Source organism: Mya arenaria, chromosome 2 (assembly GCF_026914265.1).
Source record: "Mya arenaria isolate MELC-2E11 chromosome 2, ASM2691426v1".
NCBI lineage: Eukaryota > Metazoa > Mollusca > Bivalvia > Myida > Myidae > Mya > Mya arenaria.
The window spans coordinates 5,683,462-5,755,550 of NC_069123.1; the positions used below are offsets into that span (position 1 = coordinate 5,683,462).

General features: G+C 36.7%; 1 protein-coding gene across 2 annotated transcripts; it reads left to right on the plus strand.

The window, feature by feature from the left end:
• Window positions 1-24,904: 24,904 nt before the first annotated feature.
• On the plus strand, window positions 24,905-35,477 carry LOC128244148 (cadherin EGF LAG seven-pass G-type receptor fmi-1-like). 2 transcript variants are annotated; one of them, XM_052962167.1, is made up of 16 exons: window positions 24,905-25,013; window positions 25,576-25,650; window positions 26,048-26,208; window positions 26,633-26,695; window positions 28,350-28,442; window positions 29,506-29,592; window positions 30,275-30,286; window positions 30,898-31,023; window positions 31,300-31,425; window positions 31,975-32,059; window positions 32,368-32,492; window positions 32,865-33,065; window positions 33,509-33,685; window positions 34,278-34,382; window positions 34,673-34,748; window positions 35,053-35,477. In XM_052962167.1, the coding sequence occupies exons 1-16, from the start codon at window positions 24,959-24,961 to the stop codon at window positions 35,346-35,348; spliced, it is 1,863 nt and encodes a 620-aa protein (XP_052818127.1). In that variant the 5' UTR covers window positions 24,905-24,958; the 3' UTR covers window positions 35,349-35,477. The 2 variants fall into 2 exon arrangements, with proteins under 2 accessions (XP_052818127.1, XP_052818135.1); XM_052962175.1 differs by lacking the exon at window positions 30,275-30,286.
• Window positions 35,478-72,089: the final 36,612 nt, after the last annotated feature.

The following is a 72,089-nucleotide window of genomic DNA, read 5'->3' on the forward strand; positions in this document are numbered from 1 at the left end:
CTGTTCATAAGCTATTGGGAAAGTTTGATTAAGGGCTTTCCACAATACAAAAGTTGGTTTGGAGGACTAAAAGATCGAATGTATCAAAGATTCATTTTTTATTTAAATTTGAGGTTCAATATCTTGCAAGCGTACAGCCAAAATCCATTGCAACATGTGTATGTGTTATAAAGAATTTGGCAAACTTCACGAAGAATGTTTAATCAGGTTTTGGCATTATTCAATGTTAGTGAAACTAAAAAATAGAATGTTTTTATATCAAAATATATCAACAATGTCTATTGCGTTGTGGTGATAGCCTCTATTTTTTAAATACACTTTACTCACTAGTTTTCACTATTTTATTTAATATCTGTCTTATTTGGAAATCTATCAGCAAGAATCTACAAAACATTGTTGAGTGTGTGTAGTCTGGGTCATATTGACCCAAAACGTGTTTATAGTGTCCACAAATATTTTTTTTTAAACAAAACAAATCATTTTGCAAAGGATGTATGTTAATCTCTCTATAACCATTGTCCACAAATCAAAAGAAAGCACAACTTTTTGAAACATGTTAATGTTTGGCCGTCCGCACCATTTTTTTCACTGTGAAAGGTCTTTAAATTTAAAGATTGATATCCGATATGTTATATTATGTTATATTATGGGTTTGGGTTTTCTCCTAAGTAAATTTAAAGCGCACACTCAAGGTTAATGCCCATATTTTACTAATTTAAATGCATTACTATGGCTTATCTCATTCGACGTTAATGATAACAGCAAAAAAACATTTTCTTTTTATCATTAAATTTGAATAAGTTTAGCATGATCGTGCCTTAAAATAGTATTTGAAAATCAGCCAGTATTGTGCGCCTTTGAGATTAGCAACAAATATAAGTCTTGGGACAGAAACTATGTATTAAGGATGCTTAATGCTAACCTCATATAGTTCAGCATTTGCATCAGTTGTAACCTATTTTATAATTATATTTTCTCAACTACTCATAACGTCAAATTTACCAATCGCATGCATTTCTTAGACTTAGCTGTATGCAAACAGTTTCCAATTATATCGTTTCTTTTTACTGAAATCTTAATAACATTGATTACGACTGCAGCCGCTAGATAGTTCCTTCTAGTACTATTTGCACCAATCCAGTCACCATTTGAAAGATAATGAGTATACTTGATCATTTTTGTATATTTGTAACATGATTCGCCTTGGTTATAAATAAACAGACAATAATGCAAATCCTAACCTTCAGTTAATTGCACTACTAAATATTTCCTAAAATTTACGACTGTCTAATTTTTGCGATGATTTATATTGCTTGCGGCTCAATCATGTTTCGAATGTAATAAATAGCGAAATATTAAAAAATATACGTATGTTGGCAAAACAAAACTGTCTCAAAAACAAATATTTAGTGTATGACGTATTTTACTAGTATAATTCCAAACCGTTTACTTTCTACAGAGTTATTTTAATCTAGATCTCTACTACTGTAGCTAAATTGTTTAAGAAAGTTACACAAACCATTATGTCAAGAATACAATTTTCAACGGAGATATTCGTGTGCGTTGCTGGAACCTTCTTACACAGTTCAAACGCTTTGCTATCTTGGAGATTGGCTCGACAATGACTTTCTGCGTCTAAGCGTGTCCATTGTTGGGCTCTATCAGCTTCCCTCTTTGAAAATATGATACAGAGAAATGAATCAATTCACACAATTTGCATGAAGTAAATTTTATAAAAGGTACAAATTTATTACAATATGCATGACCAATGTATGCAACTAGCTATGCTATTAAACTTGTCGAAACTGTATTGTCCACAATTTGAAATACCTTTGTACGAACGAGCGATGGGTTGCTTGTTGGTATCCTTACAATAGGAAATCTAGGCCGGTTAGTCAAAGACCGAACTGATCGCCTGTTAAGTACATCATCGCAACTATGGAATCCCGCTAATGAGCCTCTCGTGCAAGTTGATAAACTTTTCTCACAAGACAGTTCAGTTCTTCCATTATTTTTACAAACACACGAAGGTGTTACCCACGAATTAAAAGTCCGTTGATGAACATCGCTTCTGAATAGCGATAGGGTAACATTCACTTTCCATCTTCCTATAAATGCACCCTCAGTTTTATTTTCCATGTCGTCGTCTTGGCAATCATTAAGCGTTCCACACAGACCGGTGCTGTTTCCATCACGATCGTGAAGAGAAGGCATCACAGTCAGATCAAGAACTCTTCCTCCTTCATCCCCCATAAAAGGGGCGTTGTCAATACGTGCACGGACTGCCGTTCCGTACGGCAAATAAATCTTAAAATAAATTATGTGATTGTTAACATATTTTAACATGTTCTGTCATGTTTTTTTTACAGTTTATTCAACATACCTCCACGTTGTCATATAACTTGTGTTTGTAAAGTACATAATCACCAGGATCTGCATGGTGTTCAAACGACCTACAGGTAATTTAGTTTAAATTGTATTTTTGGCTTGCATAGATTACGATCATAGTAATATTTATTTCATAGATTACAATCAGAGTTCTATTTATTTTACAATACAAACATATCATACAGAAAACATTATGATATAGATTGATCAATTATAGACTATAAATTTCCTTTTAAAATGGACTGAATCGGCATTCTTACTTCAAAAAAGAACGAGTAACTCAATTTGATCCCAGTATGAACACAATATCACACAACACGTATATAAACAAACATAACCAAACATTTCCTTAACGTAACTTTCGTAGACATTTTCGTAGAATTATTACCTTTGATCAAAGGTATACATATGCGGATCATTCCTTGCAGTGCACAACTTTCCGCGCCATTTTGTATCGGATTCTGGAAGAACTTTTACCTTGAAAACACGACAAATATATGCATAACTTATATAATGTGATTTAAGAGAGTATTTTCAATGCACAAGAAAAGTTACCTGTATTGGAGCTAGTTTTTACGTTTTCCAGAAGAGCAAATGTCCATGTGTGTTTTTCGGAATCTGGAAGAAAATGCTGAATTGTCCAGCTACACCATATTGTTCATTTGCTGCAGTGCTTACGTTTACGCCAAATTTTTGTGGGAAGTGGTTATTATTTAGATATTTTGTGCAGCCATCCGTTACGGCTTGTGCTCTGCAGGAGTCATGTTCGGGCACAAAGTACTGAAGGCTTACACTACAAGGTAGACCATGCTGGGAATAAAAAGCATCACATATTATTGGAACTGTAAGCTGCATTTCTCTACTTGTTTTTTTCGCCGTGTCTCAGGGTTATTGAAGGAGTCAAGACATTAATTCCGATGAAAAACGGTTCCGACAGTTCAGACATTTGTCCCGATTGTCCGTCACTTTCATAGTATGCTCTTACTGAACAGCGAATCTGAAATGGATTGAATTAGATCATTTTCAACTTTGTATTTTTGAATATTGCAAATGAAAGAACTATTTCTATACCTAAGGATGAACAATAGCATTGAACGGCGAAATGGTTTCTTTTTTTGCTTTGCCCTGTTCATTTTAACAGGGTTTCAGTTAACCATTTTTTATTTTCTTATTCTTTTCTATAGTAACATGAAATTTTTATTGCCTTAAATGTCTATACAAGTACAATCGCAACGATATCATCAAAGTATGTATTTATTATACACTTCACTTCATCCCTATACAGTATTTGATCAGTTCTTTTAACATATTTCATATCATCACATTGTAAAATGATCAACCAATTATGTATTACATACACACCTCTTAAAGCTATTAACTGACAATAAACTAATAACAGACATACTGTATCACCCATTCCGATGCTATCGTTTCTAAGATCGCCTTCTGTTAATAAGCAAGCTGTCATGTTATCAGCAGCACTGCAGAAGCCTTTTACTATCGTGGTGTCCTCACCAACGATCCAAAAGACGTGATAAAACAGTTTATCCGGCTTATCGGTTTCGAATTTGCACTTGAACCATACTGATGTGTTGTTGTGCATGAGGCTAGTTTAAACGCTGGTAGCAACGAAAGATGGCGGTGGATCTGAAAATACGTGTAATCGGTATGAGTGCGTGCACGACCAGAGAATCGGGTTTGAAAATATGTGGATGAGGAGGGCCGGATGCTGAACATCCAAAATAAGGCACATTCCAATTCTGGTAGCGTTTGGTCAATTGCTTGTCTTTTTTCCGTCGAGGCCGATTTTTTTCCTAATGTTCGGTCAGGGGCGTGTCCATGACAAGTTCTTAAGTTATAAACTTAAACATAGTTAATAACACATTAATTAACAAATTAATTAAAACATGCAACTGTTTATATAGGATTTCCATAAGTAATACAATTAATAGTTTTCATTTTAAAGAACCGATGAACTCGTTAACAATAAAATTCGTTCTCTATTTATAACTTACTTATGCTTTCAATGCCTGCAATACAAAGTGTAATTTTAGTAATGATAATATATAGGTGTATGATAATGTTTTCTAAGTAAACTTTTATATTGTTTCTTCACTATTTTTTTAACAAGAACCTCAAGTTCATTATATGTAGAAGTAACCTAGTATTTTTTTAACTTTTTTTAAGAAAATTTTATATTGATAGTGTTCGTTTAACAGAAATATATTTTACCAAAGCAATATCCGCTGTTTGATGTACTTGTTGGAGGAAGATGATATACAAAAAAGTTGTTGTTACAATTCTTGACTTGTATCTCGTATGTTACTGTTGCGTTCCCCCATTCTACAGCCTTTATACTTTGGTTACCATAGTTCATCGACAAAATGTGTTCTACAGTGAAATAAAATAAACGTCGATGATGAACTAGTACAAATTTAAGTCAATGCAATGGTTATATTTCCGTTGTGCAGGAAAGCAATCTTCATAATTTCTCGTCGTGTATGTACTCTTGTGCCATTAAACACGGTGGCTTATTGGTGCATTTGAAATCAACATGTTTTAAGATGAGCAACGGAAGTAACGCAACTTTAATTAGTTATTATAATGATAATCGTACAGTTTTTACTACAGGACTGAAGTGGTACATTCATATGTCATGTATCATTTGCCTTTTTCGAAGAAAATTGTAATTATGTTTACACCGGAAGTTAATAAGGTCAAACAATCACCTGATGCATAAATAGGTATGTTTGTTCCACATCTATTTAGTTGAGGTTTTTCAGTTGGCATCGTGACATTACCAACGTAGTACCATCCTGCGGGTAGCTTGAGGTCATTAATTGGAACTAAATTCGTTTTATAGTTTACTGTTCGCTGTTCTAGGTTTGGAAGTCGATCATGATATCTTTTCTCACAAGGATCCACATTTTCTTGAAAGTCTGAAAAGATGATACAGTGTATTGCAAAGAAACAAGGAATATGTATAAGTGAACTACTTTGTTCATAGTAATTTGAGAATAATTACGCAGGCGGTAAAATATATGGATGGTATAATAATAAGTTTTCACACTTTCCTTCAAAAGCGTACATCTATACTGATTAAACATAATTACTTTACTAGTTTAAGACAATACTGGTGTTGTGCTTGTTAGATGTATCATATTTTGGGAATCGCATCCCATTGGATATGTTAATTAGGTAAGAAGTTGCTGATCTAATGTTGAAATGTTCAGTTCTGGTTCTGCTTCAAGTATTATATGTTGTATGATGAATGAAATATAAATCAAAGACAAATTGAAGCTTATTATTCACAACTTCACCAATATATAAGTAACGCTCATATGCTATATTTACCACGGTCGATAAAAACGCTTTCTTGTCGGATGCAGTTATGTGTTCCCCACTCTCTTGATTTGCACTGTGAAATATCTGTTTCCACACCAGCACATTCCAAATCATCAATAACTGTGTTCCCATCTCCAAAATAGTTATTATCAGAAGACTTTTTTACCCTCCTAAAATACCACATTCAAAAACGTGTTAATAAAATTGAAGGTATTGATCTTCATGTCCGCCAAAAGCAACGATAACATTTGCAATCGGTTGCGGTATCATCATCGTATATATGAAACATTGGCGGATTATAATTCGAACAACACTTCAGGCCGAATTCAGAACAACCACTCTCACTCACACTCATTGAGTTAATCCTCTGTAATCACATAACGGTCGAGATATTTTCGAGTGAAAGCTATATTCGTATTCACAGGTGTGAGCGAGACTCAAGTGTTTACGTGAGTGGGACATTTGTGAGTGCTCGGCTAGGCCATTAAACCACCCTCGAGGATTGGTTGTGAATACGAATTAAATGAGTGTGAGTAATAAATACACATGCAAGTAAATATATCAGATATTTGGAACAAATAAGTGACATCCTTATTCCTAGACCATATTTAATGGACCGGAATAATCCATTGAAGTGGACTTTCAATTTTTCAAAACGATGCGCCGATCACATATTTGTTTTCTTTCATGCTGATCTTGAACGCCCAGTAACCGTGATGGTTACAATTCATCGATTTCCAGTGAACTGTTATTTAATGTTGAAATCCCTAGACGACATTGGAAGACGAACATGGGCAACTTGTATTAAAGACTTGCTGTTTAGGTTTGGGTTTGGGTATGTTTGGGTTGCACAAGATGTCGGGGACATGACCATGTTTTTATATTCATTCAAACAGCGCGTTACAGACTGTATGGCGCAAAGTTGGCACAACGATATCGATAGCTCTTCGCGCTGCGATACTTATAAATGCTTTAAATCGCTATTGAATCCTGAAAAGTACTTATTCATTGACATACCATTTCAGATAAGGCGATCACTAGCGCGATTTAGATGCTCTAACCATAAACTAAATATAGAATTAGGCAGACATTATAATGTTCAGCGTAATGATCGCATCTGTTTTTATTGTCTCACACGTCTGAACGTACAGATCATTGAAAATGAGTATCATGCCTTTTTTGAGTGTCCTCAATACAGGGAAATAAGAACAAATTACCTTTTTAATTGGTTCAATGGTCAGACATGTCAGTCAGCATTTATTAACTTAATGAGTTCCCAAGATGCATACACTTTAAAGCAAGTAGCATACTATGTTTCAAAAATAATGATTGCTATTGAAAACCGATAGATAATCGATATAGAAAGGGGGCACTATTTAAATTATATACTATTTACAATGTTATGATGTATTCTGGGCCGGAGGCCTTTATTTACAATAAAGTATAGTTGAGTTGAGTTGAGTTGAGTTGAGTTGAGTTGGGTTGATGGCTGAAAGAAAGGGCAGCTTAATGTACTTGAAGTTAGCAATCTAGCGGCGTGAAGTTAGCAGCCTAGCGGCCTTGCGGCGTGAATTTAGCGACCTCGTGGTCTTGTGGCCTAACAGCCTTGGGAGTTGGTGGCCTAGCGGCCTAAGTTTGTTTACTATTTCAAAGTAATTGTTAATGCGTTTGATTTGAAAACAATGATAAATCAAATGAATGTTTCTTATTCATACATTAATATAGCGGCATTAAATTGTTTTCTATTTCAAAGCATTTTTATGAGATTTCTTCTAAAGCAATGCTCAAATAATTGTTTGTATGCAATATTCATCACTCTGGAGCGATTAACATTTTTTTCAAAAGTCGATCAAGCAGTCAAGCGGCTTAGCGACGTGAAGCTAGCGGCATGGCGGCCTAGTGGCCTAAAATTCCCAAAACCTCAATCCAGCAGCCTAATAAAATGGGGGGGGGGGGTGCTGATTTGTGAATAAAAACATTTATTTTTGTTGTAGAAAAGTACGCACATAAAATGCTTCGAAATAGGAAACAAGTTCAGACCCCTTGGAATCTAACTTCATGTACATGGTTATGCGCAACATATTCATTTCAGGGCGTGATCAGAGAATTGATATGATTTTTTCAGCATACTGTCAGTTGGATTATTATTATTATTATTATTATTATTATTATTATTATTAGTATTATTATTATTATTATTATTATTATTAATATTATTATTATCGTCATCATCATTTATTCGCTTATAATATCCAATTACATTTTTCAACTTTCATCTTTTATTGTCAAAAGTTAAGACCGCTTTATGAAGACTACAAAAGCAATTGTATACGAATACATATTCAACTAACGTGTTTCAATAGAAAACGGCTAAAAATTAAAAAAACAAACAAACAAAAAAACACCATTTTAACGCATTTTGCAACAGTTATTTACAATCCAAAATATCTATTTTTTATTAACCAATTATTTAAAATGTTAAATTCAGTTTCAAATTAATAATTATTGTCATTTGTTTGTCGCCATATCTAACAATAAGGTACTCAAATCTCAAATAAACATATGTTTACAATGTATAACACCACCATAGTCAAACAGATACGCCGATATGATCATGAAAACATACATGTTTATGTACTGTATTGGCCATTTGATGAAGTGGAGTGTTAGCGAGGCGTGTGAATATGAACAGATCATTTGAGTGTCACTCCCCTTATTTCCCTCAAGTGACTTCACACAAGTAATCACTGAGTGTCCCTTACGGGAATGTGGTTGGAGTGTAAGTGAGAGTGGTTGTTCTGAATTCGGCCCTTAATGTATACATTGACACTTTTAAGACCCTTGAGAGATAAATTTCATAACCTACCCTATAGAATATCCCATCATTGAGCACAGAACTTGAGCGTCCTGATTATCAAACAAATCGTCACATATTGTTCCCCATTTTCCCATGTAAAACACCTCGATTCGTCCTGTAGAGGAAACCATTGCACGAATGGATGCCTTGTCAATTATGTGTCCATCTTGATTTACCAATCTCACACGTGAAGTCGCTCCTTGAAACTTTTCATTAATATTGGTATAATCAGAACTTATTATGACAGTCCTTGACACTGCTTAATAGAAACAAACATATTGGTTTTCGTTGGTCTTAACAAGATTCAATGCTTATTTGAACCACCATCATTTAAAGTTATCAACTTTGCACTGTGATTACTTTACAGTGTAAAAAAGATATGAGAAAGCACGCGGAATCTCACACATTTATATCATTATATAGTAAAACAATACTTCTTTGTATCTGATTAAAAACTGCAGGTTTGTGAAAAGGAAATGCACATACTACAGTTTATAGCAGTTAAACCGCTGGTGCAATTAATTTCCGACTTTGTCCACTGGCCAGATCCACATTCAAATAAATCGCCTTCATCACCGTTGCATTGAAATGATCCTACAGGCTGTTTAACACTTTGGTGAAAACCATACAATGAGGCCTCAAGTATTGAAACGTTTCTGCAAAAAATACCCGATATATCTGTTACATGGCCAGACTATTTTAAGATGTAAAATGCATTTATTTAACTTACTCTTGGTTTTAGATATTTAGTTATTATATTTTCGTCTAAATCGATATACATGATATAAAAGAACAAACTCTTGCTCAGTGTGGTTGTGTCCGATATCAGCTATATTGCAAAATGTTATCGCATCGTCTACAGTAAAGTTGTCTTTACAAATCTGTCTCCATGCGCCATTAAAATCTACTTCAGCAACACCCGAGTATGCGGTTTTGCCATCCCTCACACGTGTTGGCGTATCTGATATCATAAATATTAGTAACTGAAGTATACATAATATAGTTTGAAATTATATTTTGATATTTTGTTGAAGTGCCTTTGATCAGCATATATTATCATGAAACCAAATATACCATTTTCTTAACGTAGGTCCATCTGTCAAGCACAGCCATAATGCCAAGTATTTTTTTAGGAAATTGTTATTTTTCGTTTGGTACATTATCTGTGTGCGATAATACAATGTCAATTACTGTGACGAGTTCGGGGGGTCAGAAATTTACGATCAACTTGTTTCTGCTTCACAACGCAAGGAACAAAACCAAGATCATTGCTAACCTTCAACAAAATATGAAGAAAAATTAAAGACGATCAAATTAAATATCAACACACAATTTACCGATATATTTCGGGGAATGGTCATGGCAAATATTATATTAAACTGATTATTAAGACTTTGTTAAAGTAAATAATGTTCTTAACATCATCGTTGTTTACTTTGAACTCTTCACTGCTCTGGAAGTTGCAATGATATACGTGCGAACTGCAGGAATTTTACGGTTTGAGACGAGCATTTCAGGTGAAGTTATTTGAAGGGCACATTTCGGAATAGAATAGCATTGTAACATAAGAGCAAACAGAAGGAAACTTACTGCATTGCACAGCAACATCATTTCTTGCAGTACAACGATCATGAATCGCTGACCATTTGTTCCCATTCGTCGAACACTCCGATATATCTGGTTCATTTCCATCACAAGCTAAATTTGAAACAAGCATTCTTTGTCCAAGTTTGCCTTTGGACAATACATTAACCATAAGTTGTATATGACTATGATTTGTTTAAAATTATATATGTTTTGTTTTCCTAAAACGTTTCGTATTTAAATTATGTAAATGGATTAGTGTGAAATGTGAAGTACATTCTAACAGGTTTGCAGAGTAATGATAAGAAGTGCTCATCGGTCTGACGAAACGACTAAAAGAGAGTACTGTATATACTTCCAATAAAGGAAATAAAGTAATATGAGTATAAATTTTACAATTTCAGAATGTTTCTGAAACGAGCACTTTCCCCATAATTACAACTCAGATTCCAACATCATCCTTATCAGTTCCGGGGAACGGTAATTATACGATAAACTTACGCGGATTAAACATCTTTCCCTACAAAAATATTACATTGACCACCTTTGAAAACCTCAGACAGAGGAATAAGTAGACGATACGATGCTTCAATTTGCCATATTGATTAAGACATAGTTTGTTTATCTTGATAACTTTAAAGTAAGTTCTGGGTGCGAAGATTTTCGCTGACACTATTGACATCATCTTAAATAAGAATTATATGATAACACATAGCATTGATAACATAATTATAAATGAAAATAAATACTTATTCAGATGACTGATATCATACCATGGTTAACATGATGAGTTTTGCTTTTTCCATTTAGCTGTGCAGATTGTGTCCGTAAATGTTGGCGGTTCAGTTTTTCAAACGTCACTTGCAACTCTTCAAAGAGCTCCAGTCAACAGTGTTCTGATGGCCAATCCCTTGTTCATCGATCGAGACCCCACCCACTTCCGTGTTATCTTGGATTACCTGAGAGACGAGGGGTCTTTCGATGCTGGTCGGCTTCCTTCTCACATTCTTGATCTGCATGAAATAATTGCGGAAGCGTTGTACTATCAGCTTGATGAGCTTGCGCAAATCTGTACGACTAAACTTACTGCAATGATCGCGTAACTAAAATCGACCATTCGATGATTTGGTACATCTTATAGTACAGTGAATGTAACTGTTCAGACAATTACACTTTTATTTGAAATTTTAATTTAATCACTATTTGCTTAATTTTCAGCAGAAACTTCTTTCGTACATCTGAGCAATATATTTGGACATAGTTTGGCATCTCTCATTTTCGAGTAAAAGTTTCGTGGTTGCGTTATCGTCGACGTACAAACACGTTATCCTGGATAATAATTCAAAAACTGTTAAAGATATTCAAACATAGCTTATTCAAAGTTGTCTGTGATGTCCTTACACCATTTTGTAAAAGGTTTAAAAATATTAAACTCCCTTTTCTGCTGCTCTTTCAGTTTACAAATTATATCTCGAACATTCGATATCGGAAAAACTGTTCTTCAGATTAATGACAAATTCAATGATAAGAATCTCCTAGAGTTAAGCAGACTTTCTTTAAGTGTTTAAAAACTCCCGCAAAATCCAGACATCACACAATTTGAGTCGATGTTTAACAAAACGGTAAATGATTTATAGCTCCAAATTAACTCGATTCCCATGCACATCAGAAAACATTTAAAATACTGTTTTAATTGATGTGGCCAAAGTTGTCCAAGGGGCGGCTTAATTCCTGGGCATAAGATACTTATTTTGACCATTTGATTTGTGTTACGATACATGAACCAAATCGTTAAGGGGTGTGCCATAACGATTATTCAAAATCTCTGAATGATAAAACAAGATTCTAGTCGTCGTACAATCAAAATATACATTTCGTTGAAAAAAAACCTAGTTTTTACCGGAGTTAATAACTGCATTTGATGGAGCTGGGTTATTTAATTGTGCAACAGTATCTGGTCAGGCCATGTAAAGCTCGTTTGCTTTTCAAGGAACACAAGTCGCCTAAGGAATTGTACTGTCTCAGCATTGGCGTTTTTTACGTCAGAAACTACTCTTTTCCTCGTCATAAGAAAACAATATATATAAATTAATTAAATTTGGTAAACCTTTTGCCATTGATTAAACATAGCTATACAGTAAGGGGCATAATTTTAGCTTTAATAAATGCCAAATTATGTCCTTTTTCAACTAATAAACTACGGACGAGGGTAGGGATAAGTTCCATGTTAACCTTAACACTGAATCTTCAAATTGACAGAGCCCTACAAACGTTTTGATTCCAAAACGGGCATTCGTCGATAAATAACCCAATAACCACTTACGGGTAGGTTTAAATATAGAATCCCACGTATTTATTTGCTGTAATCATGAATGGTCAGAGATAGGTTTGTTTTATACTCATATCCGTAAATTAAATTTAGCAACTTCGTGATACCATTTACAGTTGTTGCAAATAACGATTGAAAAAGAAGAACTGAGAAACCCCCACTCACGTCAATTCAGATCCGGTGTCATATAATAAGGAATAGTAAAAAAAAATCCCTTATCTTTGTAAGTGGCGTCATTTAAAGTCGACAACTATTTGCGATTTTTATTTCTCTGTCGTTTATTATATATTTATCAACCTGGAAATTAATTTGAGTGATGCAAGTCGAATGACAGTATTGGTCACACTGATGACGAAAAAGAAAAAGCAATAATACCATTACTGAAGACATTCAACAGCTAGAGTTTTAACCCAGTAAAGGGCCGGCCACAATGCAAACGTCGTTTAAAGGACCAAAAATTAAAATATTTAAAAACGTTTTGAGGTTCAATATTTAGAAAGCATTATGCATGTATCTGTTGCTTGTAACTTGTTAAGTTGTAAAGGTGTTTTTTTTACGAAAGAAGATTTTATAAGAATTCCAATCAAGAAGCATTTTCGTTTTCCAAAAAAAATATCTTAATACAAAATAAATTCGTTTATGAATCAAAATTATCGGAACCACCCGAGCAACAATGTCATGATGCTCTGTGGGATTGCAGCTATTTTAAAAACAAAATATTTGCATTTGGTTAACATGAATGGACTGCTTCCACTATTTTATTTTATTTTTGAAAAACTTTGTTATTTGAAAAGATATATAATCAAGATCTCTCAAAACATTAGTGATACGTAGTTTGGGCAATTTGTCACAAAAGCATACTTTTCCGAAAAATGTGAATGATTTTTTATTCAAAAATCTAATAAAATATTCCGTTGTAAAATTTGTTTATATCCGTATTACCCCAAAACATGTCACCAAACATGTATGTTCAACTTCGCAAGATCGTTCCTCAAAACCAAATTAAAAATATTTTTTTGAAACGATTAAATGTTAACCTTCCCCGCCCTCTTTTGAGCCCAAAACCCGATGAGTTTTCAATTCATAGACTATTCATTAAAGCCGGTTGGATTCCAATCGTGCGAACATATTCCACAATTAATTGAACAAAGAACAAGTTGTGTTAAAATTGTGTTATCATGCTCCTAACATTTTCACGCTTAACGAATTCAAGTGGCGTTTAAAAGATAAGTACAAAGGCTCTCTTGTTCCGAAATATTAATTTGTGGGAGACAAACATAAACCATACAAGAATCGGAAACCTCAATAACCAGTTTTAATATAAAGAATCTGATAATCCTGATTGCGATTGTGGACAATAAACAGAAGATGAACGACACTACATTTTCAATGAACAGAATACCATAATAAATGTCTGATATACAAAGTACTTGCATAGTTCATCATTTCAGTACAACAAACTCTTATTTTGGATACAAAAAAGTAATGATGAAAACAGTATGCTTTTTGCTGAAGTCCGAAGATATATACAAGTAACCAATCGCTTCTTTTTATCAACGTTCTTAACCACAAACGTTTCTATTAACATTTTATGTTAAATACATATGGCATTGACGTCACATTGACGCATGGGAAGTAATGTAATTACTAATGTTGTTGTAGTCTAACCCATTTGCGCTTGTTTTGTGATTTGTTTAATGTATTTGTAAAGTTTGAATGTCATGAAAATAAGAACAATACAATCTGATGAAACTAAATCGAAGAGTAAGATATATATTAGCGAAACATGGGATGCGCGTTTACTTCCAAGAAGTGGCAGAAATAGTGTCAAAGTTGGTTTAAACCGTTGTGACTAATCATTAACTGAAAACATGGGGTTATCCATCAGTATCTACAGATTTTGCTTTTCTCATTTCAGTATCAAATTAGCAAACATGTCACCGACTTACGTATTTCTAGTTGAATAAAACACTTTAGTCCGCTTTGATCGCTTTTACCCGGATCCGAGTGACATCCGAGTGGCACCCGCTTGTTGAAATGAAAAATCGAAAGGCTATAAGCTAGGTGGACTTTCAACGAGAATCAATGTAACTGTGTAAATATAACGCGATATATGGCCTGTCAAGTTTGCTAATGGAGCTATTGCGAACACATAGTTGTGTTGTATTTGCAGTATTTAACCAAACTGACAGTTCCGGTTAGCGGTAAACAATATCTTTTCTTTCAGAATTTCCGATCTACACTTAAGTTGAGCTTCGACCATACTTCTGCAAGTTATGTTTATTCGATTTTTTCCTCGTAAAGTTCTATGTGGAATCTTGTTTTTTTTTCAGCTATTTACCTTAAATTCAAGTGTAAGAAAAGTCAATAACATTTCGAAAACATGATCCTTAAAAGTGTCCGTAAATGCATCACGCTAATGGTCAAGTGTAATTACGAATTGACAGATTGACGGGCTTTAAGCACATTTTGATTATGGGAAAGGAAGCGTCGTATCAGGTGTGGGGGATATGATTATTTTACGCCGACACTGGCCTACCCATGGGCGTCGGTCCCTGTAGAGTATTAGTCTTGCTAGGTTCTTGTGCATAGCGTACAAAATGTAACCCTTGTTAGAACTACCATAGTTGCTTAACGTGCGCATCTTATAGCATTGTCTTGCAAGATTAAACCAGGCTGACTGTTCTGGGTAGGCTTAAACATTAAATGTTTGTTTAAGAATGTCCGACATACTCTAAACTTTAGCCCGGTGTGGGGCATAGTGCGCCGAATGTAAATCTGGTTAGAACTAGAATAGCTCATTTACATCCGCCGATGTATATTGAATTGTCCTACTGGACTCCGGTTAAAAACATCGCCATAGGGTCAAAGCAGTGAAACTAGGGTATACTTTAGAGCCTGATTTAGTTGCATCTCTCAGTTTTTATTTTAAAAAGATGTCATTTTTTATAAATGAGAGAAGAAGTCTACTAGGATTTATTTATCGTCCCTTGATTGTACTCAAACTTAACAAGATTTAAAAGCGTGCTCAATCTTGGCGCGAAATCAAACTTGTCGTGAATCAACGTTGACCGGTCTTGTCAATGATGTATGCACACGGAAAACATACGCAAATACAGATCGATAATGGCCGAAAACATGCGGTAGAAATTTAATATACATTATTTACTGGATGTTTTATAGAACATTTTGCGGTTAGTTTTTACTTCTATAATTTAAGCTTAGAACGTATTTTGAAATTAAACATAATCGTCGTCGTCGTATTCGTCGTTGTCGTCGTCATCATCATCATCATCATCATCATCATCATCATCATCATCATCATCATCATCATCATCATCATCATCATCATCATCATCATCATCATCATCATCATCATCATCACTCATGTGTTAGTCATCATCAGTCATCAGTCATCGTTATCCTCATTAACTCCTATAAGACTCACATACCTACCTATCCTTTTTGTTTAAGGGGGGAATGCCACCATTGATATATTTGAATAGAATATGTAAAGAATGAAAATAACAATTACACATAAATACATGGTAAAAGTTATCCCAGCATTCTGTTTTACTCTAACGTATCGCTTTGTTGTTTGAACATCTCCTTGGTCGGCCATGATGGACTATTTCTGAAGACAAGTATTTTTATTTGTTATATAAATGTATTCATAAAATAAACACCGCGGTGCGGCCCTGTTAAAATCAGGCTACTTATTATCATAGCAAGTTAATTTTTCAGATTGTTTTTAATTTATGTATCCAACTAGTTGGCATTTATTTGCATCGCAAAATTAACAATAAACTGAAAATAGTTTGATAAACAGATAAACATGAAATGATTCTTTTTTAAACGAAATGCCAGTAATAAGAGGGTACAATGTAATAATTATACATTTAAGACATCATTGAAACTGTTTTTGATAGTAATGAGAAAATCGAAATGAATACACTAAGAACTTTGCGTAGCACGGACGGGTCCTTGTCAAATAAATGTTTTTACATGTAAGACCACTTTCTTTCAAAAGTCCCCGTTGGATAATGAAATTTCAAAAATCACCTTTTGTGCGTAAATGGCGGACAAGTTCATCCGAGCGTGTCCAAACGGTGTTCAGTAGTTTTCGTCATTGCTACATATTTTTGAAAATATATTTACATGAGTGTTAAAACACCGAGCAAAGTAGTGTTGCAGTATTTTTCAAGTGTAGGCTGGCAATGCTATTTTCTATTCAATTACAATCAAACGTAATCATCAAAGTATCCCGTTTGTGCTTATTGGAAAGTATTGTCTATAAAGACGTGACAAATGGATTTTATTTGTATGTAAGGTTTACGAAATTATGTTGAGGTTCATATCAGATATTTCTTATGTGCCATGTATTTCAGATACAACAGTTACCTGTGATATTTCGGATATAACCGATAACACAAATTCATTAGTGTTTTACTGTTAATGAAATTTATTTTCAGTTGAAGTTCATTGGAAAAAAAGTGGCCAAATTGTATTGCTGAAACTAAAATGTGGGTTCCCGTATCACTTAAGTATGACTGGTATGAGTTTATTTTTCCCACAATTAAATGATTTGAACAAAGGAACTTATAATTGGGAAAATATGCATCCTTTATATTAATCAAATCTATTTATTTCATTTTATTCACCCAGGTGATTAAATTTAGACTCTTGAAGTAAATTGCCCCTCCCCCTCCCTCGAAGAATTGGAAAAAAAAATGTTTGCACATATCGGTCCGTCAGTCCATTGGTAGTCCAAATCATGTCCGCTTTAGCCTAAGGAACTTTAAAGGGATGTTTTTCAAGATCGGCAAATGACTATAGCGACTTTAAGGTGAGTATGTGAAAGGTCAAGGTCGTGAATATCTCTTACAGATTTTGTTTGGTAAAATTGATTATTATTAACAAGAGTATGCATAGGCCCATGAATTTCAGATTTTTGAGAAGGTTTGGCATGACCTGTAGATGTAACCCTTTTTTATTTTAAGGACAAGTCAGTGGTCACCGTCTCATTGTTGTCTTGAGCACAAAAACTTTTCCAAATGATATCTAAAGAGTTTTCTTCGAGGGGAGATTGGCCGTGATCTGCACTTGACCGTTTCTTGATTTTAAGAATGATTGTCAATGGTCACGATCGTGGTGACCTTGCTCACAAACGGCTTGTCCGATTGATAATTTGAATATGATTCGGTGTACAATATTCAAATTTGGTAGACCCCTATTTAATTCGGGTCTGTAGATCAACGTATGTTGTCTTGAACACGATAATATTGCCTGTTTAATTACAAAGTATACTTGGGACTACGGTTTTAAGATTTGCTAAGAGGTTGGTCATGTACCTGTACACGACCATATTCATTTCTTAGGTCCGTAGGTAAACGGCCATCGTCGCGTTGTTGTCTTTAACATCGAAAACTTAAGTAGCCTAACAACTTAATTACACGATTGACGTTATTTGTGTAACGTACCTTCATTAAGCTTTAAATGTAACAACATGCATAGCCAGCAAATACAATTTACGTCGTTGTTTAAAGAGATAGTGGCATGGCAGTGTTATAACAGCTCATAAGGATGCTTAGTTTATGAAATTATGATGTTCATATCGTCATTTTTTAATAGAATGGCATATTTACAGATACCTAATTAAGATAGTATGGCTCAAAATTCTATATCATTTGGTATTATAATGAAGGTACAAGGAATTAATAAAACAGAATAATTATGAGAAAAATATGAATACTTGCCGACAAATGCATCATTTCAACATCAGCTGTTTACAATTTACTAGATAAAAATATATCTTACAATTTATTTCCGTAAAAGTGCCTAACTGGAAATACATCGTCGCCATCATTTCTTTCTTTGGTTTGTAAAAGCCTTTTATTCAATCATTCATTCACATTTCACAAAATATATCCAAAAACAGCGAGTAAACCAAGACCATCGTATTTTCCTACACCGGATTCTAAAGGTAAAAATAAGCATGTCTCTGGAAATACACGGACATGCTAGGGGGTGTAAACACGAAGAAAATGTATACACCAGATTTCATATTTATATATAGTGCATAGTCTTTATTTAAAAAAAAAACACCTATGTCGCTTTAACATACCTGTAATAACTTCAAATAGTGACTTGATTAAAAGAAATACCCCAACATGACCCTTGTCCAGATTTAATATTTTCCGGCCTTGGTAGAGAAATAGTACGGTGTGTAATACGTTTGTGGAGGCCATATCCCTAAACGACGTTAAAAATAAAATACTAAATGACTCAATAACATGTGTCTTACGTATTTAAACCACAAATAAATCTGCATTTGTTTCAATGAGGAACAAAATAAATGATCTGGTCGGGCGTTGTAGAAATGCCGTGTTTATATTTACATGTCCGTTTAAAACTGAAACTGCCCACAATGCATATATCAAGAAAAAGGAAATTAATTAAATTAACAAAAGATAGAAACGATTCAAGCTAAAGGACATTATATAGTGATGGATAAAGTAGTATTTTACAGATTTGTGTTCTTAATTTTGAATCTGGATTATTTTGGTAATTGTTTTATAAAACATCAGCTTTATAGAAATATCATTTTTGTACAACAAAATATCATAACTATTTTATCAGTTTAACTTATATTGTGACAAATAATAAGGTTTTAAAAATGTGCCGACTCTCTCTGCGTTTGCACCGTTCGGGGTATACATTGTCATTACAGAAAGTTATTTACGTTTCACTTATTAAAATTCAACGCCAAATAGCATGCGTTTTTCCAGCACACATATCAATACTATAGCTGCCAACCTATCACCGAAGAGGTTGTAGTTTCGATTACCACCAGGGATACTTAACCATGGCATCTTAAACAGAAGATCGTACTGGTTTCCACAAAGGAACGATCCCGAGAGTGATTTACATCAGCTTTCACCTGTATTCGTAATCGAGATAAAAATAATTATAATAAATGATATAAATTAAGAAAAACATTTTGTTGCAAACTATATACAGTACTCTTTATTTTACACATGTCTTTTTACACATATGGTATTGATCCGTTCCACTTGCAGAGCTCGTTACGTGTTGTCTTACTAATGAGCGGGTTTAAACTGAACTTGGCGGAATGCCAATCCTTAATATCAGTATATCCCTTGATCCTGAAATGATTTTTGAAAATTACCGATTGACAAGATATGATGGAAGCACGTTACTTAGTTTGCAATATGAAAAAGGACAAGTGTTTGGCAGGCCACTTTTACTGAACTGCTCGTTTGCTTCAACGGCTAGCGCTGCAAGTGGGATTCTTGACATTATGCTAGATAGTGTGACTGTGCATGATTGGGGCATATATTATTTGCGAAAGGGTGGACAAAAAGACCCGCTCAGGTGCTACACAGTATATATTCTTGGTGAGTTGTATAAAACTTATCTTTATTATATTTTATTTTTATCTCCATTTGACTTCAGTATGGATTAAATTAGTTTTTGAAAGACGTTACATACACGCATCAAAACTAATTACATACCAAAACAGACGTGACTTTCGCAATTGTTCAATTATGTCAATTGACCAATATGACCAATTACTTTTACATCTAAATGAAACTTTAGTGTTCAAATTTTGGACTTAGTTTGTGAAAACTATTTTAAGTTCTAGCCTAGAAAGTTGGACTGTGTTGTTTTTTTTATTTCAACATGTTACTTGTTTAAGTAATATTTGCATGCATTGTCCTGGTTTTAAGAGTGATAATACTAGTCATATTTTCAATAGGTTCGCCGATAACTCCGTCTATAACTACTAACGGATCGTTTTACGAGGGCACACCTTTACGAATTTCTTGCACGAGTACATCAATTACACTTCCAAGCAATCATTCATTGTACATCCAGTATAACTGGGCAATAGATGGATCGTCACTTGCAAGTGGTGAAAGGTTTTCCTTTGATTCATCTGTCAACAAGGAATTGACGATATCTAATATGTCAAGGAATGATCGCCAAAGCGTGATTCGTTGCACTGCTACGGAGGTCGGAGGCAGAACCGCACAGGCATCCGATATGACTTTGAACGTATTTTGTATGTACATTTGCATATCTTTATTTTAATATAACATCACTATTGGAATACATACACATATTTTAACAGATTTAAACAGAAAAGATATTTCTTATCTTGTAAATTTATCTCAACGTACAATGTTATTCTTTCAAGCAGTTTAACACTTAATGTTATTTGAATTGCATTGTTAATTCAGACGGCCCAGAAAACATCCGATTTTTTCCAAGTGGATCTTCTTTGATTTTAACCAACGGCGACACTTTTATCCAGTTATATGCATAGCGGATTGTAATGAAGCGTGTACTTTTACTTGGAAAAAGCAAAACGGATCGGATAGCACCTTTACAAGTTACAATGATACTCTTGACATTGGCTTAATTCTCCCGTCCGAAAGTGGAATGTACATATGCTCTGCAACGCACATGGTTCCGGGCCATTCGTTGACAAAAACGTTAAACGTTTCAGTCATATGTAAGTTAACAATAAAAAAATACTTACCGATATATAAATTCCTAAAAGGCATATACATGTGTACGGCAACGCACATAATCACAGGCGATTCATTGACAAAGACGTTTAATGTTTCAGTTATATGTAAGTAGGTGTAAATGCGGTGTTTGAATAGGTCTTAAAGATGACATTTGTACAGTTTGTTTTAAAATGTTAAATATTTTGATAAACTGAAATAAGCACGTAAAAGTCTGAAGATTCTTTAAGCTGTGTTGGAGCAACTACGTTCACAGTTTACTGTTGGATATTCCGTGATCATTAAATATGTCATTAAATCTTGATAAGAGAAAAGCTGGGCAGTGCTGCTTTTTTCATTGCTTTCCATGACCATTTTTATCTATTTTTTAAACTTCGAATGCAGTTTTTGCTTGCGAGGTATATCTACTTTTTTGTTACAGATGGCCCAGACACAGTTATCATATCACCTTCAAAAACAACATACACTCTCACAGAGAGAGATATGATGAACGTCATTACCTGCTCAGCATCTTGTTTCCCACAATGTACCATGACGTGGATGAAAACAGGGAAAATAATCAGTTCTTCATCCGAACTAAACATAGAACAGTTAGAGAGGGAGGAGGCCGGTGTATACGTGTGTACTGCAAGAAATCCGTCATCCAGCCAATATAACCGTGACTGTAAGCTGTAAGTACTTTTAAGTACGTTACCATGCCGATCCAAGTTATTTCAGTTTTGTTGTTTTAGTCCTGAAATTAAAGTTATTCAATATATGTTGAACATTGATACTATGCATGTATTATAAAAAAAGGCTTTGTTGCGACCCACTGTTAATCCAATCATTGATATCACAACATACTAGCTCTCAATATCCTTTTATATAATATAAATGATGATTTATAGAGATTTAGAAGTGCAATAAAAATGAGATTTCACTGCTTTTAAGTCGTTTTCAGTTTCTGTAGCTTTTCGCATAAATATCAAATCTTACTTCAGCGCGCATATGACTATGACATAAGTTCAACGACAACATTTAAGAATTGTGCGCGTTCCTCTGAAAAACTACAAATAGCTGTCATTTTACACTCTTTTTCGGCATTAAATAAACAGGAAAAATATGTTTCCGCGTAAGCTTGAAAAATATCATGTTTTCACCTCGTGAATACCAAGAGTAAATATCTCACTCGTGAATTATAGCTTTTATTGCTCACTCTGTGAAATGTACTGCGATCTTACTCTAAAAGAAACAATTCTGCTCCATATTTAGTTTGATACTGTTCAGAAGAAAATTTATTTAAGGTGACTTATTTATTTCTATTGTTATTGTTAAAACGTTTACATTTTTTTTGTGCATTAAAACAGGATATATAAATTTAAAGCAAAACAGTACGCAATGTATATAATTTTCCTGTTTACATGAAAATACTACTTTGGAGTAGGCTCAGGTTAAATAATGTCCTTATTTAAAAGAAAGTTTAACAATTGTTCAGAACGATAAAGTCACTTAACAAAAGAAGTTTCGCATGTATTATTGTGAATCGAACTGTCCTAACGTAATAATAAAACTAAATAGTTATTTATTTTAGACAACGAAAAGGTGTATGAGATTGTTTGTTTTTATTCAATATCTCTGTGAGTCTAAATCTGTATTTGAATACCAGTCATATGCACTTAGGTAAACCCATAGCATTGCGTTCATTGTTCACAATGTCCATTTATACGAACAAGCAGTTTTCCTGCAATTAATATATTATTAAGTACATGTTTATTTTAAAATAGTTCAAATAAAACAAATATACACATTTCGAATTTATGTTTCTATTGTTGTTGTCCTAACTAAAACTTACTTACAATTTTTTTAATTACGTATAACCACCCTTTTACAACTATAGTGTGTTATATCAGAAAAATGCAATTGCTCCAGAAAACTATGTATGTTCTTTCTCCATTTATTGTACGTTGTATGTTTATATGCTATGAACATTGTATTATAGGATTTACCCAATAAAATTATCGTATCGTAAATCCTATAACATCATTTAGAACTGGTATATAGCTTAACCTTCTATCCTTAAACTTGTACACATGTTGGTCATTACCATAAATAACTTCACATACCTGCAATGTGAACTGACCAATTAGCTACCAGTGTGTGTGTGAGGAGGGGGGGGGGGTAAACCTATAAACATCATTTTGGCTCTAATAATGACTATCCGAGCAACAAAGCTTAATCGGATGCACTTGTCACATGACATATATGTATATATATATATATATATATATATATATATATATATATATATATATATATATATATATATATATATATTCTCACATTATAAAGTAAAGCCAACTGAATTCTAAAATACAACTAAATGGTATGAAGAAATCAATTTAATATTATCTGTGAAAATTACATTGATTTAGTTTTTATGACTGATTTGTATATTGTAAAACAATTTCAATTTAATTTAGAAATATGACTTTCACATTGTTATGAACAAGCGATTAAAATAAAGATCGATGATGCCATGTATTTCATTTACAAGTCAAAATTGTATTTTTCGAATTAAAAGTCGTTATATTGTCCTTGGATTAAATAGTTGTCGGTTTTCCTTTGGAAACGCGGTTTCTTTTACCATAACTCGCAAAAGGCACTGCGAAGATAATCACATACGTACATCATAACGTAGCCAGTGAAATGACGCACATGTTTGTGAAGTCCATAACGCTTTAATTATTGTTAAGCTTGAGTTGTGGCCCTTCCTTGACGATAGAGTATTTGGAGCCATGTGCCGTGCTCCCGTTTCAATGACTTAAGTACTACACACTGTGCTGAAAGTGTATTACTGTATAAGGCATGTTATTAAAAAACAACTTACAATATAAACAAATAACTAAAAATCATCAAAATAGTTACAATTTTGGGAGTTAAAATTAGTACTGTCCTTCGACAAACCTTTGATTACTATGCATGCCTATTATTACTGTATATTCCTGGTACCACCAATTCTAAAGACATGAATCCAAAAAGATCTCTCTGATGCATTCAGTATGCTGTTAGTCTAAAATGTGTATTTATTTAACTCGGAACTAGTTCATTCAATATTTTAAAGGAAAATAACGCTCGCTTCATAGCGTTTTGTGCTAACAACCGCAATTGTTGTTTAAAAGATGGCATTTTACTTACATAGATTGTATTTAATATATATACTGTGTCTAAACTAGTCTTGATAACTTGCACCTACCACTTTGTTTATTTACTATTTGTCATACAAACAATTGTAAGACCGGTATGACGCAGATCATCATATCGCCAAAGAGCGTTGCTCCATCACAATGAAAACATCACACTTACAGTTCATGTCTATACAATGCCTTCACGACTTTACACGTACATAAGAACATAAGTTTTAAAAGGTCATGTAAAATCTTTATTTTTTGAAACGGATCCGACATAAAAGAAGGGTTTACATATCAATGTCAATCTGTGATGGTAAAATGTGTTTACTTCCAGTAAAATAAATGTAATATGTAAATCAACTAATAACACTTTAAAACGCCACGACTGAGCTACCAAGCAACCCCAATACACCAATTTCTCAAGCACGGGAAAATCGCGGAAACTTGAGCATTATATAGAGTGTACGTCTAATTTAATTGCCTTACGGCCTTAAAACTTGTCAAATATCTTTAAAGAAACTATAATTAGTCGATTTGAAGCAATTAATAGTATTGCAGATGTATAACTATTCATCACTATAGAGTACAGACTGTTATCAGAAATATGGAACATTCAGCAGAAGGGGTTAGCCAAAATGTCTTACTTAATGATAAGAAAATTCGCTTTTGATTTAAGATCAACTGAACTTCACATAGCGTGTGTAGTTGTTAGTTGTGCCAACAAAAGGACACAATGAACATCATACAAAAAATCGTATTTGGATTTACTGTATTTCTGACCGTCTGTGGTACGTTTATTTCACATTTTTGCAGAAATATTCATTTATAAAATTGTTTTAAGATATTAATTTATATTTCAATGTACTAGCCATTTTAGGACATTTAAAAAGCGAACAAAGTACTAATATAGCTTTATGTTCTATTTTAACATTTACTAAAAATTTATGTTATTTGAAATGTTGGAAATAAATTCAAATTTTACTATCTGCTTTTAGAGACTATAAAACTATCCATGATCCATTGACAATCATTTCCATGCTTGTTCAAACATATCTATTTTATCGATGGTGGCCAGTGTTGAAGCTAGTTATATTATAACAAGTATGAATCTTTGAAGAACGAAGCTGAACCTTAAGATCATTGATACACTAATACTTCAATATTTTATAATAGTGTGTTCAGTAGCTGTGTTTCACGAATATTGTTTTGAAGTTCAACATGTTTATAAATCTAGTATTTATAACCTAAATGGAAGCACGCGTTCCAAAACAACAAACAACTGGAGCATTTTTCAAACATTGAACGTTATTTTCGTATACTTTTAAATCAAGTGCTTCTGTTCATTTTTAGATATTGCTTCGTCCGGCCCTCCCCCTAGCTATAGTGCACAATCTTATGTGACAGTCGACGAAACAGTCCAGATAAGTAATACACTTCTTTTGTTTCTGGTATCCTTAATATTTTGAAAACGAGCAATGCATACATTTTTAATTGTACATTATGTATCTTAATCATTTAATCATAAAACTATTAATCTCAGACTCAGTTGTAAAGACGTAATATCTTATTAGTTAACTGCAATATATACTATTTACTTAATATATCAACAAATCTTCTCAGATTCCACTTATCACCTGATCAAAGGCATACTATGTTCTTATCCATGGGAATGCTAGATAATAATATAGACGGTTTTTGAGAATTGATATTTTGTCACAACAATGTATTTGAATGAATTATGATGTCGTTCTATGTAAGGGCTACTTTGTTATAATATTGCATCATGTACAAACAACACTTACCAACACTAATCACTTTTCAGACACGGCCTTGTTTACGTTCAATGTGACCGACGATGGTGCAAGCATCTCGGTAGAGCCCGCTGATGACACAACCAGACGGTTTGTGACAGTGCATGTATCCGGTGGCCCGTCACCATGGACTGTTACTGTCAGAAACAGCATTCCCTTGGATAAGGACATAGTATGTCATTTATTGTTGTTGATTATCATTTTTCAATCTATTGATTTTCCGCATAAGCACTGCCTTTTTAATATTTCAGAGTTATATAAACGGAAAAATTAGTAAATGAGGTACTGAGACAAAATATTAAAAATAGTCCAAACAATCACGTTTCTTGCAATCTTTAACATAGAAATATACATTTATGTATTTTATAGTGTCATTGTAAGAGTTGTTTTCGATCGTATATTTAAAAATATATATTTAATACGGCGCACATATGAATTAATTATTAAAATGAATTTGATTTCTGACATAAGTTACTTTTCTCAGTATCACTTTTAACATTGTCAAGACTTTGGTATTTATATTTCTGTGTCTCGATGCAAAACGACGGGAATGTTATTATTTTGATATATTTTACTACTATGTGTTTACGTTTTAGGCCACTGGAGGACAAAGCTCTATTGGACTGAGGTTCAGCCTATCAGACGCGGATGGAAATACGGTCAAATATACTTTCTTTCAATGTATTGTATGTTTAGCTCCTCTTATCACAGTCTGCCCCATGGTATATATCATGATAACCTGTTGTTCGTCGTCGTCAATTGGTCGAATGTCGTAATCATACCATATTAGCATATTAACATGACATGTTTTGAATTAAACTATTAATTCAAGGGGAACTTTCAAAATGTTCGCAAAATTGTATTTCATGCCGATACTAACCAGTGTCAAAGGAAAGTGGAGCCACTTTACACATATTGTCATCAGAAATGATACACCGATTAGTTTCCTTAATTAGACAGTATTTACCAGTCACAATATCGCCACGGACGGTCATTTTTTACACAGTATAGCTATATCGTGAACCTTTCAGAAATAATTTTGTCAGCGAACATAAACCCAATACTGAAAGCTCATATAATTTATTTCAGTCTTCTCCATTATTTGTAATGGATTTAACTTGTAACCGAGGACTTACAAAACATTTCTATCTGTTACCTCGGGGAAAGAATAATTGATAAAATGGCTGCGACACAATTCGTATACGTGAACTTGTACTCCTACCTACATGTACGTGTACGAGTTGCAGTTGAGATTCAAGGGCGTTAACAAAGTTTGCGAGAGTTCACTGTCAACATTGTGGCTCACTGATTCTTGCATATATCATTTTCCTCTTGCCATCCTACGTATCATTCTAAAAATGTACAATGTACACATAACTGAATGACTCAGTGGAATAAACTTAGCCCAAACGTATACCTACCCGTAGATGTATACAAGTGTTTCGTAACTCTCCTATATTTGTCAACTGTAGAAATTTGTTTCGATCCTCTAAATGAATAGTTCAGTTCGTGTTTCCAATATGTTTTCCTTGCCCGTCGGTTCATTGGTTGCATATGAGTACTATTAAGTATATATTTCATCTGTCTTTTTATAAAATCTGATAACATCTGACATAGTTACCATTGAGTATGTCATTGATTATGTCGGGCACCGCTTTTGATCACATATTATAACTAGAACTAAAAAGTGAAGTTATCAATCTCCCCTTGACGTACACGTACCAAAATAGCTGGAGTACAACTAGAATTAATGATATAGCTGGAAGATTATTTGTTTTAAACTCGTATAAATGCAACATTTTATTCAAATTCCAGAAGTCAACGTTGTATTCAAAGCGATTTTCTTTCAATTGATACAACTTTCTTTAAATGAATTCATGTGATCATAACGTAGCATGCGTGATGTCAGTGAGTATTCTACAACAAAGGGAAATAACTACATTGTGTGTATTTTGGTAGTGAATGTCAAACATCGAATATGTAGAATGATATAGCTGAAGCATCATACCTAGAACTAACAAGGATTCAAATAAGACATCTTAGGAAGGGTTTGCCTATGACATGCTTATGTGTACATGTAGTTTAAAAGTACGCATTTTTTAAAACATATTTTGTTTTCTTGTGTGTGGAAAGGCGTAAATTATGTATATCCGAAATCATTGCCATATTGTTTTAAATAGATTCATTATTTTACCCTAAAATTATCTGCGTTTATTTTAAATTTAATTTGTTTGAACAGATCGTGTCAAATTCAGTTTTAAAGTGTGTTTTTACATGGCGAAAATATTATTACACCGATTTTTTTTGTAACAGATAGTCACCCGTATTACAACGCTGTATCTTACCGACGTTAATGACAATGCACCTGTATTTCTCAACAAGCCATATACTTGGTACATCTATGAGGTAAATATGTATCATTTTCTTCTCTATAACTATTCGTGATTATCAGTGTTTGATAATATTAAATATTTATATGCTGACTAGTCATACCGTCATCTTAAATAAAAAATTACAAACGAAACAGTTCAAATGGATGCCGCAACGAGTTGATATGTGTTCAAACTTCCTGGTAAAACCGTTCCTTGATTTCTATTTTGATTTACTGTTTTGTTTTATTTATTCTTTTCATTTGCCTCAGCCTAAACATGAGATGTTCATTATATGCACAGAGACTTCATTATAGACGGGTTTAACGTTTTTGCTCACCTAAGCGGAATTGCTCAGGGGGAGCTTTTCCCATCGTCCACCATCGACAACAACTGCTTCAAATTACCGCCTGTCCAATTTAGTTGAAACTTCACTTTCAAACTTTCAAAAAACTGTCAAAACTAGCCCCACCCTAGGGTCACACGTTTCTGACACACTTATGTAGGGAAATCTATGACGAATTTGCTTTCTGAAACCGCTAGGCACTGACCCTTAAAGTTTTGTACGTAGTCGTCATATATTGGTCCTCTATGATGTTTGTTCCAATCGTGACCCTAGGGTTATACCTGACTTCGACAAGTACTTCACATAATACATTTTAATTGCATATCCATAAGTTATACCTGTGTATAATGAAGGTTATGTACATGTAATGAAAATCGAATGTAGCAGACAGCTTAGACATTCCATAAATGACGCAATGAAAACTAAAGGGACATACCTATTTTCCAAAATTGTAAAGAAGACGTATCTAGAAAACATATATCTTTCAAAATATGTATACTAACATTTTCAAGGCCAGAATTAATGTTGAGTTCATAGAGCACCATTTGAGTGAAAAAAAAAAAACAAAAAAAACTTAGAACAATCCTCATCATAGAATGAACACTGCGGTGTTCATTAATCTAAGAGCAATAATCCTTAATTGACTATTTTATTTTTTTTGACATTCAACTTTCTAAACAAACAATGCAACTGATTACGATAGCAACAGAAATGGTATGATTTCATTTATGGTTTTATATGTTGTATGTTACAGAAACCATACAACACTTCAACATTCTACAAAATTAACGCAACTGATTTCGATAGCAACAGAAATGGGAGAATTTCATATTTTATGCAGGTAAATGAAACCACTTATCCACTTTGTATTTAAGGATTAAATATTCTAGTAAATATTAACATAAAAGTGGTCTGTATGTTACGCTTGACGTACACGTACCAAAATAGCAGGAGTTCAGCTATAATTAATAATATAGCTGGAAAATTATTTGTTTTAACTCGTATAAATGCAATATTTAATTCAAGTTATAGAAGTCAACGTTGTATTCAAATTGATTTCCTTTTATTTCAATTGATAAAACGTTCTTTAAATGAATTCATGTGATCATAACGTAGCATGCGTGATGTCAGTGAGTATTCTACAACAAAGGGAAATAACTACATTGTGTGTATTTTGATAGTGAATGTCAAACATCGAATATGTAGAATGATATAGCTGAAGCATCCCACTCACTTCCGACGAGTCGTTGTGTCGCAGAGCAAACATATTAACTTATTACAGATACTGGTACAAAGAAATGTTAATAGTTCCTATATATTCCTATAAGTGTTTAAAGGAAACTTTACTTAATGTTCAAAGTCCCCATTTAATTCCAGAATGTTAATTGTAATATTTGACAGTCTCATGCAAGTCACAAACAAAATGTTAAACAAGTTAGCTTGGGGCATTTATGTCATGTGAATTTTTGTTCCTTGCTTTAAAGATAAATATAATTTAAGTTATTTTATTTCCTCAATTTCAGCCAAAGACAAATGTAAGCTTTCTTAATTTTGAACTCAAATAAAGCATTATTGTACTCATCAATACAATTATACCTCAATGAATGTAATCCATGATTTCTTGGAAAATGTGCTTGCCTGGCCTCTTGATGTAATACATTATGAACAAACGAACCACAATTAACGCAATCAGTCCTTATATTTACATTTTTAATACATTATTATTCATCACTAATACATATTAGTAAAAGGATCTGCAGCTGAGTGTGAATTGTAAAAATGGGTTATCGACATCATAATCTTGAAAACAATAATCGGAAGTATAACCTTGGCTAAATGTCGTAGCGATAATCCAATCAGACCGCAATACTGAAATGAATAAACGAACGTCCAGTTTTATCTTTACAAACTACTACGCGAATGTAAGTATTTATAAATACATCTTTTTTTAATAATAAAACGGCAGTCAGTCTGTTAAGTTATTGAGAGATATCATAAAGATGTCTTATAACTGGCAATGTAGTCTTGCCATTAGATATTGTCATTGACCCATTAAATTGTAATTTGTTCATATTTGCTCATCCGTGTTTTTTTGCGTTTTTGTTAATGTTATAGTGTGTATTAATTGTGGTATCATTCTATGAAGTCCCAACATACTGCGAGCGAGTACTTGGACGCGTTTTCGATTGATATCGTCTCTGGGATGGTCCATCTTCAGAAACCACTTGACTATGAAACCAATAACTTTTACCAATTCACCATCACCGCAATGGTATGTTGCAATTTTACAATGTTAGGCACTTTTCCATTCCGTCCATTGTTACATTTGGAAAATTAATTTAATCATCCCGTGTCTATCTATTTTTAAACTGATGTTTGTAAATATAGTCATACATAGATAATTGAATATAATAATTTATTGTAATCAAACTTCATCTTGATTATTATTACTTTCAACCACAATTCACTCTTTTGCCCAAAATTTAACATTATTGCGACATCTATCTTTTTCATGCAATAAACGTTTATATCTATAAACATTTTTCAGGATGGAGGTTCACCCCCATTAACAACTACGACAGACCTAATCATATCAGTACGCGACGTTCAAGACACGGCGCCGTTTTTTACAGGCGGGCCATACCATGCCGAGGTACAGGAAGAAGTGCCGAGGGTACGTTTAACATGAATTCATACTACATGTATTCAATTCTTTCCGTAACGCTTGCTACTTTTGTTACTTTTGTTTGGCATTTTAGGCCAGCATATTTAAACATTTTGACACATATACGGCGCAGTTCAATGCGTTTTCTCGTATTTGGCATCGTTATTGTCTATGAGCAACATTTCATATCAACAACAACAACAAATGACTTTTGGGGAAAAGCAAGAACTTCACATTGTTGAAGAAATGTAATCAACAATGTATGTTCGTGAAAAAAAGAAAAAAAACAATAACTGTTACGTCGTATGACATGAGTTGAATAACGTCGCGTTCGTCAAATCAATTCATTAAATGACTTAGCGTTAATCCATCAGAGAGAGATATGGAAATAAACAATAGCAGCATCATTTTGATATCTAAATATGAAGTATATTTTATCTTTTGCGACACTCACAATGTTATAAAAACGGTACCACGCAGATTAAATTAATATGCTAGCAAATGGCGACGACATGACAAAAACTTTGCTTTTTTATGTTTATTTTATTCGCTTTCCAGGGCACGTACGTTCTAAGAGTAAATGCAGTTGATGGCGATACAGGAAGCCCAAACAACATTATCTATACAATGTTGAATAATACAGGTATGTTTCACTGTAATATTGTTCGGAATCAATTGAATTATTATCGGTTTGTGATGAGTTTTATAGTTGGTGTGTGTTTGATTTCAAAACAGTACGGGATTCGGACAGCCCGTGTTGTATTTGTTCTTGGGGTAGTGTGTAAACATGTTACTTTTGTTTTTCATCATTGTATTGCATATTGTACTCGATATATTATACATGTATGCTTTTGACGTTGTTGTATCGATTCTTTACCTTTTAGATATTTTTCTTTCTCTAAACCAAACTGTATATAAGTGTTTGATCTCGGTAATTAATTGTTTTGGTAGGCGACATCTGCGGCAATATGTTCACAATCGACCATGATACGGGAATGTTTGCAACCTCTTCGTTCATCGATAGAGATTCTGGAATTATAAAAAACAACTCGGGGTTTTGCCGTTTCACTGTATTGGTATGATCCACTTGAATCTTCTTTTTATATAGCAATTGAAGCTCAGTGTCAGACATTTGTTTGGTTTGCAACATTTACATGACAATTTCTATTAAAACTAACATCTTAAATTGGCTGATCATTCTTGATATTACCATACCGGATTTCATATGTTTAAACTCTCATGTTTATAAACAGCCTTTAACTTTATTGCGTCTCGACACAATGCGTCAAATCGCTTATATGCATCAATAACGTAATGCTTGACTTGTAAGAGAAGTTTATTTCCCAAATATAGATTTTCATTGATATACAGCAAAATGTTCGTTGTTGTTGATAATTAATTGAAAATATATGATGGTTTTTCTAACACGTTGAATGTACAATTTCTAGGCCACAGAGAACGGAAGTACATCCATTACACAATACGGAAACACATCGATAACAACTGATGTCATTATTAAAGTATTGGACATCAACGACAATGCTCCAATATTCTCTCAGAAGTTTTATACTGCATATATACCCGACAATTCGTCACCCGGATCAGCAATAACAGTTGCCAACGAAATTATTGTGAAAGACAATGATGAGGTACACTCATTGGCATATATGGAATTGAGAATATTGCACAAATACAGACAACGGAAGTCCATTTTTTGGTATCATTTAATGTTCTCTGATTTCATATATTTGTTACTACAAAGCTTAGAGAGTAAACTTGCCATCAATTAAAAAAACATTTAATCTGTGTTTTTGTTGATACGTGCAGTTATATTCTTACCACATTTGCAATCCCTTTTTGTCACGAGAAACCATGAAAAATACAGAAACAAGCTCAGTAGTCAAATGTTTAAACATAATCCCCGTTTTTTTGCACAGGGTAAACGCCAAAGACATAACACAAACACCTAACACAGCACAATTCAATGCTTTCAGTAAATACCAATGCTTTCAGTCAATACCAATGCTGTTTTTATAGATGTTAATAAGGCTGTTGATCACATAACTTAGCACTTTATTTGTTCAATAACCAGGGAGATAATGCGATGATGAACATAACACTGACCTACGCTGACACCGGATATCCATGCCAAGACTTCTATGTCGATCAAACAACCATTTTCGGTGAAGGATCAATTTGGATACGAATGTCAAATCATGCAAATATGTCGGATCTACGCTTCTCAAAAACCAAACAGATAGTGTTATGGGTAAAACATAAACGTAAAATTTCACGCACTACTTAGTAATATATAGCCAGTTAGTGGTGCCGTCTTTCGATGTTCGGAAGAAATTTTAAATAATATGAAATATAATCTTAAAGTCACTAATAACGTTTATTTCTTAATCGTCATGAAGATTTTCATTTGAGTTACATAATGTTAATCCAATTTGATTTCGAATGCGTATCATTCACTATAAACCATTACCAGAACTTTGGTTTAACCAGTTTATATTTTGATAAATAATAAATTCAATACACACATATTAGCATATAGAATACATGATCATGATGATCGATATTAACAGTAAGTAAAAGGGCCTACTAGCAGTTAAAGTACACATTACAAAATGCTTTTTTAAGTCTCTCTTCAACGGTTTACGTTGATTTAAATCAAGATGATAAATTAATGCTTTAGATAGTAATGCAATTTAAAACACACCAATAACGACAACACAACTAGACTACTTAATACATTTCCTTAGGATTTTTCATTTCATAATTACACGATTATACATGATAACGAAATTATTCGTGGAATAAACATATGTATATAAACTGTTGAACTTTCGCTTACTCAGATTACTGCGACTGGTCCTCCACCACTGCAGTTTGAATCTTCTGCTCTTCTGAACATAACGATAACGCCTGGTGGAACGTACTTGTGTAATGGTGGACATACACAGGTAATAATAAACGATACTAACATTAGTTGTCCTAGTTTGCCTTTGGACAATACATTAAGCATAAAATATGATTTTTATTTAAAAATCAATATGTTTCATCTAAAACGTTCTGTATTTAAGTTTTGAAAATGCATTAGTGTAAATTGTGCATTTAATTCATACAGGTTAGCCGAGTAAAGATAAGTAGAGCTTCTTGCTCTGAGGAAACGACTTAAGAGAGTATTATAATAACTTAAAACAAAGGGAATAAAGGGATATTGTGAACATAAATATCAATTTGACAATTTCAGAATGTTGCTGTATCGAGTACTTTCCCCATAAATACAACTCCGATTACAACATCTCCCTTGCCAGTTCCTGGAAACGGTAATTATACGATGCACTTACGCGGATCAAAACATCTTTCCCTGCAAAAATATTACTATGACCACCTTTGAAAACCACCGACATCATTTTAATTCAGACATAGTTTGTTTACCTTGATAAGTTTTAAAATAAGACCTGGATGTGAAGATTTTCGCGGGCCAATTTTCACATGATTTCAAATAAGAACCAAATTAATTATCAAATACAAGACATTACATTTATAAAATAATAGTAAATGAATCCTTATTGTGATGACTGATAAAATATCATGATGCACATTATGAGTTGCGCTCATTCCATTTAGGTGAGCAACAGATTGTGTCCTTAAATGTCGGCGGTTCAGTCTTTCAAACGTCACTTGCAACTATTCAAAGAGTACCAGCCAACAGTGTTCTGATGGCCACTCCCTCGTTCATTGATCGAGACCCCACCCACTTCCGTGTTATCTTGGATTACCTGAGAGACAAGGGGTCTTTCGATGCTGGTCGGCTTCCCTCTCATATCCTGGACCTGCATGAAATAATTGCGGAAGCGATGTACTATCAGCTTGATGAGCTTGCGCACATCTGTACGACTAAACTAACTGCAATGATTGCGTAATCAAAATCGACCATTCGATGATTCGGTACTTCTTATAGTACAGTAAATGTAACTTTTCTGATTATTAGACTTTTATGTATTTTATTAGAAATATAAATTCAATCACAATTTGTTAAATTTTCAGCACATCTGAGCAGTAAATCTCTCATTTTCGAGGAAAAGTATCATGGTTGCGTTATCGTCGAGGTACAAACACGTTATCCTTGATAATAATTCAATAACCGGAAAAGATATTCAAACATAGATTATTCAATATCTTCTTTTATATTCTTACTCTTTGATTTTTTTTAAATTCATTGGCCAGAGTTTAGGAGATTTCAAATGTTTAAGACTCCTACGACACCCGAACATCATACTGTTTGAATCGATGTTAAACAAACTGATAAATGATTCATAGTTCCAATTTAACTCGATACCCAAGGATATCCGAAAACATTTAAAATACCGTTTTGATTTTTGCGGCCAAAGTTTTCCAAGGGGCGGCTAAATTCCTGGGCATGAGATACTTATTCTGAGTTACATTTGATTGTGTATTTGTGTTACGATTTATGTAAAAAAATCTTTATGGGGTGCGTTCCTTGTTACTGAATGCAAAACAATTTGGCACTTTGCAACATGTCACATATTTGAAACTATTGCAATTTTGCACGCGTTCGATAGTTTTACCCTAACGATTATCCAAAATATCTAAATGATAAAACAAGACTGAAGTCATCGTATAATCAAATTAAACATTTCGTTGAAAATAGCCGATTTTTATCGAAGTTAACTGTATTCGATAGAGCTTGGTTATTAAACTGTGCATTTAAAGTATCTGGTCAGTCCTTGATTAGCTCGTTCGATTTTTAAAGAAGAACAGTTTTGCCTTATTGTATTGTCTTAGCCTTGGAATTATACTATCCCTGGTCATTACAGAAACTGTCCACATATATTTAAATAAATTGAATTTGGTAGACATTTTGCCAATGTCTAAATGTAGTTGTACAGCAAGGGACATAATTATGGCTTAAATAACTGTCAAAGTATGTCCTTTTTTCAACTGATGAACTACGGACGAGGGTTGGCTTACATTCCATGTAAACCTTAGCACTAAATCCTAAATTTGTGAACATTGATTTAATATGTCGGACTCACAAATTTACAGAGCCCTACAAACGGATAGATTCCAAAACCAGCAGGAATTTGAGGATAAATAGCCAAATAACCACTAATGGACAGGTCTAGTTTTAGAATCCCTCGGAATTATCTGCTGTCATCATGAATGGTCAGAGTTTGGATTTCCATACTGATATCCGTAATTTAAAATTATCATCTTCATGATATCATTTACAGTTGTTACAAATAAAGTTTCCACAAGAGCTGGGACAAATCCACTCTCGTCATTTCACATCTGGTGTCGTATAAGGAACAGTTACCTTTTTTATGTAAATTGCACCATTTAAATATTTATGTGAAAAACTACAGAAACAAGCTCAGTAGCAAAAAGTTCAAACATAAACCCGGTTTAATGTCACTGGGAAAACGCTAAAGACAAAGAACACAAAAACAAAAACTCACTAACAAGAAACTTGGAAGAACGGCACAAAACTCTACAAACAGCACAGTGCATACATACTATATATAAAAAACACTAGGTATGCTTATCAAGGATTGTTAGGTTGCGCGTTTTTTGTTCTCTATCGTTTTTTTTATATATATATTTATTAACCTAGAAGATAATTTGAGTGATTCCAGCCGAACGAACCCTAGACAGTATTGACAAGTGGCCACACCGATGACAAAGTTGAAAAACAATAATATCATTACAGAATACAAAGAACAGCTAGCATTGTAACCGGGTTAAGGGCCGGCTACAATGCAAACGTCGTTTAAAGTGCCAAAATTTCAAATCTTAAAAAAATCAATTTATTTAGTTTTGAGGTTCAATATTTAGCAAGCATAATACATATATCCGTTGCAACTTGTGAAGCTGTAATTATGACTTGAGCATGTTTACGCAAGAGGAATTTATCAGATTCCCAATCTAAAATCATTTACGTTTTCCCGGAAATGTAAAATTTATTTTGTTAATGAGTAAAAATTATCAGTACTACTCAATCAACAATTTCTTTTGTTTTGTGTTGATTGCGGTTATTTTAAAAACAAACATTTTTGTAACCAGGAAATGAACTTCATATATTTTTGTTTAATAACTTTTATATTTGAAAAGATAGCATTAAGAACTCTCAAAACATTGGTGATCAGGTTATTTTGGCAGTTTTGTCACAAAAACAAACTTTTTCGAACGAATGTAAATGTTTTTTTATTCAAAAATCTGAAGACAAATTAACTCCTTATTACCCCAAAATATGACATTACGTATGAATGTTCAGCTACACAAGATCGTTTCTCAAAACCAAATTAAACATAAACTTTTGAAACGTTTAAATCTTTACCTTCCCCGCCCTCTTAGGCACGGAGGAAAGCCCTAAACCCATAGACTATTCATTAAAGTCGGTTAGATTCCAATCGTGCGAATAAATTTCACAAATAATTTGACAAAGAACACATGATTGCGTTACCATGCTAGTGATATTTCCACGCTTAACGATTTAAGTTGCGTTTAAAAGATCAGAACAAAGGCTCACTTGTTCCGAAATTATAATTTGCCGGCGACAGATTGTCTTGTATAAACCATACAAGAATCGGAAATCTGAATAACCCTTTTCATATAAAGAATCTGATAATTCTTAGTGCGATTGTGGACAATGAACAGAAGATGAAGGACACTACTTTTCCAATGAACAGGATGCCATAATAAATGCCTGTTATACAAAGTATTCGCATATTTCAAGTACAAATAAACTATTCTTTGGAATACAAAAATAATGATGAAAGCAGTATTCTTTTTTGCTGAAGTCCGAATATATATGTACAAGAAACCAATCGCTTCTTTTTATCAACGTTCTTAACCACAAACGTTTCTATTTACATTTTATGTTAAATACATACGGCATTGACGTCACATTGACGCATGGGAAGTAATGTAATTACTAATGTTGTTATAGTCTAACCCATTTGCCCTTGTTTTGTGATTTGTTTAATGTATTTGTAAAGTTTGAATGTCATGAAAATAAGAACAATACAATCTGGCCCAAATATCACGAAAATACTTAAGTCAAATCTCAATCTCAATCTCAACTCATTTTTCCACATTACACTATCACAGTATTAAAAATGACTAATATTTTACTATTTTTAAAAGCACATTCTCACATGCATTAGGTTGAGTAACATGATTGCTCAATATTCTAAAAAATATATATTTCTACAGCACAAAATGTAATTGAGTAAAACTCAAAAATAATAAATTGGACTTAAGTAGAATTTTTGCTCACATTTTTTTTTCTATATAAAATTGACCATTTTTGTTTTACATCAACATAATGAATGAGAGAATGCGATTTCAATAAGGGTAAAACATTTACAATTGTGAATCATATGATGATGCAGTTTGATAAAAAGAGTTGAGACTAAGATTGAGATTTGAATTGAGTATTTTCGTGATATTGGGGCCTGATGAAACTAAATCGAAGGATAAGATATCTATTAGCAAAACATACGATCCGCGTTTATTACCAATGAGTGGCAGAAAAAGTGTCAATGTTGCTTAAACCGTTGTGATTTTTCATTAACTGAAAGCATGGGCTTATCCTTCAGTATGAACATGTTTTGCTTTCTGATTTCAGTTGAGACTTATCAAATTATCAAACATGTAATCGACTAACGTATTTCTAGTTAAATAAACCACTTTAGTTCGCTTGGATCGTTTTTACCCGGATCCGAGTGCCATAAGACTGACATCCGCTTGTTGAAATGAAAAATCGAAAGGCTATACGCTAGGCGAACTTTCAAAGAGGACCCATGTTACTCTGTAAATATAACTCGATATATGAATATGGCCTATCATGTTTGTAAATGGAGCTATTGCGAACACTTAGTCCTGTATTTGCAATATTTAACCAAACTAACTGTTCCGGTTAGTAATTAAATAGTATTTTATCCTTTCAAATGTACGACCTACCCTGAGGTTGAGCCCCGACCATGCTTGAACACGTTATGTTTTTGACTATTTTTTCTTTCTCGTAAAGTTCTATGTGCAACCTCATTTTTCAGCTATTTACCTTAAAATAAAGTGTCCGTAAATGCATCACGCGAAGGGTCAAGTGCAATTACGAATTGACAGATTGACACCGTGGTCAATTTCGTTGCTAGCTGACGCGCTTTAAGCACATTTTGATTATGGGAATGGAAGCTTCGTATCATGTGTGCGGGGATATGATTATTATACGCCGACACTGGCCTATCCATTGGCGTTGGTCCCTGTAGATTATTAGTCTTGCTAGGTTCTGGGGCATAGTGTACAAAATGTAACCCTTGTTAGAACTACCATAGTTGTTTAAAGTGCGCATCTTATAGCATTGTCTTGCAAGATTTAACCAAGCTGAATGCTCCGGTTAGGCGTAAAAAAATAAATGTTTGTTTCGGAAAGTCCGACATACCTTAAAGTGTTGCCTGGTGTGGGATATAGTACGCCGATTGTAAATCTGGTTAGAACTAGAATAGCCCATTAACATCCGCCGATTTATATTGAATTGTCCTACTGGAGCCCAATAAAAATATCCAACCGTTCAGACTTCTTCATTTTTTAAGAAATGAAACAGAATCGAGCCGTTCATCCGCCATAGGGTCAAAGCAGTGAAGCTAGGGTCTACTTTAGAGCCTGATTTAGTTGCATCTCCTCAGTTTTTATTTAAATAACATGTCATTTTTAATAAATGCGGGAAGAAATACACTAGGATTTGTTTATCGTCCCTTGATTGTAGTATTTAACAAGATTTAAAAGCGAAATCAAACTTGTCATGAATGTTGACCGGTGTTGTCAATGATGTGTTCAAGCGAAAAATATACGCAAATACAGATCGATAATGGCCGAAAACAGGCGGTAGAAATTTAAGATACATTATTAACTGGATGTTTTATAGAATATTTTGCGGTTAGTTTTTACCATTATAACTTAAGCTTAGAACATATTTGAAATGAAACAATGATAATTCAGACAGTGGTTGGAAGAGCGGTGGGGAGAGTAACATTAACGAACATGATCACTAACATCAACGGAAGGATTAAAAACGTTAACGGGAGGTGTAACAACATCAACGGGAATAGTTACATTGGTAACGGGAGTGGTAACATCATCATCATCATCATCATCATCATCATTAACTCCTATAAGACCCATTAACCTACCTTTCAATATTTTGTTTGAGGAAAGAATGACATAAGAATCATTATTTATTTACTCTTACGGTTCTCCTACTGAATGAATATAAATTATTGGGAAAATGATATCCATTAGCTACTTATTTGCTTTTCATTACACAATGAAGTAAATGCAAACACATCATCTACCTTTAGCATTTATATTTCTTTTGTTGTACTGCCTCAGATTGAAAGTCAATGTAACCATCGTTTCAAATATCGATTTCGGAAGTATTATATTGCCCCTTTTCTGGCAAACCTCATTTATTCGTGGGACTTTCAATACGTGAAAATGATGTTCACACCTGTATTTGTTATCATGTTAGTAGCGCGATATTGTACACGCGCGAACTCTATGCAAAACTCTTATTTTGCCAGAAAGCCGCTTCTTGACAATCACTCGTGTGCCGTTGAAGATATTCTATTTGCTAAAAACGAAGTGCGCGGTTCAATTAAATGTGCGGCTTTGTGCGATGGTAATCCATTGTGTCGTTCATTCTTTTTCTCAAAGAATGGATTGGAGTGTAGGGGTTGCCGCAAAGCCTATATGGCTATGTTGGCGTCTGTTGCTCCTGTTACACTTCCAGATACCGTTGGATTTACCTTCTATCAAATGAAAAATGGTAATTATTCCTAACGCATTTTTGGTATTAAAAATGGACGGTACTGGGACAAGCCTGTTTTCAAAGATAAATTCCATACGTGATTAAACCCGAAACTGTTCGATCTATACTATAGTATGCAAATTGGAGTTGGCATTTTCCTACATTTAAATGTCAACGTAAATGGTGCAACGTATTTTAAATATCGTGCAATAGAACTTATCAAGATGTGTAATATAATCTTTCAGACAATGGCCCCATTTTATCAAAGACCGTTTAATTTTGATTTTTCATATCCTTTATTCTTGATTGTTATGAGATATGTTTTAAAATTAAACGTTTGAATGAAGATACTACTATGGGGTTGTTAAGATTTATAAAATCAATTTTTAATTTCAATTTTGACACTCGCGCATTATTCAATTAAAAATTGTGATCTTATGACATTTTGTTGCAAATCCTTTAAATTGACACTCTTATTCAAAATCAATACATACACATGTATAAAAACATCAATTTGGACTGATAAACCTTTAACTACTTACTAATAGATGCATCTATGGAAAACAGTCATAACTGATAACAAGATTGTAACCGTGCATTAACTTGGTGAAAACGCAAAAATATTAAATGATTGGTGAATGCTAAAAGTTAACTGTGGTCTACTATTGTCTCATAAGGTAGAATACCGTGTTTTGTGCTCATTTCTTTCAAATTAATTTTGATATTCTTCATAAGAACCATTGTTTTCGACATTTATTCATCTTTTTTTGGTATATTAAACAATGTTAAAAATTGTGGTAAATATTATTTGTAAGTAAGAGTGCATCTTTAATCAGAAGAGCCTATTGATTGTACTATTTCTGACTTGAACAGGTAATGCCAGTTCATGCAAATATTGGTCGCCGCTCGAGGATAGCTGCTATTGGATCACAAATATAGCGTCAGACTATACGAATGGAAAGGTATGATACTTTTAATTCAATGAAACATTTGTTTATTAAATACACTTTGTATAGCAATAAGGTCAGAATCAATTTATTTATTTTTTAGAGTTTGCTTTATTTGTTCGTTTCTTTAGTCATTTTGGCAATCAAATACATATCCTTAAAGCTGCACTCTCACAGATATACCACTTTTACAACTTTTTTATTTTTTGTCCTGGAAAGAGCGAATGTTTGTGTAAATATCTGCAAACCAATAATATAAGATTGCTGACAAAAAAATCAGATCGTAGATTTTCATTCGAAAATTAATGTTTTATGGCCTAGCGTTAGTAAAATGCATAAAAAAAACAATTTTTGAACTGAAATATAAAACTATGCGAACTAATTTTTTGTCAGCAATCTAATTTGACAGGTTTCCATTGATTTTCGCAAAATTGGTTCGTTCCAAAACAAAAAAATAAAACAAGTTATCAAAACGTTCAATCTGTGAGAGTGAAGCTTTAAATACCAGAAAAAAGTTTCACGTTCTTGTAGTTCTAAACAGCAACTAAAAATCATCATAATGATGTTATAGTGATGAATATATTAAACTTTTTACTACAAAAATACTTAATATAGACTGAAATCTATTTGCGCAAATGATTTCTTGTAAAATAAATTCAGGTTCTCTGCAAAGCCGTTGGAGGTTACCCAGTTATGATTCAAACAAAGACAGAAAGCGACTATCTAAAGCAGCAGTTGACTATTGCCGGTAGGTTAATAACATACTTTGTCATATGAATAATAGGATTTTTATCCGAATATATAACACACACAAAAGAAAATGTGCATTTCGTATCCTTACAACAGTAGGCAATAGGATCTCGTGATAATTATTTTTTTTATATTCCAACAATCTAAAATCTTAACCAGTGCTTTTATTGTAGAAACAGTGTAAATAGTCTATTTTGTAAACTGTGTATTTTATGTATTTTGTATTTTTGTAAATTTTGGTATTTTTATAATGCGATGCATCAAAATAGCTTACCCTAAAGTTCACACAATTGAGTCATGATATTGTCTCGAGGGTAAGTCTATTAGCTACCAGCTTACTTAACAATCGAGCTTAAAGAAATAAGTATAACACTATGGTATAATATGTCCAGTCTATAGCCTGACAAATGTTCATGTTCCGAATTAAGTATACACATTAACATTGTTCAGTATATCAATAATAGGACGATACCTTGGGTTGAATTCAATATATGACTTCAATATTTTGGTCATGCATCACTGACGTCATTCAAACACGCAATCCGATAAGCTACATCAAAAGTTAGAAACTTTCACATATTTACAGGTTCCGGAATAGTTTACATTGGCCTTGTAGAGCAATCTCATGGCGTTTGGGTTTGGGATAAAACCCAAACAGCTTTGACGTTCCAAGAGTGGGCGCTGAACGAACCTTACAACTGCTACCCTTGCATTGAACAATGTGTTGGTATGGTCCCAACAACTTCATCCTCATGGAATGACCTTGCATGTGGACTTTCTTTACCAATGTTGTGCGAGCTAAATGTTTGATGATGTGGATGCTTTGTGTTGGCTATACGGAACGTGATGAACTGGAATATCGATTAGGATATATTGTGTGTGTTGCATACTCGAACATTACCTCATTTATGAACGGCTTCATTATCTGAGAAAAAAAGAGATATTCTCATTTTGGCAATTTACTAATGAACTCTTGAAGGGACATACACAATGTAATTCGTCGAATAACCAACGACCAATCATAACAACTCGGCCATCTCCGGCAAGCCTGGGGAAATACCTCGAAAATGGCCGAGGTGTTCCGATTGGGACAACGGCGTAACATTTTAAAGTGACACTCTTATTTAAAATCAATACATACACATGTATAACAAATATAAATTTAGAGTGGTAAACTACTCACTTAATAATTTATGGAAAATATTGATTACTGATAACAAGATTGTGACCGTGTATTTTATAGCTGAAAACACAAAAATATCAAATGATTGGTGAGTGTTAAAAGATTTACTGTGATATACTATCGACTCATTAGGCAAAAATATCGTGTTTTCTGCATATTTCTTTCAAATAAAACTCGATATCCTTCATAATAACCAATGTTTTCGATATTGATTCATCCTTTACGGTTTATCAAAAAAATGTATTAATTCTGGTACGATGCCTATTCGGAAGTAAGAGTGCATCTTGAAATTATCAGGAGGATTGGTCCCAGATATCGATAAAACTATCCATTTATCTTAAACACTAAAAGACAATAACTAATAAACAATACTGTAAAAGCGGTTCAGCCTTAAACACATTATACTCATGTTTTGTCACATTTAGGGACCAGTTCAAAATTTGCAGTAAAATGCTTTTGATATTTTCCATGTTGCACGATAAAATGTACTGCGTATTTGTTGTTGCTGTTTTTTTAAAATGCATGCTTTAATTGATAATAACAAAGTATTAAGTTATAACGGCCCTGAATATTGTTTTGTTTTAGAAAATATTGATTTTAATACCCACTTTTCCTCCGAAATAGAAGAAGGTTTACATGGTATTGTCACATTTTCCTATGTTTCTCAATCTCTTACGCAGTAATCTCCCTTGGCGAGCAGCGACAAAGGGAGTTTAAAAAAATAAAAATATTACGCTTTCTGTTAATTGTTTGGTTTGTAAATATCATTTAAAATAATAAATTCCAGATTGTTACCTAATAAACTATAGTCCTGTTAATCCCCGTTTAATTTACTCATAACAGTATTTAAAGTGTGTTCACAAAAATAAACAGATTGTTTGAATTTTATCAACAAAAATGTCTCTTGAACATATGTATACTAAACATGTTATCAATAAGGTAAATAACAAGTTTTTTTGTGATCTACGTGGCATGCTTTTTCTTCTATTTATATCGGGCCGACTTGATGCTATTCATCATTTTTTCATGAACCATTATTATTTGAGATACCTAATATCAAGTTAATTTTCAAAAAAATATAACTAATTTTCAAAATATTCCTTTTAATAAATTCAATAAAATAAACATTAAATTCAATTAAATTAAATTAAAATAAAATTAAAAAAGAAATATATATACAACAACAAAACAACAAGGATTTAAATAAAATAATTTGAAATTGAAATTTTGATTCAATTAGAAAATTGAACAAAAATATGAATAAATAAATAAAATATTTATTTTTAAATCAAAATAGATCAAATAAAATTCAATTACAAAGATCATATATTTCAAAATCTTATTCAAGTTCAAATATTATTTGATGAAAAACTTATTATTATTCAGGAAATAGCAACTACAACGAAAGAACCAATATAATAACATAAGTATTCAACACTCTTCATGAACAGCTCTCTAAGATCTTAGCTAAGAAACAAATTCGTAAGACTGCTGAAAAGTTAGGATTCTGCAGTACCAGAATATCTTAGAATGCAACATCGTATTCTATTCCCCGATCTATTCATAAATAATGCCGTAAATATATTCATAACACACAACGTATTCAATAAATAGTAGTATCTAGTACAAGGTTAATAATCTCTGCCCATAAGACAAGTTCTAGGACAAAATCTTTTATCCTGACTCAGCAACTTTCATCCATCGTCCAACCATTTTTCATTGTGTGTATACCACGTGATAAATTACGTCATATATGCTACTTCGGAAGGCAACATTTTGCTTAAAATAAATACTTAAATCAAAGATAACTTTTCTTTTACTACACCATTTTAAATAAAACAAAGGGCAGTCTATGCCGCTTAAAGAGCCCCGCCTTCGTTTTATTACCGAAGTTTGATAAGGTGATTAGTTTCATCAAACACTTCGACAAACCTGTTTCCAAAATAATGTTTTGACAGTGCTCCGTCAGACGGCCGTATTGTGAAAAGGTTTGTCGAAGTGTTTTAAAAAACTAAACTCTCAATCAAACACTGGTAAAAGACCGAAGGTTGGGCTCCGTAAGCGGCTTAGACTGCGCTATGTTTCACTTAAAATGCTGAAGAAAAAGTTATCTTTGGGTAAAGTCTTCATTCGAAGCAAATAATTGCCTTCCGACGTAGCATTTATGACGCAATGTATCACGTGGTATACACACACTGATTTTTGTTAAGGTCGAAAGAAGGTTACGACTACCCTGTAAGATCTGCGCTCCGATAGTAATTAACACCCACACGTGGTTAAGTATAAAATGATCCACTCTCGGGCGCAGAAAGCTTTCTGGTTATCTTACAGGTAAGAGTACACTTTATTATTTTATGAGTATAATTTATTATTTTATTTATTTTATTTTTCATGAATTGTTTTAAGTCTTTGTTATGAAAGTGTATTGAGATGTATATTGGCACTGACTTTTTTGGGTGCAATTTACTGTCTTCTAAAGGCTGTTTCCCCTTGTGAATAAGTATCCAATTTTCCCATTTGTTATTGTTTCCCAATCAAAAATCAATTTGAGTTTCGTTTCCCTAGTTGGTACGAGCACCAACATCCGTAACATACTATTGGGCAACAAGTTCCAGTAACGAAAACTCGTGCTTCTAACTTAAACGAGATATAAACTTGCAACCCCCAAGTTAAATCTATTTGTATGATTTTACCCCGATATTGGTATAAATATAATATATATAAATAAATTTTGGTATTTCTTGGCGGAAGGGGAGAGAATCCCTAGTAAGTCTGTAAATGATATAAATCGAATTGTTAACATTTTGGGAAGTGGGTGTTTGGGAGTGAATTCGAACCCATATCGCGCGTTTCGTTTTCTCTCTATATCTGTTATTCTTACGTTAATATTTGCTTACTGCAAATCGCCTTTCTTAATTGTTTATGTTTTATTCTGTCTTAAGATCTTTCACACATTTTTAAAAGTTAGGCGGTTGTTACGTCTTTTATCGTGAAGATCTTTGGAAGGAAAATAATGTCGGAATCATGTCGGAAGATAGCTCATTGAGTTGTTTTTTTTATTTCTGTTTTATCATATACCCGACTTAAAAAAAGCGTCTTATATCTTGTATCTTGAACGTTGCCTGATTTAAATAATTGTACTTTTTCTGTTAAAAATAACCTCTTTTTTTATAAATGTATACCATTTGTAACCATATATATATACAAACATGACAAACACGTTGGGTTTTGCTACTGTCAAAGGTATACTCTCAGATACTACGAAGAGCGACAACGTATTTAGTTAAATGATGTATTTTAAACTGAGTTACCTCCCTTTGACGGTAAATTACAAAACCCTCAACGTTTATAAATAGTTACCAAAAAATCAAATACAAACAAAATTTTCAGCCAATAAAATTGCAGATAGACAATCATTAAGTGCTAGGCTTAATCATTAACAAATTAAACTTTCGCGGGTGTTTAAAGGTCCGCCTACTGCTCACTTATCCGATACACACTTCTTTTGTCAGATTTTATGCTGACATATTGTAAACCAATGTGGGGGGTTTCTAAATAAGTTAGATAGCGCTCACTCCGCTCATTCTTTTTCATTAAGATTTTACTTCAAGCCATTTGAACTATAACGTAGACTTTCTCGGTGAAAAAATAATTATCAAATTGAATGTTTATCAAATGCCATGATGTAATTAAAGGATTTGAAGTATGCGTCCAAAGCCATACTAATCGTTTGGATAATTTATTTTGCTTACATCCAAAGAGACTTCCAAGACACTGAGTCTGACGTATTATTACTGACCCATTTACGTGGAATAAAAGGTACCCGATTTGCTACAGTTGGAAACCCGCTTATCTATCCCGCTTGGTAAGTGTTACCGGTCGGGGCTGTACGTCGCTGGAAATGGTGAGCTGCTCGTATCGATGGACGTGGTCAGGATATGATAAGATATGATAGCATTTAAATGAACGTCAGTTGGACCAGTTTCAGAAACAGTTAATTTGTTGCTGCAAACCATTCATATGTTTTGAATTGTAACACCTGAAATAATTTTTGTGCTTGACAATGCATTGTACTTCGAGCATATTAAATTAATCATCGCACATGGATATACTAGAAAATAACGTCGATGAAATAACATAAATTAATAAATTTCGAAAGGCAGAAATACATCTTCTTGTTAAATTGTCGAAGTGAACTTTTCATGTCAATTTGGTAGAAAGGGAATGCATAAATGCACCATTTTAGACTAAAATTATCCAAGATATTCTTAGGGGAGGACCCCTGAACACTTCAAAATATGTTTCTTTAAGGCTACTTTGAGAGTTCCTGTGGATGGAACATACGCCTCAATGTTCGCCTCTAAGTTATGCCCAGATGAGACGCCGCAGAAGAGTGGAATACGCGGCCGAATTGTAATAGGTGGAACATGGACAAACGCGTAAGCTCCAGCTCAATCCACTAGCAAATATATCAAGGGGGTGGGGGTGGGTGGGGGTTGGGTGGGGGGGGTCTGGTTCACCAATGTTATAACGCTAACAATTCCTACTAGAAGATGATCCCCAAACTCCCCCGATATAACGTTTACAGTGACAGCAAATCATGGTTTTTGCATGGACACGCGTTTCCATCAGATTTTCTTTCAAAAATCAGGTATAACAGCCTTTTTATATACATAAACTAATTATAAATAATTTAGATCAAAATTACTTTTAAAACTTTATAAAAAAACTATAATGGGAGAGCACTGCGTACAGGATTGCTAAAACACTTTTAAAGATTTAGTATAATTTAACCTCTAAATCAGCTCTATAAGAACATAATAATTACACAATAGTTACTCCCCCTTGTTATAAAAAGTTTATTAGGTTTCGTGCCAAATCAATTGACTACCCGTTACGAATATTCCTGTCAATATTGCCATAATAGGTAGGATTTCGCGTTGTTGGTGCAGCCGTTGGTCTGCCCAGACCTTATTGAGAGCGTACATGCAGCTTGAGCTTTTAACTTGCTTGAACTTTTAAAGTTTCAATTGTTTGTTTATGTCAATTACCACCGCCCTCAGCATAAGCCAAGCTGCTGCTGATTAAGGGAGATAATATTATCAGAACGGTTTTAACTTAAGACCGCATGGACAGGGTGCGTTGGTATGCCACACCACATATGGCCACACGCCCCCCTTCCCCATCCCCCATCAATTGACATAAGTTCAAAAACATTCTCAGGCTTTTAAATAATGATGGGGGAAAGTAATGCACATTTCAATTGTAAACACGGCCCCCCAGGTCCAGGGGATATCGGGGCTAGCCGTGGAAATGGGCCGCGTTTTACGTCTACGTTTTGCTCTTGGATGTTATGAGTTTTGAGGAAAAGTCAAGCCTGTCACAGCCTGGTATGGTCATCGCTGGCATTGCATGTCTTTTGATTTTAATCAGTTGGCCATAGCTAAAAATAACGTTGCATTCAAATAAAACTTTCTACACAGTCATGAGACAATTCACAGCCATGCCAATATCTTTGGCTGAATAGTTATGGAGTTTGCCCAGCGTATTCATTTTGCATACCTTTTTAGTAATTGATAAATAATTGCTTGTTTCACAGAATTTGTATTTTTGTTCTTGATCTCTGTTAACAGGTAAGACTGGTGGCATCTCTAGGTTTGTGACCAGCGCGTGGTGTCCAACAACCAGTTGGTGACATTGTGGTGGTGTTTGAAGGCTTAGCAGCTCTCTGGACTTGGGAGGGTATCATTTTGATTTGTAATAATCATTAATACATATGCTTTAATATAACAGTCCATGAAGAACATTTGTGAAGCTATAGTCACCGCTTTGTCTGTCTGTCTGGCTATACTTGCCTTGGCTTTTTCTGAGCATCATTGGATTGAATGTATGAGTTTTAGCTACGTGAGATGCCCATGTATATTGTCAGCATTGTTAGTTTTCTTAATAGCTCGTGTAAGCTATTGTGATAGCTATCTGTCGTTGTACGTCGTCAGTCATCTGTCATCTGTCTTCAACATTTTCCTTCAGTCAACTTCTCCTCCTAAACCACTGGGATAATTTCAACCTAACTTCACAGGAATGTTCCTTTGGTGGTCCTCTTCCAAGTTCCTCCAATAAAAGTGAGTTTGGCTGCCAAAGAAAAAACTTTGAAAATCTTCTTCTCAGAAAACGCTGGTTTGATTTCAACATAATTTCACTGAAATGCTACTTAGGTGACTCTGTATCAAATTCATTCATCCCATGTTCATGATGTTGATTCATTAAAAAAACATGGATGCGGGGGAGCGGGTCACCTTTTCACCATTAGTCTATATGGAAAATTTTGAAAAACCTTTTTTCCAAAACAGTAACAATGTGTTTTTTTGTGACAAGTTATATAACTACATGTATTCCATTTAAATATTGTAAGAGTTATGGCCCTTTGTAACATTTTAAACAAGTTCATATGTTCTGCCTGTTAAAAAATGGGACGTTTTATAGTTTAACCTGTGGCGTATTGGCGGGAGGCGTCCAATATGTTGTCTGATCAATTAATTCAGAACTACAGTTTGTCCAATTAGGTAAGCGATATTATACGTTATGGGTTTTTTAGGTGACCTTACATAAAATTGATTTTTATAGACTCTCTGAGACATCCGAGGATCTACACTCACTGCTTGTGGTTGAGAGGGTTTTGGCAGTGACAGGGTTAAATATTTTATATATATCTGAAAGTTAAATAAGCCATGTAATTTCAGCCTCATCGACACATATGAAGGACCTAGACTAGCTGTTTGCTGAGGAGGAGAGTTTCGACAAGTCGACAGATGAGATCATTAAACATGCAGTTTATGAAAGGGGACGAGATCCACACTCAACACCAGGCATGTGTCTAGATAACAGTTTGAATCTTTAATTTTCCTTGGTAGAAATCAGTCTTTTTTCCATAAAAATGTACCCTTGGTCAGGATTTAATTAACTCTTTGGTGATAAACTTATACCACTAAACCACTCTTACTCTGGTGGGTATCCTACACACATACTCTTGGGTGAGAAGTGGACAACTTGATCACTAGACCACTGCCACACTGGTGGGTATCCTACACACATACTCTGGGGTGAGAAGTGGACAACTTTATCACTAGACCACTCTCACACTGGTGGGTATACTACACACATACTCTGGTGTGAGAAGTGGACAACTTTATCACTAGACCACTCTCACACTGGTGGGTATCCTACACACATACTCTGGGGTGAGAAGTGGACAACTTTATCACTAGACCACTCTCACACTGGTGGGTATCCTACACACATACTCTGGGGTGAGAAGTGGACAGCTTTATCACTAGACCACTCTCACACTGGTGGGTATCCTACACACATACTCTGGGGTGAGAAGTGGACAACTTTATCACTAGACCACTGTCACTCTGGTGGGTATCCTACACACATACTCTGGGGTGAGAAGAGGACAACTTTATCACTAGACCACTCTCACACTGGTGGGTATCCTACACACATACTCTGGGGTGAGAAGTGGACAACTTTATCACTAGACCACTGTCACTCTGGTGGGTATCCTACACACATACTCTGGGGTGAGAAGTGGACAACTTTATCACTAGACCACTCTCACACTGGTGGGTATCCTACACACATACTCTGGGGTGAGAAGTGGACAACTTTATCACCAGACCACTGTCACTCTGGTGGGTATCCTACACACATACTCTGGGGTGAGAAATGGACAACTTTACCACTAGACCACTTTCACTCTGGTGGGTATCCTACACACATACTCTGGTGTGAGAAGTGGACAACTTTACCACTAGACCACTCTCACACTGGTACGGATCAAACACAAAACCTGATTCGTTAGAGGCATACACCTACGCCACTAGACAACACATACCGTTGCAGAGATGAAACCCAAAACCTCTTAAGTGAGGAGCAGACACTTATACAACTAGACAACCCATACCATTGCACGGATGAAATCCAAAACCTCTTAAGTGATGAGCAGACACTTATACAACTAGACAACCCATACCATTGCCCGGATGAAATCCAAAACCTCTTAAGTGAGGAGCAGACACTTATACAACTAGACAACCCATACCATTGCACGGATGAAATCCAAAACCTCTTAAGTGAGGAGCAGACACTTATACAACTAGACAACCCATACCATTGCACGGATGAAATCCAAAACCTCTTAAGTGAGGTGCAGACACTTATACAACTAGACAACCCATACCATTGCACGGATGAAATCCATAACCTTTTAAGTGAGGAGCAGACACTTATACAACTAGACAACCCATACCATTTCACGGATGAAATCCAAAACCTCTTAAGTGAGGAGCAGACACCTATACAACTAGACTGCACTCAACTCCGAGGGGTTTGAACCGACAACCTTTTCGGTGAGAGGTGGACACCTTACCACTAGACTACACTATACGTAGTGGAGATCGAACCCACAACCTTTTGGGATGAGAGATGGACACCTTAACCGCTAGACAGTGCTCCAGCTAGGCCTTAATAGCAAGGTGGGGCACTCCCGCTGCCCTTTTCCAGGACCTTGCTGCCTTTTTTCCTACACCGTGCTATGCCCTTTTGTTTAATAGAGTCAATTTTCAGAAATAAGTATAAAAATAATAAATATTCATAATTTTGACACTTAAGATAACAGCTAATGTATTCAAAACCAACTATTTTTTATTGAAAGTAGTTAGAACACCTACAGAATATGAATTGAACAATATGCCATGCAAGTGCCCCATTACAGCATATTTAATGCGCATCAAAAATGCCCTTTCTAACCTAGTACCCTGTCCTTTTCAAATCCTGATTGGAGCATTGCTAGACTACACTGGAACTGGTGGAGATCGAACTCACAACCTATAGGGTGAAAGTTGGACGCCTTTACCACTAGACAACACACAACCTGGTGGATATCGCACCGACAACCTCTTGAGTGAGAGGCGGAAACTTTTACTACTAGACCACTCTCACTCTGATTGGGATTGAATCCACTTCTTCTTGGGATGGACGACTAAACCAATACCACTAGACTACTCTGACTGTTGCATCTCTAAGGTTCGAATTGCTGGCTGAGAATTTGTTTTGAAAATATAGAAGACCAATAACGACAACAAGTTTGTGAAAAATAAACAAGACCAACTACCACTTCAAGTTTTGTGAAAAATATACAAGACCAACTATCACTGCAAGTTTTGTGAAAAATATACAAGACCAATTACCACTACAAGTTTTGTGAAAAGTATACACGACCAAGTACCACAACAAGTTTTGTGGAAAATATACAAGACCAATTACCACTACAAGTTCTGTGAAAAATATACACGACCAACTACAACAAAAGTTTTGTGAAAATATACAAGACCAACTACCACAACAAGTTTTGTGAAAATATACAAGACCACTTACCACTACAAGTTTTGTGAAGATACATGTAACTAGCTGCAGCCAATTATATAAAACTTGGATAAGTTGTCTACATTTATGTCAAGGCAGCAGTTTAAAGTAAAGAAACAATTCAATCATAAGATATTAATTCAATTTTATTATACAAAACATACCTGTTACCTTCGAAACAAATATATGTATTTGCTGAAGTTTTGTTAAAATATGGTGTACACAAATTAAATCTTATTATTTTATTTGGAAATCAGCATTGCGAGCTTATAACTTCAGACTATTGTACAGTTGTGAAGATTGTTTTTTGCTTTGACACTTGCATCAAAAACAGAAGGAAATACGTGTAAATTGAAATGAAAACAAATCAATAGCGGTCTGAGCCCCTTTAACTTGCTTTCGGAATGAATCATTCATACCTTTACACAACCCTAGCTATTTTTTCAGTATTGGCAATTATCAGCTATAAGTACACCTACTTTATCCATTGAAAAGGTTATTTAATTGGAAAATCAGTTATGGAAAATTATCTGATCACTTTAAATAATCATTCTTCTAATTTTGCAGGCAAAGCAACAGACTCATGACCAGCAATTTATGAAGGAAATCCAAGCCAAGGCAGAATCAATTCCAAAGAGATTGAAGACTATCGCAAATGAGCCCATGGCACAGTGTTCAAAGCAGTCCCCTGCGAGAAAAGTTCTAGAACTAGCATCAAGTTCTTGAACGTTCAAGAACTGTTCTAGAACCTTAAGAACTGTTCTAGAATTACTGTTTTTAGTTCTTGAACTGGCGTTCTAGTACACAAATGGTTCTAGAACTCGGGTTCAAGAACTCAAAGTTCTTCAATCTTGTTCAAGAACCTTTCATGTTCTAGAACATCAGTTCTAGAACTAAAAAGTTATTCAATCTTCTTCAAGAACTGTAACTCAAAGAAAAAACAAATTATTTATTTTGTAACGTTAACAGTTAAGTGATTTTGTATTTCTTTTTTTTAAGCGAGAGACTGAACAGGTTAGAAGATGACTATAGATCTCTGAGGCACATTAATACTGCAATCTAGAAGAGAGAATGTCTAAGCTAGAAGGAGTCCTGAAACCCAAGCAGAGCCAGTCACCCAGTGGACTGGATTAATATTAAAATAATAAATGAAATTAAATCAGGTTGTGCTAAATGTAAGATAAGATATAAGGGTTAGTTTGGATTCTGGTTACATTATTCATACATGCTATTCTGTGGGTCGATGGGGGACAGGCCCTTTTGTACTCTGTTAGTAGGCAAAGGGCGGCTGGCCCATTTGAAGCTTGTGGGAAATATGCATTTTAAGGTTCCAAGATTACATTTAAACATAGCTTTTCTAGTTGTTAATGTACCAGTCAGACAATTGTAACCACGTCCCCCCCTCCCCCACCCCGGTACACCAGGGATTGAGAGGGGATGTTTTTACCTTTCTTGTTTATCAACTTCGTTTACAGAAGATTTTTTCATAAACGCAAACAACTGGTTCTAAAATATTTTTTGAATCGGTTAAGAAATAGTTTTCTCATACAACTTCTGTTTTAGTGACCTTGCTGTACATATATAACTGATAGGCATTTATAGTCGTTTAATATGACTTTTAAACTTCACAATGGACTTACGTTTTGTTTAAGCAAATGTCTGGAGTCTTTGGTTTGCCATGACGTCAATGTACCAAACAGTAGTTTTTAATCTCCACTATTAGACAGCGTGAAAATGTAACACATTGGCTGATAGCTGGTAAGATCATTAATATATGTGATTTCTATCCTCTAGAGCAATTCAAAATCCATTAGTTGTCTTAATCACTGACAAAATGTGTACAAACAACTGAATAACAACAATAAGCCGCCATTTTGAATTGAACCGGAAGTACACTTCTGCAGACGATAATGGATGAAGCTTTCAATTTTTGTGTCGTTTATTTGACCACGATGGCAAACTGGTGAGTTTTTACCTATCACTTGTAGACTATTGTTGAACTTAATTGGTTTTGACTCCTTACTTAATGTACAAAATTATTCAATGACAATATAAAGTGACTGTAATTTCTGGAAAGAGAATGTCAATCGTCAGTTTGAATTTTCTTTTAATTAATTTAAATTCTTATAATTAAATATTTATTTATTTTTTACAAAAAAAATCATAAGCACTTAATGCAATTTCGTTTCATCGCTTTGAAATGGTTTTACTTGTGTAATACTTTCATTTGATCGGAAAAGAGACAATTTAAAGAAGTCGCGAAAATATGTGACAGTTTAGACTTCATGATTTGTGACTGCATTCATTTAATGTTCTTGGGTGATTGGGTAAAGAAACCATGTGTTACTCATAATTGTTTATGATATTCACTGAAATATTTGTCCATTTTAGACTCAATGGAGACGAGTAATACACAACCAGACCGTTCAAGTGAGGATGTTAATTTTCCCTGTTTCAGGTACGCCTGACCCCTGATCACTAGGACACCGTACAGACCCCGAACCCACCAACATGTCCTGTACAATTTCTGCAGGTGTTCACTTGTTTATGACACCAGAGTTATTGGTATGGATTTGAGTTAAGATAATTTTAAAATTTATGAAGTTTTTTCTTGTCATGAAAGCGTCATAGTGGATTTTAATGGAACCAAATATATATTTGACAGAAGTGAGTGTAGCTGTAAATACAAAGTCGTACATTTATGGGTTTTTTCTGGGAGGACCCATTTCTCTCAAACATAGCCATTCTACTACGAGAACAATGCCTGTTAACTGTCATATGACTTGACAGTAGATAGTTTACTTTTACTTTGAGGCTTATGTAAATCGCCCTATACCTACAATTAATACTAGTGAATTTTGTTTCAACTGCAAAGTAAAACTTCAATGTGAACAACTTAAAATCTCATCAATTCTATAATATTGAGTTCAAATAATTTACAATTGGCCTTATTTAAAGAAAGAAGACTTTATTTTAAACTTGCTTCTTATTATTAAAAGCTAAATTCAATGTCATATATTTTTCAGGGAAAACGGACTTAAAATAGAGGAAGACAACTGCCATTTGAGAAAGAAAAGGAGTACATGGGCGATACATATTACTGCACTGTGCACAGTATAGAATCAAATCATCTACCAACTCCATGTTAGTTGCTGTGGGCATCAACATTGATACAGATGCAATTTTGGAAACTGTTCAAAAATAAGAGTTACTCTATCTTAACTAATGCAGAAGTAAAAACCGTTCCTGTATAGTGAAGGACTTGTTTACACTAACTAGATGCTAAAAAATTTCTTGCAAGTTGCTGTAATGATATAAATTACAAACTTACACATCAACCCTAAAGAAGAACCATCATCATCTACAATGATGTAATCATTTTGCAATGTGTATATACTCACAACAGTGTTATGTGTTATAAAAAGTGGAAGTGTTATAAATGGACGACTCCCTGACAAAACCATAGAACTGTCATATTTTCTAATGATTAGTCTTGTTTCATTATAACTTCTTAAACCATTATTAAAATTTAATGAATTAGTTTTATAAATTAATATGTGTTCAATTGCATTACTTAGTTTTTTTTAATTTCAAATGTTTTTGTTCTTTAAGATTTTGTTCTGTAATGCTGTTGATTAAGCCTGGAAGTAAATATGTTGTAACATGTAATATGGATATTGTTTCTAATTAATGTCACAGATTCTAGTGGTATTCCACTAAAAGTTTACCGCTGGTATACCACTGAAATACCATTGGTATACCACCAGCATACAGCTGGTATTCCACTGACATTTTTACTGGGGTATTTCAGGCAATTTGTTGTTCTGGAACTGTTCTAGAACTTGGGAGTTCTTCAAGAACTAATAGAACAGTTCCAGAACAGTTCTAGAACTTGGAGTGCTTGAGGACAAATGTTCAAGAACTAGTTCTAGAACTAGTTCTTGAACAACAAATGGCCTCTTAGATATTCAAGAACTTTCTCCAGAACTTCTAGAACAAGTTCATGAACTCATCTATTAAGAGTTCAATTACTATTCTAGAACTGGGTTCTATATTCTAGAACTGGGTTCTAGAACAAATTTTCATAAGTTCTAGAATTTGGTTCAAGAAGTTCTAGAGAAAGTTCTTGAACATTTAGTTCTAGAACTGCCATTAGAGTTCAGTTACTATTCTAGAACTATCTTCTAGAATCTGTTCTAGAATAATTCTAGAATTCCTCGCAGGGGACCTGATGAAATTGCCAAGGTGTGTATAAGCTTTTGCTGAGTGGTCGGCATCCAATATCTTAACTATGTTTATAACTTGATAAGCCTTTAAGCTGATAGTCGTCAAATTTGCATAATATATTACAAGTTTGATAACCAGCCATATAGCTGAACATATTTGAAAGTAATCGCCCGTTTATTACAGAAATTATATTAAATCAGTCTTTTTGTCCGATCAATAACTTCAGACATCTTTGTCCTAACATCACCAAATTTAGTCAGAATGTTAAAGGAAGAATTTTTAGGTCAGGTTTGATAACCAGCCATTAACATACATAACAACAAATGATGACCAAAATATGGTGTCCTAAATATAGTACTGGCATGTTTTGCATCACTTGGCTCTTGTTTGCCACTCCAAAAGTCCCTGGCTCTATTCCAAAATTGGTGAAAGAATACTGTAAAAGTTTTTCACTTTCAATCCCATGTCAATCAAACTTCACAGAATGGTACAATTACAAAAAAGTATAACAGCAATTTCTTGCATTTGTGTTTTCTGAGGTGGTAAAAGAATATTTAAAATGTAACAGTTTTTTGTATTACCAGTATGTTTTATTATCATGAAAGCAGCTAGGGTCGGTTTGTACAAAAACTCCTGTATTTCCAGATGACTTCAGTGTAGATGATACCATGATACTGAGGTTAAGAGAGAGGAGAAGTCATTCAAAATCATTCTGTTGTCCAAGTCACATGAAAATGGTCTACTACTTCCAAAGGTGAGTTTGTGTTTAAAACTGAGTATGAAATATAAAAGCGATTTACAAATGGCATGAAAATAGTCCTGATTATACAAGTTTTCATTTGGAACCAGCTTCCTGTGTGTAACAATGACAGAAAAATGTAATTGTGCCTCTGACAATTTTATAAAAGTGATCGAGTATTTCAAATTAATCATTCTTTTTAGACGGAAAATAATGTGATAATTGTTTGGGATCTTCATTTAAATATTCATTTTATACTGGTAAAAGGTAGTTTTGCCGTGCCTGTTTTTAAACTAAATGGAAAAAGTTTGGTTCTATTTTCATTTCACCCAATTTTTAGCCAAAACGTATCAAACAATGCAAATATGGTGAGTGTGGCCTTGTGAGAAAATCAATTTCAAGAAGGAACTTTACAGCCTGACAACAGAAACTTCTGGAGCAGTGAAAGAACACAGAGGACTTGTTGAAATTGAAGAAAATGCAGGATGAAGAAGAATAACATATGTTCAAGCTTGAGAAAAAGCCATAAGAAGGTGAAAAATTAATCCCTTGTTGCATCTGCTATTCAGTATATTACTTTGAACGGCCACTGTAAAATTTGGGGCGTAGTGGAAATATCTCAATCGGCTATGTTCAAGTTAAGGGAATCGCTCATGTTTTTGTAAAATGCATTTTTTTGCATGAGGAAAAGTCAAATCTAAGTGTGGCAAATTATTAGGAGTGTTAAACTAAGATTATATGGACGGCAGGAACCCTTCAACAAATGTTGGTTTATGTCTTTAAAGTCCTCAATTTTAAACAGCATTATTTACACTTTCAACCAAAGGCTTAACGGTTAAGTTATCCTTGTGTTTGTGTATGAGTACTTGTGGGCGTGAGGTTTTGTTGTCAGTTTCCAGGTTTTTCCTTGACTGTACAGACGTGGGTTACGCTCCCCTCTAAAACCAGAACATTTTTTCATACTCTGAGTGTAATTTTTTCTGCAATTTCGGTATCAAAAAGTAAAATAGTTGAAGTATAAGTTTTTAGATGCATTACCGAGGGAAAAAATTGGTGCCAAAGCATGACAGGGTCCCTTTAAGCCAACAAGTTGTCTTCACACTATGGATATGTTTGTTGTTTTGAACAAATACACTTGTAGAATGTATGTATTCACAAGAAAAAAAACAACAAAATGGAATGTTGGAATTCTTTCTAAAGACGCACTTATTGAATAGAATTGAATATTTCTTACCAGTTTGGGAATGCAAAAAGAAGAAATTTGGATGAGGAAAAAAGAAGACTCTGATAAAGTTGCTGCAGTGTAGAGGGAGGATACGGAAAAACCTTTAATCAAGCAGGACAATGGCACAATGAAAGGTGAGTGTCATTAAATGAATCTGAAATTGAGGGGGTGGGGGACGATCCTTTCTAATAATAGTTTACTTTCATGAGAAATAGTTCTAAGATATTTGCAAGACAGGTGGCACAGTGTGTTGCTGCAGTCTCCATGGTTGATATGGAAATAAACTTTAACAAAGCACAACTAAAGGAGGGTGTCATAAATAAAATGTTACGAAAAATCCCTTCAACAGAGAAGGGTAATGGCACAGCTTAAGGTCAGTGTCATTAAATGACGCAGTGTAACCTATATTTTAACCAGGTTTTCATGAAGTGAAACCTGGGCAGGCGTTGTCAAACTCACCTATGAAACCAACTAACTTTAATTAGGGTTGACATATTGTGACCAAAATTTGTACATAGGAGGAGTTTATGAAGACATTTCATTGCTCATGTTTGGGGCTCCTAGGGTCAAGGTGTACATAAGTGTTAATAAAAATAGAAGAACAGTTGAAACTGAATATCTTTCTTTGGGGTTGACATATTGTGACCATTCTTGGTATGTACAAATGTAGGATGAGTTTATGGAGACATTTCATGGGATTGCGTTTGGGGCTCCTAGGGTCAAGGTCAAAGCCCTTGAAACTAAAAATAGAAGAACAGTTGAAACTGAATAACTTTATTTGGGGTATGAATATGGTAACCAAACTTTGTATTTAGGAGTTAATGGGCACCTTCCATTTGATAAAGTTTTGGGCCCCTAGGGTCGAGGTAAAAGTCAATGTTACTAAAATTAAAGAAGGGCTGAAACTGAATAACTTTAGTAAGGGTTGACATATTTTGTCCAAACATTGTACATAGGAAGAGTTAATGGAGACCTTTCATGTGTTTCAGTTGAAACTAAATATCTTAAGTTTGGGTTGACATGTATTTGAATGTAAGTTTTGACTATTGACTTATTTTCAATAAAAAAAACATTGGGCCTACTTCCTTAAACATTTCGTTGACCGTTGTGTTTCACTTATGTTTTACAGGACAAATGAGTCTAGTGATGACAAAAGTACCAACAACTAGGTAACCAGACTTTTGAAAACAAAGTCACAACCACCCATACCTACTAGTAGGAACAAAAGTACCAATGGTATGAGCTTCATTCATGTCAACTTGGCTATATTAGGCCCTTAATTTATTTTTATGCAATGATCTCACTTGACATCCATCCGGTGCTCTGTGTCTGGGCTGAACAAATGTGTTCGGTACATAAGGAATATTTGTCAAAATAAACTTCAACAAGGTGGGCGATGGCACAGCTTTAAGTGGGTGTCATTAAATGATATGGTTAAAACCTTAAAGGCGTTAAAAGGCACAGCTAAATGAGGGTGTCATTTAATGATACAGAAGAAACCCTCAACACAGCAGGATAATGGAACAGCTCATCAAAGTGGGATACTGGCACAGCTAAAGGTAATTGTTCCTTCAAAGTGTAATGGCATAGCTAATGGTGGGTTTCCTTCAAAGTGGGATAATGACATAGCTGAAGGTGGGTTCCTTCAAAGTGGGATTATGGCAAAGCTAATGGTAAGTGTTCCTTCAAAGTGTAATGGCATAGCTAATATGGGTTTCCTTCAAATTGGGATAATGGCATAGATAATGATGGGTTTCATACAAAGTGGGATAATGGCATAGCTAAGAGTGGGTTTCCTACAAAGTGGGATAATGGCATAGCTAAGAGTGGGTTTCCTACAAAGTGGGATAATGGCATAGCTAAGAGTGGGTCTCCTTCAAAGTGGGCTAAGGGCATAGATAATGGTGGGTTTCCTACAAAGTGGGGTAATAGCATAGCTAAGAGTGGGTTTCCTACAAAGTGGTATAATGGCATAGCTAAGAGTGGGTTTCCTTCAAAGTGGGATAATGGCATAGCTCAAGGTGGGTTTCCTACAAAGTGGGATAATGGCATAGCTAAGAGTGGGTTTCCTACGAAGAGGAATAATGGCATAGCTAAGAGTGGGTTTCCTACGAAGAGGAATAATGGCATAGCTAAGAGTGGGTTTCCTACGAAGAGGAATAATGGCATAGCTAAGAGTGGGTTTCCTACGAAGAGGAATAATGGCATAGCTCAAGATGGGTTTTCAAAGTGGGTAATGGCATAGCAAAGGGTGGGTTTCATTCAAACTAGGATAATATCATAGCTAAGAGTAGGTTTCCTACAAATTGAAATAATGTCATAGCTGAAGGTGGGTTTCCTTCAAACCTGGATAATTGCACAGCTAAGAGTGGGTTTCCTACAAAGTGGAATAATGGCATAGCTCAAGGTGGGTTTTTCAAAATGGGATAAAGACATAGCTCAAGATGGGTTTCCTTCAAAGTGGGATAATGACATAGCTGAAGGTGGGTTCCTTCAAAACGGGATAATGTCATAACTCAAGGTGGGTTTCTTCAAAGTGGGATAAATTTATAGCTCAATGTGGGTTTTCTTCAAAGATATCTTAAATGCCAACAATCCCGAAAATGACATGTTATATATGTTGATGAGACCTTCCATGCTGTGACTGGAGCGCTGACAGACCTAACAATGACATGTTATATGGTGAAGGGTCCGCCAATGGCATGTTAAACTGTGATGGGAGCACCAACTAACATGACAATGACATGTTATACGGTGACGGGATCACTGACTGACACGACAATGGCATGTTATACTGTGACGGGAGTACTGATGGACACGCCGGCGACATGTTAAACGCTGACTGGAGCACTGACGAACACACCGGTTACATGTTATACGCTGACGGAAGCACTGACGGACACGACAATGACATGCTAAACGCTGACGGGAGAACTGACGAACATGCCGGTGACATGTTGGACGCTGACGGGAGCACTGACGAACATGACAATGACATGTTATACGGTGACGGAAGCACTGACGGACACGACAGTGACGTGTTATACGATAACGGGCGTACTGACGGACACGCCGGTGACATGTTAAACGCTGACTGGAGCACTGACGAACACACCGGTGACATGTTATACGCTGACGGAAGCACTGACGGACACGACAATGACATGTTATACGGTGACGGGAGCACAGACGGACATGACAATAAATGCTATACGCTGACGGGACCACTGACGGACACGACAATGACGTGCTATACGGTGACGTCATAACTGACGGACACGACAATGACATGTTAGACGGTGACAGGAGCACTGACGGACACGACAATGACATGTTATACGGTGACGGGACCACTGCCGGACTCGACAATGACATGTTATACGGTGACGGAAAGCACCGACGGACACGACAATGACATGTTATACGGTGACGGGAGCACGGTCGGACACGACAATGACATGTTATACGGTGACGTCGGCACTGACGGACTCGACAATGACATGTTTTTAGTGACGGAAAGCACCGACGGACACGACAATGACTTGTTATACAGTGACGGAAGCTCTGATGCACGACAATTGGCATGTTTTACGGTGACGTCGGCACCGGCGGACACGACAATGACATGTAATACGGTGACGGGAGCACTAACGGACACGACAATGACATGTTATACGGTAACGGGAGCACCGACGGGCACGACAATGACATGTTTTACGGTGACGGGAGCACCGACGGACACGACACTGACATGTTATACGGTGACGGGAGCACCGACGGACACGACAATGACATGCTATACGGTGACGGGAGCACGCACGGACTCGACAATGACATGTTATACGGTGACGGGAGCACCGACGGACACGACAATGACATGTTATATGGTGGCGGGAGTAACGACGGACACGACAATGACATGTTATACGGTGACGGGACCACTGCCGGACTCGACAATGACATGTTATACGGTGACGGGAAGCACCGACGGACACGACAATGACATGTTATACGGTGACGGCAGCACGGTCGGACACGACAATGACATGTTATACGGTGACGTCGGCACTGACAGACTTGACAATGACATGTTTTTAGTGACGGAAAGCACCGACGGACACGACAATGACTTGTTATACAGTGACGGAAGCTCTGACGCACGACAAATGGCATGTTTTACGGTGACGTCGGCACCGACGGACACGACAATGACATGTTATACGGTGACGGGAGCACTGACGGACACGACAATGACATGTTATACGGTGACGGGAGCACTGACGGACACGACAATGACATGTTATACGGTGGCGGGAGTAACGACGGACACGACAATGACATGTTATACGGTGACGGGAGCACTGCCGGACACGACAATGACATGTTATACGGTGACGGGAGAACTGACGGACACGACAATGACATGTTATATGGTGACGGGACCACTGCCGGACTCGACAATGACATGTTATACGGTGACGTGAAGCACCGACGGACACGACAATGACATGTTATACGGTGACGGGAGCACGGTCGGACACGACAATGACATGTTATACGGTGACGTCGGCACTGACGGACTTGACAATGACATGTTTTTAGTGACGGAAAGCACCGACGGACACGACAATGACTTGTTATACAGTGACGGAAGCTCTGACGCACGACAAATGACATGTTATACGGTGACGTCGGCACCGACGGACACGACAATGACATGTTATACGGTGACGGGAGCACTGACGGACACGACAATGACATGTTATACGGTGACGGGAGCACCGACGGACACGACAATGACATGTTATACGGTGACGGAAGCACTGACGGACACGACAATGACATGCTATACGGTGACGGGAGCACCGACGGACACGACAATGACATGATATACGGTGGCGGGAGTAACGACGGACACGACAATGACATGTTATACGGTGACGGGAGCACCGACGGACACGACAATGACATGTTATACGGTGACGGGAGCACCGACGGACACGACAATGACATGTTATACGGTGACGGGAGCACTGACGGACACGACAATGACATGTTATACGGTGACGGGAGCACTGACGGACACGACAATGAAAGTTATACGGTGACGGGAGCACTGTCGGACACGACAATGACATGTTATACGGTGACGGGAGCACTGCCGGACACGACAATGACGTGTTATACGGTGACGGGAGCACTGCCGGACATGACAATGACGTGTTATACGGTGACGGGAGCACTGCCGGACACGACAATGACGTGCTATACGGTGACGGGAGCACCGACGGACACGACAATGACATGCTATACGGTGACGGGAGCACGGTCGGACACGACAATGACATGTTATACGGTGGCGGGAGTAACGACGGACACGACAATGACATGTTATACGGTGACGGGAGCACTGCCGGACACGACAATGACATGTTATACGGTGGCGGATGTAACGACGGACACGACAATGACATGCTATACGGTGACGGGAGCACTGACGGACACGACAATGACATGTTATACGGTGGCGGGAGTAACGACGGACACGACAATGACATGCTATACGGTGGCGGGAGTAACGACGGACACGACAATGACATGTTATACGGTGACGGGAGTAACGACGGACACGACAATGACATGTTATACGGTGACGGGAGTAACGACGGACACGACAATGACATGTTATACGGTGACGGGAGCACTGACGGACACGACAATGACATGTTATACGGTGGCGGCAGTAACGACGGACACGACAATGACATGTTCTACGGTGACGGGAGCACGGTCGGACACGACAATGACATGTTATACGGTGACGGGAGTAACGACGGACACGACAATGACATGTTATACGGTGACGGGAGCACTGACTGACACGACAATGACATGTTATACGGTGACGGAAGCACTGACGGACACGACAATGGCATGTTATACGGTGGCGGGAGTAACGACGGACACGACAATGAAATGCTATACGGTGGCGGGAGTAACGACGGACACGACAATTACATGTTATACGGTGACGGGAGCACTGCCGGACACGACAATGACATGTTATACGGTGGCGGGAGTAACGACGGACACGACAATGACATGTTATACGGTAGCGGGAGTAACGACGGACACGACAATGACATGTTATACGGTGGCGGGAGTAACGACGGACACGACAATGACGTGTTATACGGTGACGGGACCACTGCCGGACTCGACAATGACATGTTATACGGTGACGGGAAGCACCGACGGACACGACAATGACATGTTATACGGTGGCGGGAGTAACGACGGACACGACAATGACATGCTATACGGTGGCGGGAGTAACGACGGACACTACAATGACATGTTATACGGTGACAGGACCACTGCCGGACTCGACAATGACATGTTATACGGTGACGGGAAGCACTGACGGACACGACAATGACATGCTATACGGTGGCGGGAGTAACGACGGACACGACAATGACATGCTATACGGTGGCGGGAGTAACGACGGACACGACAATGACATGTTATACGGTGACGGGAGCACTGCCGGACACGACAATGACATGTTATACGGCGGCGGTAGTAACGACGGACACGACAATGACATGTTATACGGTGACGGGAGCACTGACGGACACGACAATGACATGTTATACGGTGGCGGGAGTAACGACGGACACGACAATGACATGCTATACGGTGACGGGAGCACTGACGGACACGACAATGACATGTTATACGGTGACGGGAGTAACGACGGACACGACAATGACATGTTATACGGTGACGGGAGCACTGACGGACACGACAATGACATGTTATACGGTGGCGGGAGTAACGACGGACACGACAATGACATGTTATACGGTGACAGGAGTAACGACGGACACGACAATGACATGCTATACGGTGACGGGAGTAACGACGGACACGACAATGACATGTTATACGGTGACGGGAGTAACGACAGACACGACAATGACATGTTATACGGTGACGGGAGTAACGACGGACACGACAATGACATGTTATACGGTGACGGGAGTAACGACGGACACGACAATGACATGTTATACGGTGACGGGAGTAACGACGGACACGACAATGACATGATATACGGTGACGGGAGCACTGACGGACACGACAATGACATGCTATACGGTGGCGGGAGTAACGACGGACACGACAATGACATGTTATACGGTGACGGGAGTAACGACGGACACGACAATGACATGTTATAAGGTGGCGGGAGTAACGACGGACACGACAATGACATGCTATACGGTGACGGGAGCACCGACTGACACGACAGTGACATGTTATACGGTTGCGGGAGTAACGACGGACACGACAATGACATGCTATTCTGTGACGGGAGCACTGCCGGACACGACAATGGCATGTTATACGGTGGCGGGAGTAACGATGGACACGACAATGACTTGTTATACGGTGGCGGGAGTAACGACGGACACGACAATGACATGCTATACGGTGACGGGAGCGCTGACGGACACGACAATGACATGTTATACGGTGACGGGAGCACTGACGGACACGACAATGACATGTTATACGGTGGCGGGAGTAACGACGGACACGACAATGACATGTTATACGGTGACGGGAGCACGGTCGGACACGACAATGACATGTTATACGGTGACGGAAGCACTGACGGACACGACAATGACATGTTATACGGTGACGGGAGCACGGTCGGACACGACAATGACATGTTATACGGTGACGGTAGTACTGACGGCCACGACAATGACATGTTATACGGTGACGGGAGCACGGTCGGACACGACAATGACATGTTAAACGGTTACTGGAGCACTGCCGGACACGACAATGACATGTTATACGGTGACGGGAGCACTGACGGACACGGCAATGACATGTTATACGGTGACGGGAGCACGGTCGGACACGACAATGACATGTAATACGGTGACAGGAGCACTGACGGACACGACAATGACATGTTATACGGTGACGGGATCACTGACGGACACGACAATGACATGTTATACGGTGACGTGATCACTGCCGGACACGACAATGACATGTTATACGGTGACGGGAGCACTGCCGGACACGACAATGACATGTTATACGGTGACGCGAGCACTGCCGGACACGACAATGACATGTTATACGGTGACGGGAGCACTGCCGGACACGACAATGACATGCTATACGGTGACGGGAGCACTGCCGGACACGACAATGACATGCTATACGGTGACGGGAGCACCGACGGACACGACAATGACATGCTATACGGTGACGGGAGCACCAACGGACACGACAATGACATGTTATACGGTGACGGGAGCACTGACGGACACGACAATGACATGCTATACGGTGGCGGGAGTAACGACGGACACGACAATGACATGCTATACGGTGACGGGAGTAACGACGGACACGACAATGACATGCTATACGGTGACGGGAGTAACGACGGACACGACAATGACATGTTATACGGTGGCGGGAGTAACGACGGACACGACAATGACATGTTATACGGTGACGGGAGTAACGACGGACACGACAATGACATGTTATACGGTGACGGGAGCACTGACGGACACGACAATGACATGTTATACGGTGACGGGAGTAACGACGGACACGACAATGACATGTTATACGGTGACGGGAGCACCGACGGACACGACAATGACATGCTATACGGTGGCGGGAGTAACGACGGACACGACAATGACATGTTATACGGTGGCGGGAGTAACGACGGACACGACAATGACATGCTATACAGTGACGGGAGTAACGACGGACACGACAATGACATGCTATACTGTGACGGGAGCACTGCCGGACACGACAATGGCATGTTATACGGTGGCGGGAGTAACGACGGACACGACAATGGCATGTTATACGGTGGCGGGAGTAACGACGGACACGACAATGACATGTTATACGGTGACGGGAGCACTGCCGGACACGACAGTGACATGTTATACGGTGACGGGAGCACTGCCGGACACGACAATGACGTGTTATACGGTGACGGGAGCACTGCCGGACATGACAATGACGTGTTATACGGTGACGGGAGCAATGCCGGACACGACAATGACGTGCTATACGGTGACGGGAGCACCGACGGACACGACAATGACATGTTATACGGTGACGGGAGCACGGTCGGACACGACAATGACATGTTATACGGTGGCGGGAGTAACGACGGACACGACAATGACATGTTATACGGTGGCGGGAGTAACGACGGACACGACAATGACATGCTATACGGTGACGGGAGCACTGACGGACAAGACAATGACATGTTATACGGTGGCGGGAGTAACGACGGACACGACAATGACATGCTATACGATGGCGAGAGTAACGACGGACACGACAATGACATGTTATACGGTGACGGGAGTAACGACGGACACGACAATGACATGTTATACGGTGACGGGAGTAACGACGGACACGACAATGACATGCTATACTGTGACGGGAGCACTGCCGGACACGACAATGGCATGTTATACGGTGGCGGGAGTAACGATGGACACGACAATGACATGTTATACGGTGGCGGGAGTAACGACGGACACGACAATGACATGCTATACGGTGACGGGAGCGCTGACGGACACGACAATGACATGTTATACGGTGACGGGAGCACTGACGGACACGACAATGACATGTTATACGGTGACGGGAATAACGACGAACACGACAATGACATGTTATACGGTGACGGGAGCACGGTCGGACACGACAATGACATGTTATACGGTGACGGAAGCACTGACGGACACGACAATGACATGTTATACGGTGACGGGAGCACGGTCGGACACGACAATGACATGTTATACGGTGACGGGAGTAACGACGGACACGACAATGACATGTTATACGGTGACGGGAGCACTGACGGACACGACAATGACATGTTATACGGTGGCGGGAATAACGACGGACACGACAATGACATGTTATACGGTGACGGGAGCACGGTCGGACACGACAATGACATGTTATACAGTGACGGAAGCACTGACGGACACGACAATGACATGTTATACGGTGACGGGAGCACGGTCGGACACGACAATGACATGTTATACGGTGACGGGAGTAACCACGGACACGACAATGACATGTTATACGGTGACGGGAGCACTGACTGACTCGACAATGACATGTTATACGGTGACGGAAGCACTGACGGACACGACAATGGCATGTTATACGGTGGCGGGAGTAACGACGGACACGACAATGACATGCTATACGGTGGCGGGAGCACTGACGGACACGACAATGACATGTTATACGGTGGCGGGAGTAACGACGGACACGACAATGACATGTTATACGGTGGCGGGAGTAACGACGGACACGACAATGACATGTTATACGGTGGCGGGAGTAACGACGGACACGACAATGACGTGTTATACGGTGACGGGACCACTGCCGGACTCGACAATGACATGTTATACGGTGACGGGAAGCACCGACGGACACGACAATGACATGTTATACGGTGGCGGGATTAACGACGGACACGACAATGACATGCTATACGGTGGCGGGAGTAACGACGGACACTACAATGACATGTTATACGGTGACGGGACCACTTTCGGACTCGACAATGACATGTTATACGGTGACGGGAAGCACTGACGGACACGACAATGACATGCTATACGGTGGCGGGAGTAACGACGGACACGACAATGACATGCTATACGGTGGCAGGAGTAACAACGGACACGACAATGACATGTTATACGGTGACGGGAGCACTGCCGGACACGACAATGACATGTTATACGGTGGCGGGAGTAACGACGGACACGACAATGACATGTTATACGGTGACGGGAGCACCGACGGACACGACAATGACATGTTATACGGTGGCGGGAGTAACGATGGACACGACAATGACATGCTATACGGTGACGGGAGCACTGACGGACACGACAATGACATGTTATACGGTGACGGGAGTAACGACGGACACGACAATGACATGTTATACGGTGGCGGGAGCACTGACGGACACGACAATGACATGTTATACGGTGGCGGGAGTAACGACGGACACGACAATGACATGTTATACGGTGACAGGAGTAACGACGGACACGACAATGACATGCTATACGGTGACGGGAGTAACGACGGACACGACAATGACATGTTATACGGTGACGGGAGTAACGACAGACACGACAATGACATGTTATACGGTGACGGGAGTAACGACGGACACGACAATGACATGTTATACGGTGACGGGAGTAACGACGGACACGACAATGACATGTTATACGGTGACGGGAGTAACGACGGACACGACAATGACATGATGTACGGTAAAGGGAGCACTGACGGACACGACAATGACATGCTATACGGTGGCGGGAGTAACGACGGACACGACAATGACATGTTATACGGTGACGGGAGTAACGACGGACACGACAATGACATGTTATACGGTGGCGGGAGTAACGACGGACACGACAATGACATGCTATACGGTGACGGGAGCACCGACGGACACGACAATGACATGTTATACGGTGGCGGGAGTAACGACGGACACGACAATGACATGCTATTCTGTGACGGGAGCACTGCCGGACACGACAATGGCATGTTATACGGTGGCGGGAGTAACGACGGACACGACAATGACATGTTATACGGTGGCGGGAGTAACGACGGACACGACAATGACATGCTATACGGTGACGGGAGCGCTGACGGACACGACAATGACATGTTATACGGTGACGGGAGCACTGACGGACACGACAATGACATGTTATACGGTGGCGGGAGTAACGACGGACACGACAATGACATGTTATACGGTGACGGGAGCACGGTCGGACACGACAATGACATGTTAAACGGTTACTGGAGCACTGACGGACACGACAATGACATGTTATACGGTGACGGGAGCACTGACGGACACGACAATGACATGTTATACGGTGACGTGATCACTGACGGACACGACAGTGACATGTTATACGGTGACGGGAGCACCGACGGACACGACAATGACATGTTATACTGTGACGGGAGCACGCCGGACACGACAATGACATGTTATACGGTGACGGGAGCACCGACGGACACGACAATGGCATGTTATACGGTGACGGGAGCACTGCCGGACACGACAATGGCATGTTATACGGTGACGGAAGCACCGACGGACACGACAGTGACATGTTAAACGTTGACGGGAGCACTGCCGGACACGACAGTGACATGTTATACGGTGACGG

What these genes read in the sequence shown, in the direction of transcription:
- LOC128244148 (XM_052962167.1), top strand. Translation starts at nt 24,959, where the DNA reads ATGAACATCATACAAAAAATCGTATTTGGATTTACTGTATTTCTGACC. An exon ending in TGTATTTCTGACCGTCTGTG is followed by an intron (nt 25,014 to 25,575) that starts GTACGTTTATTT and finishes GTTCATTTTTAG; the next exon opens with ATATTGCTTCGTCCGGCCCT. An exon ending in GTAATGGTGGACATACACAG is followed by an intron (nt 34,383 to 34,672) that starts GTAATAATAAAC and finishes TGACAATTTCAG; the next exon opens with AATGTTGCTGTATCGAGTAC.